This window comes from Physcomitrium patens, chromosome 10 (assembly GCF_059467195.1).
Source record: "Physcomitrium patens ecotype Gransden chromosome 10, ASM5946719v1, whole genome shotgun sequence".
Lineage (NCBI taxonomy): Eukaryota > Viridiplantae > Streptophyta > Bryopsida > Funariales > Funariaceae > Physcomitrium > Physcomitrium patens.
This window is the reverse complement of record NC_143419.1, coordinates 7,301,446-7,359,517: the sequence shown is the minus strand read 5'-3', so window position 1 is coordinate 7,359,517 and position 58,072 is coordinate 7,301,446. Positions and strand designations below refer to the sequence as shown.

Below are 58,072 nucleotides of genomic sequence, written 5' to 3'. Positions count from 1 at the left end.
TATATATATATATATATATTAAAATATGAAATATACACATATCTCACTTGAAGATGAAAATGACTTTTAGTATAATTTTTATCAATATTAATATCATAAACTAATGCTTAGTATCCCATTGTTATCATTTAGAAAAAAATCAATTTTAAATATAAAAACTATTAAAAATCAGTGAAACTTTTTCATTAGTATAATAATTATTAAACTCTATAACTTTTTATTTATGACAAGCAAATGATTCATTATAAAGGCAACAAAAGTTTTAAAAATGCCCTTAAAAGATATAGTTGTTTTCTACTAAAATCATAAAATAAAACTCATGAATCAAAATTATCCAAAAAAATTAAAACTGCATTGGATCCTAAATTTAAAAAAAATAATGTATATAAAATATGCAATCATTCCAGTAATTTTAAAAAAGAAAGATTTTTTTACTCATAAAAACTCCTCAAATTAAAATAATAAAAAATTGCAATATTACAATAACCCTTTACTCGTGGGCAACTACAATTAGTGAAAGCTCTAACATTTTTAGTAAACACCTTTATTCTTCTCCTTCTTGATATCATGTACAAACACTATAATTTATTTTCCAAATAAGTTAGTTACAACAACATCTTTCATATCTATTACATAAGACAACTTGGGTGTAATACAAAGAAACAAAGAAGTATTCTAATTCACAATGAAGAAGAGAACTCAAGGTACGTGGGGGAACAAACAAACATAGGAATATAAAAACTAAGAAACCAGGGGACATGGGAACAAGAGAACATAGCAACATTGGAACTAAGGAATATGGAAACAAGGAAGCATGAGCCAAGAAATGGATGGATATGCCACAGATCGCAATGCCCAATTGCACGAGTTCCCATAAGTCCACCATGGGGTTCATGCGTGCCACGTCATACGTTGTCCGAGGCTTACGTGTACCAAGAGTCACGACTCCCAAGACTGCGCCTACTACAGGGGAAAAATGATTCCGAGTGAGCCACGGTGGACAAAACCTCGTCGCCACTGACTGGACTCCGGCAGCCGCTGCAGCAGCATCACCCCCCGGCGCGGACCTTATCTTTGGGGTTGGGGGGGGGGGGGACCTCGTGAGGGAAGGGAGTTTCTTGTGCATCACCCGGCCACGTTGAAAAACACATCTCGCCCTGGAAGTGACTCAGAAATGTATGGAACGTGGAAATGCCGTACCGAAATGCGCATGCCCCGCGAGACGGCGACCACTGGTAGGGAGCAAAATTTGAAGCTGATGACGAAGAAGAAGAAGAAGGAGGAAGGAGACGGCGTAGGCACGTTCTTATAATAGTTTGTGCTCTCTAAATTCGGCCGTCGAGTTGAATTACTGCAGTGGGAGAAAGCGTAGTCGGAGGTAAGAGATGAGACCTGGAGGAATGGTTGGTGATGGCGAGGTAAAGCGAGCGAGAGAGGGAGAGAGACGATGTGATATTTATCCCGATGCTGCTACAGCTGTGTTTTGTCGTTTGTATGCAGTGCGGAGGTGCGTTGCTGTTCAGGAACGGGATTGTGAGGTGGCCATGTGTGGCGCCGCGTATCGATGTGGTTCTGACAAGTAGGCTGGGGGTAGATGACGGGGAGACAACAGGCAACTTTGTTGTCCTCTGCCTTTGGTTTGTGTTAATGGCCAATGTGTTAGCACTTTCTAAGTCTGGATGTGTCGTTCCTGAATTTTCGTCTTTTCATTGCAATCGGCGATTGGATGCAGTTAAAATTTGGATAATATCGGTGAAGCTCCGAAATGTGTTATTCCCAGGAGATAGGTGGTACTTATAAATGAACGAGAGGGGAGTGGATGCAGGAGAAGCATTTGGGTCTTACATTGTTTGATGAGTTGTCAAGGCAATAGAGGAGATCGACGTTTCTGCTTCGTGAATCGGCGATAGAGCATGTCCGACAGGCGAGGGCTCTTTATGAGATAGATCTTTCCTACAGCTTTTTTGGTTTTTGAGTAGGGAATAGCGGTGTGTAGGAGAAGAACAAAGCCATCGGCAGGAGAGGGAGGCAGAGACAAGAGCAACTGCTGGTGCGGTGAACGGTGGAAGAAATGCAGAGTGGAGTGGATACGTCGGCGCCAGTTTACTCGAAGAATGGAGCAGCAGTAAGGGAACAGACCGTAAGCTCTGGACTGAATCAGAGCAAAGGGTCTTCAATGCCAAAGAAAAATCCAGTTTCCATTCAAAGCATCAATCCAAAGGTGTGATTCTTTCAATTATTTCTCATAGCGCTCGACATCTGTTTTAGTATTCTGCAATTTTTTTTACCTTTGTTACGAGTCTGTTGAATTGGCGATCGTCTGTGCACGACGCATCTGAATTAGCGGTGGGATCGCTGACTTCAAGATGAAAGAGAAAAAGTAGGGCTGCAGTGTCAACCGACTTCTGCCCTTCGATCCATAGTTTCAACAAGGCCTCAGACCTTGTCAGTATCTTCCTGGAAGATTTTCTTTGAGAGTGTTGAACTCAAGAAGACAAACCGTGTAAATTACCGATGGAGAATAGCTGGAAGCTGCATGTTTGTTAGGCTACCTTCGTATCTTCAGAGAAGCCAACTTTAAGCTTAATTATTTTTCCGCCTCTATTTCAACGAAACAAGAATGTTCATCACCTTTGCGACTTTGTACATGTAATTGCAGGTCCTTAATGCAGAGTATGCCGTGCGTGGAGAGATTGTAATTCGTGCTCAGGTGCTTTTTTCTACTATCTCTGTGTACTTTAGAAGTTTCTGTGGGTCTTGACAAATACTTTAGAGATAAAAAGATCAGTGAAATTTGACATTTGTTTTGTCTTGATGTTGTAAGCTCTATTTAAATTCTAAATTAGTGTTTTTCATGTGGGATTTCTGCAATATCGTCTTGTTTGCTATTTTCAGGCCCTTGCTGAAGAGTTGAAATCAAACCCAGGATCTCATCCGTTTGACGAGGTATGTGAGCCGTTTTTCTTGTGGTCGAATTTACGTACATCACTTGTGCACGAATATTGTATAATTTTTCTATGGACGTGATTGGAGGCGTGTGATTAATGGTCGAAAGTATATTTGAGACAGCTACATCTGACTGTCTTTGCAGATTATTTACTGCAACATTGGCAATCCTCAATCCCTCGGTCAAAAACCGATCACCTTTTTCAGAGAGGTAAGACATTTATGGAAAATCGACACGTACATTCTTACGTGGTTAATATTATATTTTGTTGAAGAGGGTGCAGTTTGATTCTCTAGTAAATCTTCTCTTAGATTTCATGACCTTTGTTGGTTTAGTTCGCTCATTTTGAAGGTTTTCTGTTGATATTAGTTGACTCAATTTGTAATCAAGTCTTATTATTATTCAGGTTGTTGCACTTTGTGATCATCCGAGCCTGCTTGATAAGCCAGAGACGCACGCTCTGTTCAGGTACTGTTTTCCTTCATTCCAGGTCCTTTCTCCTGAGCAGTGTATGCAAAGTGTTGTGTGGGACGTAGTTGGATGAAACCTGAATTTTTGCACTTGTGGATTCTGATGCCTTTAGAGACATTTGTGTGATTGTTGCCTTTATTCCAATAACGACGGTTTTCATGATACATACGTTATGGCTCATATGAATGGCTCATGTGCGCTGAGAAGTTTATCTTTTTTGCTTGTTAGTTCGGATGCAATCTCAAGAGCATCCAGGATAATTAATAAAATTCCTGGGCAGACTACAGGGGCATATAGCCATAGTCAGGTATAGTTATTTATCCTTGCCTATATTAACATTCCTTGAGAGTGGCCTTTATCTCTTCATTAGTCTAGGAATGACATAAAAATTGGAAATTTTGTTTTGTTGTTTGCTTGTTTTCTTTTTTCATTATAAGCCTTTCCATACGAAACCAGTGAGGAGGTTGAATGTAGAAGTTATGGTTTTTCTTGAGAGGAATTTATGCGGAGTATTATTGCGTGTTAAAGTTGCATCATGCCATACGTGTTCCTGGATCGGATCAACCAATTTTCAAGCAGATTGTTTTGTCACTAACATTAAATTGGCTTCATTTACGTCCCACTTCTTGCAACCTTATCTTGGTTGTGTAATTTCTTTTCAAAGCTTCCAAGGGGAAATTCAATTGTCTGAGATATGCATGTTCTTTGCAGGGTGTCACGGTTTGCCGAGATGACATTGCAGCTGGTATTGCAGCCCGTGATGGGTATCCCGCAAATCCTGAAGATATCTTTGTTACAGATGGAGCTAGTCCTGGAGTAAGTTTCTGACCATATGTTTCAAAAATTGCTTCGAATGGTCGTAATTTTAAATTCTCCTGTCGCTTCATCAGTCTAACGACATAAGATATACGACAGGTTCACATGATGATGCAGTTGCTTTTGAGCTCAGAAAAAGATGGAATTTTGTGTCCTATTCCACAGTATCCTTTGTACTCTGCATCCATTGCGTTGCATGGGGGTACCTTGGTAATGTTTCTTCTTCCAAACTCTTTCATTACCAGTCAACCACTCCCGTGAGCTCCCACAATGGCAAAACTAGTATATTTAGATTTATCAATTTTGTAACCAGAAAATAATCTATGATTCTTATTAATGTTATTAATATAATGTTTGTTATTATCATTATTTGTAAATGTTCGGACTCACAGCATTGTGGTTTCTGAAAATTGAGATATTTCTGATTACTAACAGGTGCCATATTATTTGAATGAGAATTCTGGATGGGGTCTGGAATTAAATGAGCTGAAGAAACGGCTTCAAGAGGCCCATGATGCAGGCACTACTGTGCGGGCTCTTGTTGTTATTAACCCTGGAAATCCAACCGGTCAGGTTAGTTCCAGCAGGTTTTTCAGAGCGTATTACAAACTAATTACGTTACTGTATTCACTTAACAGGATGAAATGGAAGTTTCATAGCTGCTAGAGTTTTCAGTCACGAGCTCTATTGCGCTCTTTCATATCGGCTGCTGTGGTTTTGCTCATATGCTTTTGATCATTCGCTACTCTGAAATTGTGCCTCTCTGTAGTGCTCAAGTTTTAACATGAATATTCATTTGACATAATCAGGTTCTTTCTGAGGAGAACCAGCAGGATATTGTGAACTTTTGTAAGGACGAAGGTCTTGTTCTTCTGGCAGATGAGGTATTGTAAAGTTTTGTTTATATTTGTTGTTGATAAGCCTTGTAAGATGATTATGCGGAGACCGAGTTTGCATGCGTTCATTTTGCGATTTAAAAGTTCATTCTTGTCCAATACATAACTGGTATGCCTCCAATAACAGGTTTATCAAGAAAATATATATGCTGAGGGCAAAACTTTCAATTCATTCAAGAAAGTTGCACGGAGTATGGGCTTGGAAGACAAGGACATTGTTATTGTTTCCTTTCAATCGGTTTCTAAAGGTAAGGGATCTTTTGTCGATAACTGTTTTCGAGTGACGAGAAGAAAGGTTTGTGGCTCTCTCAATCGATGCAAATTTTTCATTCAAGCGGTTACGAAAGAAGGATTTTGAGACTATAGTATCATTTGTTAAATATTGGGTGCACTGTGTGCAGGTTACTACGGTGAATGTGGGCGACGGGGGGGCTACATGGAGGTGACAGGTTTGCCCAAAGATGTGAAGGATCAGCTGTACAAGCTAGCGTCAGTAAACTTGTGTTCCAATGTCTCCGGTCAAATTCTCGTGAGCTTGGTTATGAATCCGCCTAAGGTTTGTAATTTTATCGAAGTTAATGCTAGTTATTCGTAATATACTAGTGTCACTAGTCTAAGGACATCCGGTGCACCTTGCAGTGTGGACTGAAGTAGTGCAGCATGAGGTGTAATAACGGTGTTATGGGCATGAACCTTTCCTTTAGAGTTCCCTGCTCATTTGATTTGTAACGTGTTAATGTAATGATGCACTGGCAGCCTGGAGATTCGTCTTACGAACAATTTGCTCGTGAGCGGGATTCGATTTTGTCGTCACTGGCTAGACGTGCAAAGGTACAGTTGGCTTGCTGCCGCAAACACCAGTTCAAATATTTCAGACTTCTTTTGTCTTTAGTGATGCACATTTTCTCTCGAATGATGCATATTTGTTTTACTCTAATCTGTCGGCAATGTTCAGGTTTTGACAGAGGCAATGAATAAGTTGGAAGGTGTATCCTGTAATGCCGCAGAGGGTGCAATGTATGTGTTCCCTCGTTTATATTTGCCAAAGAAGGCCCAAATAGCGGCAGGAGAAGCTGGTATGAAAGCTGATGTTTTCTATACACGAAGGTTACTCGATTCTACTGGCATCGTCATGGTGCCTGGCTCAGGCTTTGGTCAGGTATGCGCCACTTCGCTTAAAAAAATGGCAATATCTCACACGCTGTATGAAGAGCTCATCTAGGTCCCATTATGTCAGTTGCTACGCTGGAAAGTCCCAGGGAGAAGCGAGACACACCTGAAATACAGTATTGGTACAGCCTCTGGATTGGGACACTCTTCCTAAGTCAATGTTACATTCATATTCTCAGACAGTAATCATGCTCTACACAACCATAGAGTTATTTGGCTTTCATCGTAAAGGTTCTGTTGTCGTCATGATTGATAAATCTTCATGTCTCACAATGCGAGGTTGGTGTATTTTCAGGTACCTGGTACATGGCACGTTCGTTGCACGATTTTGCCATCTGAAGAGAATTTTGGAGCGATTATTGACCGTCTGACAACTTTCCATAAGAAATTCATGGATGAGTTTAGGGACTGAATGTGATTATCTGTTCCGTACCACATTCTTTGTCGCATGCTGCAGATAGTCAGTGATTATTTCTCCAAAACGATTGCGCACACTAGCAGCTCATTGTTATTGCACCCTTTTCCCGAATGCCATCAGAGTAATAACCTAAACGTTGAGCTGCCTGTAGCAGTTTCAATAAGACAGTGAAGATATTGATTATGGATTTACTGTAGACAGGCGGTGTAGAGTGTTCTGACGGGACTAGAAGTATTACTAAGCTTTTGTGTTGCAGATTCTGCTAGTTGAGGGCTTCCAAACTTAAATTCTTCCGTCTGCCTGGGTCAGTCTCGACTGTAGCTCGCGCTTCTGAACGTGACATTTCTCTCTTGCTAAATAAGTTAATTTACAATTTTATGAAAAATAATAGATAATTATTGCGTGGTTGTGGAGTAAGGTTGGCTTTACAGCTGCTCGCTGGATGTGAAGTGATTCCAGAGCCCAAAGAGTCTCCATGCAACTCGTTCGTATTAATGGTGTCGACAGAACAAAGGGTGCTTCTCAAATGAGTGGTCGGTAGTATATATATTTTTAGTTGGGCAACATTGATTTATTATCTATTCAATCATGTTCTCACAATTATTATATTTTACAAATCTTTCGTAACTAAATGTCTTGGATCGTATTGCAACACATTTTCACAATTTAACATCATATCTCACCTTAAAAAGAGTCGTCTACATCTCTACGTCCTAAGAGAGCAACTTTGCATACACTTCAACTCAGAAACTGGTTTATCATCTTCATCTACAAGTCTACAATCTAAGATCTGGAAAACTTCCAGAGTAAGCAAGGTTGTATACTGGGTGTCAACACAGTGACTGTTGCAACGAAATGCAAGGGGTTTGCGAGCAGCATTAGTTATTACCAAAAAAGTGGAAGCAAGCGCAGACAAGGTTGAGTTGCACTTACTCGCAACACAGCATGTATTGTTGTCAATGTTGTCTCTTTGCAAGCAATTGAACTTTGGCTGAGAAAAATACAAAGGACAACCACGAATCTCAAACATTGCCCACTTTTTTACTCTCACCACTATCTCATCTTCTCAGATATTCTTAAGGGAGAACACAGTTTAACTCAAGAAAACACTCACAACACTCATGGGAAAGTTTCTTGCATGTGTTGGGCTGATACACAAAAATTGCCCATAAATTATAGGATCCGTTGCAGAAAAGTGGACATTGTAGGGATTGTGAGTTGGGCGGGGGAGGGCAGATGGATAGACGAGGATGCGTCAGCAGCTGGAGATCAACGGCATCGAGGTTATCCAGGTGGCAAAAAAAATTCGGGATATATCGCTATTGGTAGATATCCGGATGATACCCTGAATTACGCGAGGCGAGCTTGCCAAAGAGGCTTAGAGAGAGTGAATGAATGGCTTGGCTATGGCGGAACCTGACGACGTCGATGATGCAACGCGAGCAGCAGCAGCAGCAAGGGTGGTGGGAGTTTGAGGGAGCGTAGCAAGGTTGACGATGAGGATGGCTATCGCCGGAGGTTGACGGAGCGGAATTGCGAACCCTGCCGAAGGAAAAGGGCAGCATGAATGGCGATAGTGACGGGAGACCGATACCTGGAGCTACTGGCTCGTTTCATCGAGCAGGAGGCCGGGAATCTCCTCGATGGGACTTTGGTGCTCAAGCTCAACCCCGTGGGATTGCACTACCTGCAGACGCGCCTGGAGGCACTGCAAGAGCTGGAGCAGCTGCGCAGCGGCGCGCCCGTCGATTACCTGCGCGCTTATGTGGCCGATTTGGGCGACCATCGCGCGCTAGAGAAGCTCAGGCGCGTGCTGCGTCTGCTAGGAGCCTTGCAAGTGGTGGCGGTCCTGCGGTCGCCCGCTCGCGACCCTACCCCGATTACTTTGCTCCCGTTCACGAGGCTGAAGAGCCTGGAGCTTCGGGGGTGTGACTTGTCCACCTCGGCCGCGCGAGGGTTGCTCCAATTGCGACCTATTCTGGAGAAGCTCGTTTGCTACAATTCTGCCGTAAGTTGAATTTTCTATTGTCAAATTGATAACCTATGGATTTCTTGTGTGCTATTAGGAGGTTTCATGAGTGTCGTGCTGAAGCCAGTTATTGCCGCCAATGAATCTGCACACGGGATTCTTGAACAGTGGGGTTTCGTTTGCTTTTTAAAATATTTGTTTTTGTTCTTTTACATTTTTAATTCTCTCCTTCTTCCAGGGTAATTCTTGGTTGATGGGCTCATGAGAACTGAGTGTAAGATAATTAGTACCTCCTGTTGCTTTAGCTTCTGAGATTGGATTTGCTCGAGTAGTTCCTAGAACATCATGTCGGTTTATTGGTTGGTGAAACTTCATATGTTGGAGAGAAATACTTGCTGCTAGCTTTTGTTCCTCTGGAACAGGATTTTTTTAACTATACCATTCCCGTGAGCAGCTGGATTCTTTCACTGGTTCGAGTGTTTGGGCTACAGTATGGTTGGGGTTTTGTGATCTAGAGGTTTGATATTTGAAGCAGCTGTATCACGAGTAAATAGAATGCTGCTCTCAGCATTCTCTGCAACTCTTAGTGTAGATTAGGTTTAGACCAGTGACTTTGAGTGCTCTAGGTTGAGGAAATTGCTTAATTTTTTTTTGAGTAGAGTGCCTTACCTTGTCAATTCTTGTATCTGTCAGTCTAAGAATGATGAGAGTATATGAGAATGGAATATTAGATGGGACATGACCTTATTCTACCTCTCCATCCTGTCTTAATTGGTCGATCTCTGAAGGGCTGTGGACACCGTGGCATGCAGAATGCGTTGAGACACATTTTTGCGGAGCCAACTGTGGAGGTAAATGTCGCGATGAAATGGAGCAGACTAACAGCTGTAGCATGTCCTTGCAATGGATTGGCTCTGATGGATGAGTCCCTCCAGCTTCTTCCTGTTGTGGATACTATGGATCTTAGTAGAAACAACTTTGCGAAAGTAGCCAATCTTCAAAAGTGCACCAGGCTTAAGTTCCTTGACCTTGGATTCAACCACATTTCATCTGTGGCTTCTTTAAGTCAGGTGTGTTGGACTTCGTTCTCGATTTTTTGTCCTCTAAAATAATCACTTCATTTTCTATAATGTTCTGTTAATATCCCCTGGAGATTTCACAAAGGATGTTGTTCCTCTTGTTCGCCTCACCTTGCCCCGCACAACGTATGGCATCTAAAACTTATGTATCAGTTCATATATCGCATCACGTGTCCGACAGTAAAAGCTATGCTGTTTATCTGACGGATTGTTTGAAGTGGATTTCACCTACCGACGTCTTTGTTCCTAAGTTGGGGATTGTAATTCATGCAGGTAGTGGGTCCCATTACTAAGCTAGTCTTGAGGAACAATGCGCTAGTCTCAACACAAGGAATAGAGACGCTTCATTCTCTTGAAGCTCTCGACCTTTCTTATAATATAATTTCCAATTTTCATGAAGTGGAGACTCTTGGCTTTCTGCCAAGTCTTCAGACCTTGTGGTTGAATGGCAACCCTATTAGTGTCAGCTCACACTATCGTGAAGAGGTTTTCAGCTACTTTGAAGATGCAAGTAAGGTATGTCATTTTTCTGTTGTTCCTCTCTCTACAGTATGAATACGTTTGCGTCATTGCAGCTCTGATGTAGCAGCTTATTTAAGTGCTTAATCTGGTTTATTGCTTTCTACACGGATAGAATTAGATCATTTTCTTTTTCTTTTTCTTTTTCTTTGTCAAATTTTACTTTTTCATTTTTCTGTTCTATTTAACGAAAGAAATTAATCTGCAGTTGTGTGACCTGCATTTCCTTGTTTCTGTGCAGCTTGGCTAGAACTCACTAGTTCTTTGTTTTCAAAGACACCAATGTCATTCTGATTCTAGCTTATCGAGGATTTTGCGACCTAACCTCGCTCCGTATTTCTTATTTCTGGCAGCTGGAAGTGGATGGAAAATTGATGACGAAGCTGGAGTGTTGGTTAAGGAGCAGAATGGTCTCTCAGCGGGCTAAGCGCCGAGCCAGTTACGGTGTCTACGCACCTGCGAAGGCTTCCGATGTGCCTCTTCACAATACAAGAGACTCTTCAGACCCTCTGCTTTCTCAACCTCGACAACCACACAAGGTACGCTTTTGTTTGATACACCCTTCGTTTATTTTGCACATACAGCAGATGAATTCAACTCTTTACTCTTGACATTAGTTGTGAAATTTGGTTGTATTGCACATTAGCTTAAGCAATTATAGCTGTATTAAGTAATATTTTCCTGGACAAAAAGTCTTCGTATCAACCCTATATATACATTGCGTCGGATGTGTTCTTTTTTTTGTTTTATGCACCTTAAATAATCTTTAGGTCATTGCTGTGTGTTGAATGACAGAAAAAGGCCATACGAGTGGCATCAATTGATGATCGCACAGTTGACTCTAAGCTAGCTGGAGCAGTTGACAGTGTTCAACAGGATGTACCTGAAACCGAAACTGCTCCGCTACGGTCAGAAGCGAAGGAGGTTGATCCTGAGGTAGCCCAACTTATAGAACAGATTGAAAACATGAAAAGGGACGGCTCGAGTACCTGGCTGAATGATCTGATTGGATTCTGGGAGAACGAAGCTCAAAGTCCAAGTAATGGCAATAAAATCATGGGTAACAGTGACAGTGGAAGATGGTCGCAACGAAGGAAGCAAGGCAAGGAAAAGACTAGAAGAAGGTTAGAGGATTTAACTGTTCCTACAGGCCTTCGAGAAGCTGAACATGTTCTTGAGTCTGTGGCAAAGTTTAGTATTGAGGACAAGCCCCTCAGCAGTGAGGGAATTATGAGTTCGTGGGAATCTAGGGAGGATGGGAACAATGGACTGCCAGCATCACCTCCGCATTATGACAGTGACCTTATGCATAGACGCCAAAGCTTAGTGAATGAGATGCTTCGGTTGCCACCAGATTTGTCTGCCACAAGTGATAGTGACAGTGATTCCTTCGATGAACATCTACCAGATTCCGTATCAGACATGACTAATAATGACTCAAATGACTCATTGTCGGTAGTTGATAAGCAAGTTATTTTTCAAGAGCTGAAGAGCAAATCTCCTGAAGATGTCGGAATTGATGTGGAAAATGCCGTAAAGGGCAGTGGTGGAGGCGCTGGAACCAGCTCTCCTTTGCACTCAGACACTAGCGTGCTTGAAACAGGAAGAAACGACAAGGGGATTCGAGGTACTGTCGGTGTGACTGAGGAATCATCTTCAGCAGAACCCTCCCCGTCAAAGAAGTATGGTGCGGAGGGAAATCCTGGAAATGTTTTTCGCAAGCGGAAACAGAAGAAAACGCGCCGCATCGTGATTTTAGAACAAGAAAAAGATGAAGAATTATCTGTGGATTCAACGAGTCTTTTGCGTAGTGCAGAAGGTTGTCAAACAGACATGGCACCCCAACTTGCGGCTCCTCCACCATCTCTTGCAAGAAATTTATCACACCAATTTATGAGCAGCGGATCGAGCTCTCCCAATGTGAGACGGTCCTCTTCTGCTGTTGCGGGGTTGGTGAGGCGGGCGTCTTCTTCATTAGCTAACACTGTAAAAATTGCTAGCGACCTCGGTAATGTCAAATTCTCGCAGGGAAGCAGTAATATTTAGTGTAGATATTTTTGCAAATTAGAAGCGGGAATTGTGTATAGCTTTGAAGGTTATTTGGTGAATGCATTTCTGTTAAATAATTTTTTTCAAACAGTTCGGATGCACATGCTCAATTCTTTGGTAGGTCTCATATTTGCGTTCATGTACTTCGGAATCCTCCTGTAGTGAAATTTCATTGGGCAATGTTCAGATGCCTTGGGTTTAGTAGGTGTCTCTTGGGCTACTTTCTTATGAACTCCAGAGCATTGAGTTGAAGGATTCTCTTGAACACTGTCGGATTACAAAAGAGTCTTATACAAGTTCACGATTTAGGAGAGTCAAGACATTTCTCATTTCTGTACAACGTGATATGGATTCGAATCTAATATCTCAGCAAGCCTGTAGCTTCACCATATAGATCGCTTCACTGCAGTTCGTGCATCAACCGCTTTCAACAATCCACCAGATAATCTAGCTTGTGCCTCTTCACCTTTCCCTTCTCACTACCAGGAAGTTACCGGCAGCACGTGAAGGATACTGACCACCGCAACTTGAAAGTGTCACGTGAAACCAGTCGTACATTCACTCCAGCACGCAATGATCGTTTCGGGAAAGGAGAGAGGAATGTGTCAAAGTAATTAGTCTCCATATCATGTCCTCATTGTACGCCAATCTATGAGCTTGATAACACAGAGGAATCAAGTATGAACCAATAATCAGCAGATCAGTTGCAACAAAGTTGATATCTTTATTCCACAAGGAGAAAATAAAAAATAAAAATAAATTAAAAAAAACTGCATCAAGGTCTACATTTGAAATCGTTGGAGAGCAACCAAAAGCTTCTTAACTTGCGGCAATGTGCCACCGGCCCTCATTACCTAATCTCCACTCTACTAGGAGGCTTCCTTAAAAAGAAGGAAACTTCAAGACTATTGCTGTGGGGAAGCAAATATTGTACAGATTGTTGGGCCGGGTGAACCACAACAGTAATTGATCACCAGCACCACTTGCTGAAGCATTCGAAATTCGACGGCTAAAGGCTCCTATACACATTGACGACTCTGAGTAGCTGCAAAAGGTGAAGCTCACGTGATTTGCAGTGGGTAGAATTTGTCATTTGGATTCCCGTCGACCAGCAGCCCGGCCTGCTCTTCGGCAATGGAAACAATAGAGCTGAGCTCCAACTTGAATGCTGAGAGTTCGTCGCTGTCGGCGCCGAGGATTGGGCCAATCTTGTGGTTCACGAGTTTGCTCATCTCACTCGCAGAATCAACTTCTGAGCGTGTGAGCTTGTTCGCTCTGGCGCATTCCTCAATCCAGTTGATGCGCAGGGTGATGAACAATATGGCACATGCGCAACAGATCTGTGCTGCGAGAAGGCCATACCAAAGCCCCTGGAATCCGATCCTTAGCCAAAAAGCAGAAATCACAGCCACAGGCGTGCCAACTAGGTAGAACGAACCGAACATGATTGAGGCGGTGATGGTCGGGCGAGCGCTGCCGCGGAGAATCCCGCACCCTGCCGTTTGCGGGCAATTTCCGAGCTCACAGAGACCGATTAAGGGCAAGGCAGCGGCGGTCAGGGCGAGCACACTTGCGTCGACGGTGTAGAGAGTGCCCCATTGCTTTCGGAAAACCGTTGTCCAAATCACACTCACTATCGCAACAAGAAACGCAACTCCCAGGGAAACAAGGCTCGCATTTCTTGCTCTCTCTGGTCGGTTGGCCCCGAGCTCGTTGCCCACTCGGGTAGAGACCGCCGACCCTAATGACATGGGAATGGTGTACATGAGTGCGGTAGTTTGAATCAGTATCGCAGTCGCTGCAACTGCCACTTGTGGATTCGGAAGATACCCAGCTAAGATGGTCATGATCTCGTACCACCACCATTCTAAGCAAATCTGCAGGCAGCTCGGTAGGGCGAGGGACAGAACAGGCCACCACTCGCGCACACAAGCGGGCGAGACCCCTCCCCAGGTCTTCTTAAACGCTCCCGAAAATTTCACGTAAAGGAGCATGAGGATGACCACATTGATATTCGTCATGGAAGCTGCAATCGCCACTCCCGGCACGCCAAGACGGAAGACGAACGTGAAGACAATGCTGAGGGGGATGTGGAGCACCACTCCGAGCGCGGCGCAGTACATCATCGGAGACTGAAATCCCTGGCACCGGTAGTAATTCCGCAGCGGCTGCAGCAAGCAATTCGCCACGAGGTCCGGTAGCGAGTACCAGCAGTAGACGCTGGCGACCGCAGTGATGGCGGGGTCTTGGCCGAGGAAGAGCATGATAGGCCCCAGGTTCGTCCACAACATACCAATAGGGAGACAGGCTGCGAGCAGGATGAGCACCGTGCGCTGGAGGGTTAGCCCCACAACGTGCCAGTTCTTCGAGCCCACCGCTTGACTGCAAATCGGGTCCATTCCAGACGCGAGTCCATAGAGAACAGAGTAACCCGTGATGTTGGTGAAGCCGATTGACAGCGCGCCGCCCGCGAGCTCCAACCCGCCCAATCGACCCAGACAGAGCACAGATACCATTAACCTTGCGTAAGCGATCCCATTTGCCACTGCGAGCGGGCCGGCAATTCTCATCGACTCTTTCAATTCCTCCACAACCTGCAAGCACAAGAAATGTTACGGTATTGATCACTGCATCCTCAATTCATAATTTCACGATTAGAGCAGCTTGAATGTCCTCTATGTCAGACGCCAACTGAGATATTGTGAGGAGCCTACCTGCTGTGGAGCAGGCCACGACTGGAGCGAACACTCCTGCATGTCGAGATTCGACTCATCGCCTGAATTCGACGCTGGGTGCACCTGCAAGATTGTGTTGGCGACACACATGGTGCTCTTAGGAAACTCTCCCCGCACACTTATTGATCCGAGCAATCAACTTCGAGGTGGATTCTTTGAGACTGATAATTCAGGCTCAGCTTGCAGTGAAGCCAGTGTTGATTCAATCCACGATTGCAAGCGGCCACCAGAAGAATGAACCCACTCACACGCTATTTGTGTTATACGGCAACTGGCAATTTAAACACGGAACTGGAGGCGGGAGCACGCGAGTGCACCCTCCGCTGTGGGACCGACGCCGAGCAACAACAATCATACTGAACAGTCCCGTTGCGGTGAAGGGGAAGCCCGCTCACTGAAGAAGCTCAAAGGCAGGCCTAGAAGAGGGCTCCAGTATACGCGTCACGAGCTGAAAACTAACAAACTGTGCCCCGCTTCTGCAGCACCGCAGGGATGCTCTAAAGTACTAAACCTCACGACGACAAGCTCGCTTCCCACAGTCCTCCGCAACCTCCACCCACCGCAAATAAACTCCTACACCCACTTCGAACGCAACAAAAGGGAAATTGAATATGTGACCAGTAGGGAGCAAGCAGGGACTGAATCCAAAGCTCGCGGGCCAACGTAACTTGCATACAAGTGGACATCAGTTGATCGCACAATCAATAAGAAAGTAGTTCGTTGATGCCACATAGCGCCGCCACAGGTGGACTGGAGGCAGCACGATCGCGAACCAGGGCCCCACTGTGACGATTCCAGTCGGTCCTTCCGATCGATCGATCATCCGGTCTAACGAGATTAGCAAACGAGGTAGGTCTGACTGTCTGCGAGAAGCAAGAGCCCAAATTCCTCACGTAAAGTTGACCCCGAGTCTCACAGAAAGCCGCCGCAGTGTATAAATACCACCAGTGGCGCCTGCCTCTCCTTCATCCTTCCTAGTCGATGAATCCGGAGAATCGACACTGTTCCACAAGCGCCCCTTCTCTCCCTGAAGGACAAAATCCACCTGATTCTAGACCGTGAGCCTATTCACTAGGTTGCAAATCTATCCATCGGATCACTGGCGTGGTGGCACAGCTCACTCAAGCCCCTTTCACTAGCATGTGATCCAAATCCTACACACTGGATGCGTTTCCATGACCCACACGGCGCTGTGCATCCTGAGCTGGAGTTGCTGGAGGTGGGTCTTTAGCTTTGAGCTGGATCTCCGTGTGCAGTTAATGTGGTGAATCCCCCCCCCCCCCTCCTCGAAGCTTTCCACCCACTGCAACTAACAACTCTTCACCATCACAACAACAGTTAATATTAGAATGTGCACAATCACTCCTAGACTCCGGTGAAGCACAGCAACAGGGCCGCAGAGAGGGAGAGCCTTTTCCGTATTCGTGCAAGCACAGTCACAGCGGATAGAATTTCCAGAATTTGTCGGTTATCTGCATCCTCCATAATCACGTTACATGGATGAAACCCAGTTTAATCCCAATTGCTTTTCGTTTCTGGAAGAGGAGTTTGCTTTTGCCCTGTTTCCGAACGAGTCACTGTAGAGAATTTTGCAGGCGTGTTAGTTCCCTTTGGCTGAGTTTCATTGCTTGATGTATCTGACTGAATGGAACTATTCGTAGTTGATTCTACTTCTTTTAAAAGGTTACTCCAACAAACTTTGTCTTGTCCTGCTCTGTATCTCCTTTCTCATATTTCTTTTACGTTCTAAAACTCAAAATGCTCTGATGTGCACTATGGTTGTTAAGCAGTTTGAAATATTTAATAAATCGAATAAAAATGTGTACATTTGTAATTATTATAAGATTGAACTCAATGATTGTATTGTGTTGTAAACCTCTTGCTCTTTAAATACCCATCGTTCACAAAGATTTTGTGTCATTTAAACTAATCTCCTGTACGTGTATGAATATTCACACACGTGCACACTTTAGCGGAATTCAAATGCAATTAAACTTGAAGTTTATTTTATGGTATTTACACGCATCACAGGTTATGTAAATTTCACAAAGTTTTAGTAATTAACATAAAAAGTAAAGTAAAATTCATATAACACAGAAACTGGGTTGTCGATTTTTTCCAACGCCACTAAATGCTGGAAGTTGTTGAACATGTAAATGGTTGCTTCAAACCTTAAACACACTGTCGTATTTTATTTGATTGGGTTAATAATAGTAGTAGTAATCAAAATGAAAACATTAAACAGCTTATACCCATTCATAAAATCATATTTTACAATCCTTTTTTAAAGAAAAATCGCCCTTTGGATATTGTTCAAAGATGAAACTTCAAAACTTGTCTCTAATATCCAACGTCAAAGTTATTTACATTAGTATTAGTATTAACATATTCCAGCACATAACGAAGACAAGAAAAACCATCCACCTTACCAACGTTAAATATAGTGCACCAAAAGCAGGGTTTACTCATAACTCGAATCTTTCATAATATGGTAATCAATTCATAAAGCTGACAGGGTAGTTAACCTTTTTCCGTCAAGGCTAGTTCACCCAAAATCACGATGAACAAACCCATGCTGAAGCTTTTCATCATTCATTCGGGTGACGAACCGCGAAACAACGCAACAGGTGCAGCACCCACGCACAAGAGAGAGCGAGAATAGTGATAAAGCGCGAGTCCAGAGTCGCCGATCTCGGCTGCACCCATCTACAAATTGCACAGGATTCAGACGATTCATGGGTTCTATCGGCGGCGCTTTTCTAATCTCAAATTCGCAGCAGCTCCTCCCCAACCGCTTGGGGCGTTGGAGAGTGAATGGCGAGCCCCCTGCGGCGGTGACGATCCGTCCCGATTCGTCAGCGTCGGCCGCCCAACCTCTTCCATCTCCCACCTGCTGATGCGGCAGCGCGCACACTCCCTGCTGCGCCTGTCCGATCGGGTCAGTCTGGCCTTAGCAGCCCAGGTCTGTCAGGTCTGAGTCTGGTCCGTCGTATCTGGATTCCCACACTCATTAACAGCCGGATCGTTCGTTCGATGAGAGATTTCCTCCCCTCCCCCCCCCCCCCCCCCAAGTGCTAAATTCTGCCTCCTAGTACTTGGGGGCAGTTGAAGAAGAAGATTCATAGGTGCGGTTGGGTAGTGGTTATCAGTGGAATCGGTGATTGTATCGACGCCGCCTCAGAATCCCCCCCCCGTTCACGTCCCTTTAAAGGTAGTTGCAGTGGCAGTTGTGGCGGCACCTCTAAATGTAGCCGTGCCTCTAAATGTGGATTCTCCTGCATTCTCATTGCAACACCGCTAATTTGCCCGCTACCAATGCGCGAATATATGACGTATAAAATCAAGTTTCTCAGATGAATTCCTACTTATGCTTTGTTCTTTGTGTGTGTGTGTGTGTGTGTTTTTGTATAAATATATGTTATTGTGAGTATGAATGATGAGATGTTGTTGCCATTGTAACCAAACCATGGTGTATTCCAAAAGTTTTTGATTTGATCATTATTGTTGTTGATATTAACCTGATTTTTTTCACTGTTTTTGTGTTTCTCAAGTGAATTGGAACATGTTTGTTGCATTTTGTGATGTTGTGATGCTAAATTTCACATTATATTGAATTGTCCCGGCATTCATAGAAAATTAACATGAAGGTGAAGAAATATCTTTAACAGCTACAATGTTAAAAAGTATTTATAATAAAAAAAATATATTTTTAAATTCACAATGTAAATTATAAATTTATTATAAAACCATATGTATTTACACATGATTTCTTTTATCTAATTTATGAATGAGAAGTTTGGCATTATGGTAAAGGTTAAGCAAGTGGTCTGAACAACACCGTTAGTTTATTTGATTATTTAAGATATATCAAAATTTGGTGCAGGATTACTTTTAATAAAAATATAAAAAATTTCGAATTATGATTAGAAAAATGAAATTTAACACTTCATTTTCTATTTATTTTTAAAGTGTAAAATATGTATTGATATATGTATATTTATATATTAGGTATTTTTTCCTTAAACTACAGTCTGGTTTAAATATTCCTTCTACAAATCAATTTGGATATATTAAAACCACTTAAATTGAATAAGTAGACTGTAACCAAAATTTCAAATTTTATTACAGTGTATTAAATTCTTTAATTAGTGTAACCACATGAAGAATAAATCATTTTTCACAAAAATATAATATTAAAGTGAGCTCTAACATTCTTTTTAGTTTTATCAAAGACACAATGTTTAATAGTAATATTAAACTTGATTTTCTTTTCGAAACCTAGTGACTCTTTAAAGTACAAAATATTTCTGTGCCTACTTTTTGAAGCATTCAAAGAGCATCAAAAAGTATATTATATAATAAAATTTATTAATTTTCTAGTGACCTCTATATATACACTGGACCATAAATTTACTATAATTACAACTAGAAGAAAAAATTAACTTTTACTTTGCTAATATTTATATTGAAATAAAATTTATAAAATTTAAAAGAAATTATATCTAATATATTTAAAATCACGTTCATGGCCTTAAATATTTAAAAAAAACATTCTTTAACCAATTTTTTTTAAGGCCATCCAAGTTATTCACTGATTAATATCTTATGGATTTAATCTTGAACTTTTATTTGCAAATAACATGTTTTTTACAATCATATATATATATATATATATATATATATATATATATATATATTTTAAATTTAAATTAATTTTAGATTACTACCAAAAACCATATTTTCAATTACTATATAGCAAAAATCATACAAGACTTTGATAGCATGAATAAGTATATATGGTAATATATAGTAGTATGTATTTTTTTTTAACCAGATAAAAATTACCATTCAGATCTCAAAAAATCATTGTTTTGAAATCAATGCAAAAAAAATTTAAGAGAAGGATAGTCTTAGAAATCATCTATTGAATAATAGCATATTTTTAGTTTTAAATATTTGTAAAACTTTGATGTAAAGACCATATAAATCTAAAAGAACAAAAAAGTGAACTAGAATAAATCTGTAATTTTGTTTTCACATTTTTTATACAGAGAGTTATTAAATTTTATTAGAATAATTGTATGTGTATATATATATATATATATATATAGTTAAAGAAAAAAGAGAATTTATGCTTCACAACTTTTTATTGTGGCCAAGGAAAATACTATAAAATCATGATTTGAAAAGATGGAATAGTCAAGGTTATATGATTCAAGGTTGTTTTTTAGATTCATAAATTTAAAATTTAACATTTTACTGCCGAATAAATATTGAGTATGAATTTATTTTATTTTTTAATTTAAATTGTAATGTTATTTCAAAATGACTTAAATATTCTTGCTCTTGTTCACAAATAATCTGAAATTTTTATAACATTATCTTAATACAAATTTAAAAAATATATTATTTACATTATAATGATCTCCTCACAACTAAGCAATTGGAAGACATTGCACTTCAAAAAAATAAAAGTCATTTGAATGAAGCAATCCATGGAAAAAAAAAAAAAAAAAAAAAAAAAAAAAACCACTTTCTAAAATTTCCCTTAAAAGCGCCTAAGTTACAAATAGATATTCAATTCAGTAACTTAGTGAAAAAAAAATCAAGAAAATTAGGTTTGATTTTAAATGGAGCATTATTTTTATTTATGAAGAAGAATAGTGTATTTTGTAATGAGATCAAATACGTTTTTTTATAATAATATTATTACTATAAATTTATCCTATTTTCAATGTAACTAACATCTTTATTAATTTTTAAATTAGTAAATTATTATATTGAATTAAAGAAAAGAAATCATTGAATTTATTTCCTTATTGAAGGCATAGAATAAAAAATATATGTATTACACGAAACAAATAAATATTTTAAAAACATGTTATGATATAATATAAAGTATATATACTTTCTTGTAATTATTTTATTAAAATTATCAAATAAAATATTTGTAGTTTTTTAATAATATAATATAAAAAATCTTTACATTTACGACACTTTTGTACTTAATATAGCTTAATACAATTGATGTAAATTGATTTTCTAATTCAATTCAATTCAATCAAGTTACATTTATTTTAATTGACATTTAATTTTTGGTCATCTCAGCTATTTGAAAATTAAATTAGAAATAGTCATGTGAATACTAACTTATGTCTGTTTAAATAAAATTCTTAAAATATCAAAAAAATTGAATTGCAAAATTTAGTAATATTACATATTTTTATTTAAATAATTATTATTTTATACATGACGTTAATTTTATATTAGAAAAAGGTAAGATAAGATTAATGCACATACACTAAATAGATTGACTTATTTATTGATTAATATATTTAATGTATTTTAATTGTATTCTTACAGACAATATAGCAACAAAAATTCAACATGGATATGACATTAGTACTTCATAATAAAATGTCATTAAAAAAATTTACTCTTAACCAAAAAAGTTAAAAATTTAGCAATTACAATTGTACAATAGAATGACACTTATGAATGCAAAACTTTAATGAAAAGGAAAATATAAAGTCATAAGATGTTACAATCAAATTAAGTTTCCCACAACTTTGTGACAAACAAAATCTAGGAACAAAGTGGCAAGAAGAGTAGTTGAATGAAGCAAGAGTGCTACCCAATGATAATAGATGATGAAATACTTTGCTTGGTGAAAGGGAAAGTGAGAGATTGGAGAATATGCCATATTCTTTGTGGGCTACAAAGGGATTGAAAGTGCGAAGTGGGTCAATATGCATGGCTTCTTAGTCTCTTCCAATTCCATGCATGAACCACCGCACCATGTGACTAAAGCTCTTTTCATGCTCCTTTTGCTTTCTTGATTGATGAGTCCCACATTTGAAGCATTGGAGCTTGGGTTTGGTGAACACAACATGTCCATCAATGGGCAAGTGACATGTAGAGACTCTCCAATACCAAGCCACTTCCAAAATAACACATGATTCCTCAATGTGGGAACTTGTGAACTTCTAAGTGACATTGGACACATATGGGCCAAGGCAAGCCCAAAACTCAACCGAAAAGGGGTTATTTGTTACCTATTTTAAGACATGATAATCGTAAGGCCAATTCCTTCTCATTGAGAAGTGAAACCAATTCTTCTTTGTTCTTTTTAAATGGTCTTTTCTCCTCATATTGTTGGCATAAATGATTTCCTTTTATCTCCAATCTTGTTCTAACTCTAGGTTGACAACTTCTTTAATAGACATCACACCACTGTGCATCAAGTATATGACTTTCACAATGTGCAAGTTTAAGCCACTTGGGAGGACACATAGTACCTCACTACTATTCCAACATTGGAATTGTACATTGCATGCCATAAGTGTATAGTAAATTGTATCTTTGCATGCAAAGCTATTATTCAAAAGGGTTTTATTTGTTTATTTATTTATTTTCTTCCACCCACATTCATTCCCATTAACTTTCTCCCTGTCACTATCCATAAATTTATATGAATTAGAGCAAGTGAATGAATGAATGAATGAAAAGTTGGAAAGGGTTGAAATAAACCCAATAATACAAAAAGGAGGGTTGGGCACTTCCATAGATTCATGGCACTAGGGCAGTGATGCTGTGCATGGGCCTTATCTGGAACCTTCTTTTTCTTCTACTACTACTTCATCTACTGCTTCTTAATGTGGTGTGGCCCTTGGCCTCTAGTGTGCCAACTGGACAAGCACCCCTTGTAGACTTGTGTGCATGCAAGCATACATGCATGCCTTGGGTGTTGTGTTGGAGTCCTCTATGCCATGAATGCCACCCTTTAAAATATCTCTAACAATTAGGGCAAAAACATACCCTAGTAGTGCTTAATGCACAAGGGAAATATCCTATCCGTGTTATTGAATACCTACTTGGTTAAACTGTATCTTCTTTTTTACATTCAAAACAGTGGAAGTAAACACCAAATGCATTCATACAATGATTATTTATTTATTTATTTATTTTTCATCATCATGCACTTAGTACCAAATAAAAATTATTGTTGGAAATTTGAGCATTAGCATAACAATTGATAAAACAAATAAATAATAAATAATAAATAAAGAAGATACAGGAAAAAAAACACTAGTTGACCTTATTACATGAATTGAAACAGCTTGTATCATCATCAAGGTTTACATTTGTTACTATTTTAAAACATTAAGAGTTAATTGCCTCATCTTGTTAAACATTAGACAAAAACTCAGTTTTAAATTACATATATATAATGAGTTTCATATGTAAGAATTAAAATAGTGAGAAAGGAGTTCCAAAATAATACTCCAAATTATAAATCATGAACAAGGTAAATAAACAAATTGAAAAAAGTTACTTTGCTAATCTGAAAGTTTAGGATTAATTATCTTTGCTAAATTATAGACACTGTGTGTGTGAATATATATATATATATATATATATATTTATATATATATATCCAGAAGGTGGGAACAATGTTAAAATATCTGTGTGACAAAGAAATTTTGACATTGTAGCCTGACCAAAAAAAACTTGTAGATTGATGCAACATGTTGGCTCATGACAAAACATTAATTTCATTTCAATTTAAAAAAATATGGATGCCAATGAGAATTTAATATCCTATTGGAAAACACAAATCACAGTTCACAATTTTTTTGTGCTAATTTAAAAAATGGCCATCCTAGAAATACAATTGAAAGTTCAAATATATAAATATATGTGATAAGCACATAAAAGATGCAACCATTTTAAGTTTCAAATCTTGCATTTAAAAATCTTGTATTTAGAAACATTTAACTTATCATTATTATAATATAAATATACATATATATATATATATCAATCGAGAGAGAGATTATCATTATTATTATTATTATTATTATTTTATTGTGTTGTAGAATGCCACTTGTAATATTCTCAAAGTGCTATTGGTTTTATAAGAAATATCATTTATTAAAACCAAGTACTTGATCAAAATAACATATTTTAGTTTTTTCATCTAAATATATATAATTGTGACATAAATCATATTTAATTTTGTGTAAGATTAATAAAATACTACCTATGTACACACTCTTCAAAAAGGTCTAAGAAACCTCTCATGCAAGAAAGCTCTCCTATCTTCGTCAAATCATATCTTTGACATATTCTCAGCAATCTCTTTGATTTTTTTTAATTCAAAATAAATATAATTCAACGTGAATAGACTTATTCATAATTATTATAAGTAAGAAATTTTAGAAAAATATTGTGTGAGATTATTAAATAAATGTTTATCTTTCTTCATTTCATTTTAAATAGAGTATATTAAAAACTTTATAGTTATGTACTTAAAAAATAACAAATATATCTGTATATATATATATATATATATATATATGTTAAAAAAATATATTTTTTAATGTTTTTTCTACAAAATTTGTTTTACATATGATTCTCAATGGTGCAGAAAACTACCTTAGCAGTGAATTTGAAGCAAATGGGTGCAAAGATGAGTAGCTTAAAATTCTGTAACCCTGAAATACTTAGAAAAATCACATTTGAAAAAAGGCACTAATACTTTTACATATGATGTCTTTATATAAATTTATATTTTTCATAATTTATTAAACAAATTAAATAAATTGTTTAGCAAGATTAGTACAAAAGCATCAATGTGTACAAATACCTCTCTTTAGTAGTTTGAAATGATATTTAGTTAAATATGACCTAAAAAAGTTATTTATTATTTAGCTATAAGAAGAAAATACACTCAATACACTCAATCTTAAAATAAGTTAGTGTAAATACTATACTATTAGTTTTAAAATCATTGTATATTTCAAAAAGTAACTTGGCAAGTTCTAGCTTAGCAGAAAATTCCAAAGTGGTGTTGGAGTGGATCTCAAGGCCTCATATCTGTATTTTCCTAATGAAAAATGAAATATTTGCGTGCACTTTTTATTACTAATTTGATTATGCTTTAGAGTCATAATAAGAAATTCATAAAAGAAAATTGAATTACTGCATTATAAACAATTTATTATTATTTTTTTCTGAAAAATAATTAGTTGTGCAACTAATTTTTTTTGTGCAAAATTTTTTTTTTGTGCAACTCTAAAGAAGTATAAGATCATTAGACAATGCAATCAATACATTAAGCCAACACACACAGAATAATGTAAAAAAATGATATGTATGTATGTTGACATATAAAAAGACTTGTAAGATTCAGCACAATAATTAGAAACATCATAATTATATATATATATATATATATATAGAGAGAGAGAGAGAGAGAGAGTATAGGTAGAAATTATTTGAGGTTCTAAATTCTAAATTTATAAGCTTGTACTTGTGTTGAAAATCCAAAAAAATTAGGATTCCATGACATTTAAATTATATTTGGTAAAGTTAAAAAAAACATAAAAAAGTAGATAATAATTGATTAGTCATTTAGATTTAATCGTCATAAGATCTTAATTTGATATTCTATAACCAACTTCTTGTTAAAGTTAAAAATAATACAAGAGAAATGCAAGTGATAAAAAAAGAATAATAATTATAACAATGTTTTGAGTTAAGAAGGCAAATTTTTTAACGTGTAAATTATCAGTTGAAATTCTTTGGAATTGTTTTTTGAGAAGTTTTTCCTCTAAACGAAATTCAAAAATGTATGTATTAGAATTTATTTTTTATTTTAAAATAATGTTTTATGCATTTAAATATAATTAATATATTCATATTTGTATGTATGGCTAGGAGTAGTTTCATGTGACATGTTGTCAAAATTTTAATTGTAACTAATCATTTAAATGTCTAAGTTACATCCATTCAAGCTTATGTTATCTTTTCAAAATATTAAAATTAAACATAATATATTTTCTAATTTTTAACTCCTAAAAATTATATATCTTATACTTGGAATTTTTATAATTATATATCTTATACTATGGACAAAAAAGAAGAAAAAAAAGAAAAAGAAAAAAAAAGACTATAACAAAGTAAAGAAGTACAAAAGGTTTATAGTTTATGAGTTTGAAAGATTCATACAAGGATCACATAAATCACACAGCAATTAATTAAACCTCAATACACGCTTAAGAATAAGGAGGTAATTTTTTTATTTAAAAATAATAATAATAATAAAATCTTGAATTATCACAGTTCCATAAAAATGAAAACACGTTTAGTAAGTTTGGTGAAATTAAAAATAGAACATATTTTCCATATATATTATATACATGTTCACACACCCATAAACTTAAATGTGTGTGTGCAAATATTTTGATATCAAGCACAACAGAGAAGATTCCTCAGCTGTGCATGAAGGACACACCACAGGACAGTTGGTAGAGGGATAGAACCCAAATCCGCCCCCCCCCCCTGCAGGCCAGCTCAGCGCAGTGGATAAGACCCTCCTCTGCCACATGGGCAACACAGACATTCCAGAGGTGATTGATTCCGTGCTTCCTCTTTTTCCCTTTCGACTTTCACTTTTTGCTATCCTCAGTTTTTATTTGTTTTTTCCTCCTCCTCCTTGTTAGTGAGGTGATAAGTAGTACGAGCACCACACCCCCCATCTCTTCACCACCACTTTAACATCAACAAGGCCAAATCACATGTGGATAATGATAATATTATTCATATGCCCCATCCCATCCCATCCCATATGGTGGGTGGGTGGCTTGCTTTGCTTTACTTGCAGGTCTGTGTGTGAGTGTGTGTGTTGTTGTGCCCCACCCAATGATTGGGTCACAGCAGTCTCCCTCCCCACCATGCTGACTCAGCACCATCATCTGGTGGTGCAGAGTTCTATGTCATCCACTCTATCATTCCCACTCCCATCCACAAAGGGGGGGTCATTAACTTACTCTCTCTAAGCTTGTTTTAGAAGGCATAGACAGGGCCTGATGCCACTTGAAAGCTGGTGCCTGCTGCTAAGATTATTCCATTATAGAACACAACAGAACAAATGCAAGTTGAAAGTAGGGTTCGTGTATAGCCCAGTTGTAAAATGGATGTGCATTTGCTGACTGTGGTTCTGTGACCTTGTTTTGTGATTTTAACATGTGTGTGTATATGTGCTTATGTGTACTCATCTGTCCTTTTGAAGTGATCAAGCCTTACTACTACTGAATAAGTTTCAGTGTTGTTTTCAACTATTGGAAGGGATACCATGGGAATGTTTACTTTCATATGCATTTTAGCTATCATGGAAGAGCTCATCCATATGATTGGCCCCATTTATTAAATTGCAACCATCATATTGTCAAGTGATTCTTGTGTAAGCATTTACTAGGTTATTGGTAAAACACAATAAGTGTCTATTTGCACTTAATATCTGTTTACATCAAACCATATTTTGAACAATGTCATTTGTAAGTGCAAATCAAGTGTAGCTACAACTGTATTATAAACAATGTAGAATGCAAGAATTAGTAGTTGATGTTTTGAGCATGATTAAAATAGAAATGTATTAAACACTTACATACAGGGTTGGTGAAGCAAGAGGAAAATTAAAAACAAGAGAAAAAAAATGTATTAGCATTTATTTAGGATCTTTAAGTATGAAAAATAATTTATGCAAGTCTAATTAGAGTTAAAATTGCCTGTGTAATAGAATCAATAGATGTAGGACTATACTCAATAGAGATTTAACATAATAAATATAACAACCCTAAGATTTGGTAAGACTTAAATGCCTACCAGGACCTAGAACACAATCCCACCAAAATATTTTTTTTGTCAATTCATCATAAAAGATATAAGGTTTCATGGTCACTTTTGAGAGCCATATGTTTATGAATAATTTTGGTTTTTTCAAAAATCATGTTTTTTTTTATAGGAGAACCTTAAATTTACAAACATATCATATGTGTTCATATGCTCAAATTTTAATGAACATGGTAAGATATAGTAGGAGAAAAATATATTATAAAACATATCAAAGAATGAAGTTGTTATTATTTGTTAGTAGGATTGTTTTTAGATGGAATAGAATTTAATAAGTAAAAGATACAAAAGTAAAATTAGATGATACAATAAAGTCCTACATAGTGGCTTAATTGTTCATGCACAAGATGGGGATCAGTTAGATAGATAATTAGTACAACATTATTCAGCTCTAGTCATTCTATGAAGAGACTCAGAGAGAATGAACAATAAGAATGCCAATTTATAAAAAAAAGTCATTGTATACACATCATCCCTTGATGAAAACACCGTGACAACTCCATAACTCAAGTTTTGTATACATTTCCAAATTCGGAAAATGGAATAATAAAACTCCACATCATGCATTGGTGTTCCTTCCTTGTGCTGGACAGGCATAATTGGCAAGTAAAGGTGCGTGCCTGACAGTTTTATAATAAATGTTGCTGTCTTTCAGCAGATGTGTAGAGGCTTGCCATTCAACTACAGCCCATTTCCAAGTTTCTACAGGTTGACATGGATAGATGACAAATAGGGTCTTTGACAAGCTTTTGCTTTGTGGTGTCTATGCAAAATTAGGGTTTATGGGTTAACAACCAACCCAGTGGCAATTCTATAATTGGTTTTTTCATATCAGCCTCCATCATGAAAATACTATCTCCCTTTGAAGTAGTTTAATGAATGTCAGAAACAAAGTTAACACAGCAAGGGGATTTAGACTCGAGGCTTTTGGGTGATATTTCACTTGTGATGACATTTCAAAATAGCACATGATATTTTGAAATCCAAATACAAAAGAGGGGCTGTTGAAATATCAATGTGACCATGGCAATTTGTAGATTTAGGTTGCCAGTGTGTTTACAAAGGAAGGAAATATAGAAAACAGTCCTAAAAAATTGTTTGAGTTCTTGACCCTGTCAACATTTTATCATTAAGTGGATATCCAAAATATTTGTTTGTTTGTTTATTTTTACCCATGTCCACATTCATTTGGCTAACAATCACAGAGGCAAAGATGAACTAAAGAGTGGTCATTGAAACTCAGAATGAACATATTCAACAATTAGCATTTAAATACGCATATATATATATATATATATATATATGTGGATGTATGGAAATTGACCACTATGCTGGTGCAGAGGTTCCTTTTGTGGTCAAAGATGAATGGGAAGTTGGCCAGTCAAAGCCATCCCCATTGCAAGTATATACTATTATTCCCCATTTTCCCATTTTGAACATGTTAACTATTTATACCATTATATTCAAACATTGAATTATTGAATCCCAGTACATCTGCACTGATACGGATTGCGTGTTTTTATAAAAAAAAGAAGGTTTACACTCTATAAAATGTGCCACGAGGAATAATTTCCGTTTCATTAAATAAAAAAATAAAATAAAATAAAAAATAAAAATGGTGGAGATGGCATGGTTATTTTAGCAAGGGGGGCATATTTTTGTTTTGCGGGGTTCAGAAGTGAATCATTCGAAAGTTTTCTTGGAATGGCAAACTGAATATGGCCCTATCCGCATAACAAACCCTATTTTTGATATTTAAATTGCAAAAACGAATTCAAACCACATGTTTTAGCAGTAGTAGTCTATATTGGGGCATAAATTTGTATTTCAGTAAAGGCCCTCTATTCATGATTTGGCAAGTGTGCCACGAGGGCTACTGTCCGTGCCTTGAGAATGTCCCTTGTTTCGGATGTACGGACCAGACACACACACAACATTCGTTTCTTAGATCACGCTGGGGCCAATCCACTCCCAGGCACTCCATCCATCCATCGAACCCCAGATTCCGTCCACATACTTCATCCATATTACAACCAAGCATGTAACTCGTTCATCCACATGCTCATTGTTTCATTCATCCGTTGATATATCCATCCATCCTACCTCTCTAAATGCTTAATTACTCTTGAGCCTTGTAAGGCCTTACAAAGGAATGGTGGAAGTTGTCTTTGGTTTATTGAAAGACCCAAAATTTGCATTACAGGATTTGATGCTGATTTGGAAGCAAAAATTATACGGCCTTAATAAAGGGGGGTCCTGGTTAAGTGGGAGTTTTGACATAGTCTATTGGGACTAAAAGCATTCTTTTGCTGATTCTGTGGGGTTTATAGTTTCCTATCGAGCGCCCTGTCTTTTATTGCTTGTCCACCAAGAAATGCATGGACAAGAAAGTCCATACTTGTGATTGGTTGAAGTGGGGTACTAACTATTCAAAAATATATATATGTTTTTATTTTTCAAAATTATTTCGAATTTAATATTTTCTCAGTAGCTTGAATCCGTGGAACAAAGCGATGGAAGATAAATGGAGAGATTACTTAAAAATTCTATTTGTAATGACAATAATTGTAATCCAAATATCGGTAAAGTTATGCATGTTGTAGGTAAACTAATATGGGCTCAGCACCCCAACAAGAGCAGCATAAGACGAAAGCAATTCCAAGCACAAGGGCAAGAGTCCTTTCCTTGGTTTCCATGAAAAACTGTTTTTTTGTTCCTTCTCACCGTTTGCTACAGCGTCGTCACAACAGCTTCATCGTGCTGCTACCACAAGATTGTTTGCAATGTGGGGGAGACGATGCATGTAGCGAGTCAACAAAGCTGAAGGAAGGATGGGAGGAGGGATGGATCCGCCGAGGAGAATGAGAGTCCTGTGTCTGTCTGTGCTGCTGTGCCCTCACAAAAATTTGCAGCAATCTGCCTTAGGTTGGTGGCAAGGCCCTCTTCACATCTGCAGAAAGCAGAACCTGACGCGAGCCCCCTCCCTGCCTAAACCCCCTTGCTAGATTCACTTGAGTCAGTCGTCGTTGGATTTTCTACGCCTCGAATCATGTGTGCCAGTTGTAGTTTCTGTTACAAACCCCACCAGGAGCTCAGTCAAATCGAGGGGGTGTGCCACCACGAGAGAATCCTTTGGCGTTGCCGTGCTCCTCTGAAACTTTGTCACTGTTCTTTGTTTACCTATTATTTTGCTGTAGAGCCCTAACGGTTCAAGGCACGAATTGGGCCCCTGTCTGACTCAAACCTTGATGGTGAGACGACCCCAGAGGGTGGGTATATATTGGAAGTGGCAGCATGTGGTACCAGTGTCCACGAGCTCAAGGGTGAAAGAGTCTCTGTGAGAGTCAATCGATCTAACAACTGGAGGCTCATATTTTTGCTTACCATTACTGATCCTCAATAACTACCGAAGTTGCTTGTAATTCGCAGAACTACTGGAGAAATGAAATCTACTTCAAAAAGAGCAAAGACCACGAAGTTACTTTGAGTTGGTATATCCAAGTTCGTAAGAAATTTTACATGCCCCACATGAGTCGTGCATGTGATATTAATGCATTTGTGTTTTATTCTTTCAGTGCATATTTTAGAGGAGGCATTCACCTGTGCTGTACAGTCTTTCTTGTTGTTGGAATTAGCACACAATGGAATGGAACATAGCGTACAGTGTGTATATTCTACGGAAGACCCAGAGATCGTGGTTAGGTGCTCTCTGGTTTGTGACCTCGGGTGGTTTTGGGCCAAGTGCCTGATTTTGTGTGCTGGCCAGAACATTCTGTTGTAAGTGGAGAGTACAATGCCGAAGTGCTAGTCAACCTGCAAGCGGTTGAAACAAATACCTTTACAAATATGAAAATAAAGGTCAAGGTCATCTGGGCTTCAAAAGCACTAAAAACTTATTGTAGAATAACTAAGGTTCATGGAATGAAGGGTGTGTGATAATCCTTCGGCTTCAACCCAGGTCAGCGAAGAACACTTGAGAACCTTGACTGAGTGCATTAACCTGCATCCAGGTAAATTAAGTAAGTTGACAGTTGCGACATACATCATTAGCATATTGCAAATGAGTGACTGGTCAATACTAGCATATGCCAACAACTTTTAGATGCCATAAAAAGCACCCCAAGAGCACGTAGTGGTAGAGTGTACAACTGTAGCCATTCAACTGGACTGGATTAGCCATTTGATTCTCCAACATTCAGGAAGCAGAAGAGGAAAAGAGACGAAATTGACAGGGTGAGATACATACATTCCCTCTTTGAATCCCTTCATCTGGAATTGGCTTCAGTGACGTTCAGTAACTACTATGCTGCACATATTGCTCCAAGTGGCCCTGACAATTCCGTGAAAGCAACTATGTTATCAACCACCTTGATAACATTTTATTTATTTATTTATTTATTTAACCCCGTAAAAAACTTGTTCCTGCCATTGAATATGAGTTAAGGTGAGCTAAGACCAGCTACGACTAGCTAAGATGAGCTGAGATGAGATAAGACTAAAATGGACTTCAAGATTCTTGAGGTTCATGATCTCCAACTCCATGACAGATTTGGAGCATGGAGTCCTTTCTGTGGTGTTTTTTCACAAAACTTTTCCAGATTGCTTCGATATCTCCAGTTGTGACGAACTCACGGCCTGCTCCTTCCGAGTACCAGCCATCAAAGGAAAACTTATCTCCTTCACGATTGCGGCGAGCCATGAACAACGCGAAGTAAGTGTTTTCTAAGTCTAGCATAGTGAGATCTGTGAGCTTGTCAAATGCGCCTTTCTTTCTCCTTTGCCATGCCTTCAACAATAATGTTGCAAAAACGCGCAGATAAACATTAAAATAAATGTCAGCTCGCAAACTTCTTGACAAGGGAGTCGAAGCAATTTTTGGTACTCACGATGCCACACTTTCATTCATAAGCTATACCTATGCTCCCAGGTCATAACTTCGAAGCCAAAAGAACGCAACGTCAACATAAAAAGATGAAATCAACGTATACCTCTAAAAGACTACAATATCTGCAAGATTCTGTCGTGATTTTCAGCTCTTTGATGATGAGTGCAGTTCAATTACCTTGTCCCCCAGCCTGCCGTCTCGTCTTGCCTTCTCCCTTAGCATGGCCCATCGTTGTGCTACTCGAGCTCTAATCTGCTCCCTCAATTGGGCTCCACAATTAGCGCACAGAAGTTTGGCTGCTGGGTTCTTGCTGTGACCACATTTGATACATTTTATGTGTCCTCTTGACGCCTTTTCTTGGTCGAGATAGGGAGTATTTCCCTCGGAGTCATCCTCGCTCTCCTCATGTAGAGGGCTATCATCTCTTGATAAACCAGATCCTGCAGTTGACAAGATATCTCTCAGGGTTGTGCTGCCAACGAGAATGGGCATACCCTAAGAACCAAGAGTTTTCAACTGAAGGCATAAGGATAGGTGTTTGTATTGCATCAATATTAGAAGAAATAACGATCTTGATGCACCTACTTGAATGAAATCATCCATCACACGGAATTGCAAAATGTGACAGCAACGGCAACAACACATTTCTCAGTACAAGGGTGATCCTTACCCTGTTCTGAAGGTCCCTCAAGTAAAGCAACCATTTCACCCACTTCTGCCGGATGCTGGTCTTCGTTGTTGTGTTGTTGCAACGTCTCTGCACCTGTGACACGCACGAAGAGAGTAAATTCACACGTTCCCTTAATCATAAAGTTGAACCAGGGGTCCACCCTAATGATGGCTCTAACTTTTGACACTTCCAGTATTATTCTAGAATGAAAACTTGAGCTGCAAAGATAAATATCTAAGGAATCAGACTAACGGTTACAAAGTAGCGTGCAAGTCCATCACCTATCCCTATGAACATTCGTTTGAGACTTGCAATGGTTTTGGGCCACAATTATGGCAGCCTAAAGGCCACAAAAAGCAGGATCAGGTGCAGTAAGAAATACAGCAAGCTCTTACCAATCTCCAAAGATCGAGATACTGTCTCCAATCCACCAGTATCGGGAACGATTACGGGCGGTAGACTGCTCACTCTGGGTTTCTTCAAAGGCAGGTGTTGCCAATCCACGATTGTTCCCACCTCTGCAATAACATTACTGGAGTTGGTGGGATGGGCTACTTCTAACATAAAATTGCATATAAGATGCAGGCTTCTCAATATCTACAATCTTCTGACGCGAATATTCTTTGTGATGTGAAAAGGTGCACGGCAATTATGATTAACTTAGAGCAACGAAGTGAACAGCATACTACAACAGTACATGGCTTGCATACTACCTCTCTTGAGTGCTACTTCCAGATGTTCTGAACAAGCACAGTTCTCTGCGTTTTTGTTCAGTTGCAATTCAGTAACCGGATTGTGTTGCATTACATTCACTGTCAATTAGAGTTGGTTGAAGCATTGCAAATACCTCCATCAGTTGGGACCCAATTTTGAATTGGCTGTGGTTGCTCATTCACTGGATGCAACGGTTCCTGCATTTTCTCTGTTGTACGTATTTCAAAGACTTCAGTCTCCACCATGGTCTATCTGCATATCTACTGGCGTTTTGTCCTCTAAGTTAAAGAGGTCACATAATTCAATTTTCAATTCTTCGATTTCCTAAGCCTACGCCATGAACGATTTTTTTTGAGAAAAGGGGAAATACAATGTGCTCAAGACCGTCTATGATCCAATCTATCTGGTTGTATTCTCTCTGCCTGCAATTTTTTTGGAGATTGAAGACAGACTCTAACCTTGATAAGCTGCAGGAATGACAGTGACAAAGTTCACCGATCCAGGTGAGAAATAGTCCATGCTCAATCCACTGTCATCAGCTTCCAAAATGCTCCCATCTCCCATGATCACTGTAGGCGACTTGAAAACTGCCAGCACATTGCTTACCCTAACTCGATTCTTATCAGTCCCAAACAAGTTCACCTTAAAACTCTGTGATTCGTTGAGACTGTTCACGAAGGTCACCTTGCCTGCCATTGCTTCTGGACATGTAGCTGCAAGGAGTTTACAAAAGACATGAGCATTACAGTCGGGTCACAATGAATGCTCAAGGACGGCTCTCACATCTTGAACTTCAGGAACCCATCACATTTTTATTTAAAAAAAAAAAACCAACAACATTAGTGTTCGCATGCTGCGGCGTCTATTATCCCTAAACCTACGACTGACGTTCATTGAGCCATCAAACTCCGTTTCTTAAATTCTTTATGGCACAAGCAACAATGCCAAACGCTCTAAACCTGCCACATGCACACGCGATAAGCAAAGAATTAGAGGGAAACGGTCGTTTTGTGCGTCAACAGACCTCAGCCAATTGAGTACTTGTTACATAGATGTTAATCAGAAGACCATCGTCTCCTTTCTCTCCATCGGCGAGGTCGAACTCACAGCATCCCAGAGCAGGAACACACAAGAGGGATAATCAAGACACTGTTTGCCCGGAACAAAGAGTTGTAGTCACTCTCGACATACCCTCAAAACCTACACTCCGAACCCTCTAAATCTCAACACTAAGACAACGGTTCTGTAGGTTTTCCCAGTGCTCGTCACGAAGAACGATTGAATTGCATCATGATGCACACACATAACACTCTCTACGGCTGATTTGTCGCTGCGTAAGTTTGCGCAAGGGACATTATGGCAGTGCAGAGCAGAAGATCGAAAGGAGGTGACCCCACAAACACAGTCAGCTTGAACGCACCAGGACTCCATTTACGAAGTGAAGACACTATGGCGTTGAAGCTATTTCAGCAGGAAAGACATATTCACTTATTCTAGTGCCGTCGATCTCATCCCTGGAGTGCACTGCACCGTTAGATGGCGGTGTTAAGAGGAGACGAAGACCACGACAGGGTAAAATTTGGCTCAGCAATTTAGAAGGGCCTCTTTCAAGTCGGGTCTCGTTCAGAACCGAGCGAAATATTGATCGTATGGAAGTTTAATGGTGATCACCATAATCAATGCAGAGAATGAGTGTTGGATCTCAAGGAGTTAGGGTTCGATCGTAGAGACTTATACCTACATTTGGAGATGATTTTTGGATTGAAGACTTCACATATTATTGCTTGAAGCTGGAGGTTGGTTGTCTGAGGGCACCCAAGGGTGTGCAGAGTTAGCCGCATCGCGTTTGGGGCTCTGATCTTCACGATAAAGTGGGTATTCCGGTATCTCTCTGACTTCTTGCAGACTTTGCTGCTCACAAAATTTCTCTGCATTGTGTAAGCCTGGTGGGAAGTATTTTGAGGAGTATATGTCAGGGTTCTGAAACGTGGATGATGGCGTTTTTGGGGTAGGTCTGTGAGTATGAGAGGAGGCCGTAATGTTGAGTCTACGAGCGTTTCGCTCGACAAAGGATAAATTGATGAAATAATTGCTGCACCTGTGACAATGTTGTGACATGGGACTGGGAGCATCGCCGGTTTCGTCCCTTGCAATCACTTGTGGCTCTAAATTTACGATGTATCTTCGCGATGAATTGAGGGGGGACAATACCGAAAAAAATAATGGCATTGGTTCATTTCTGGGTGGAGTTGAAACTAAGCTTGAAATGCTGGTGGATTAATGCAATAATGTGGTAAGAGAGGCGTAACGTAAGCCTTCTTTTCGCATGCAGTAATTGGCGATTGCAAGTCTCTCTTCCCATTTGTTAGCAGCTTGGCAGTGGAAGAATCCGAAAATGCATCCCTCTTGAAGTGTATTTTAAGTTGAGACCTGGTCCTTAAACTTCAGAATTAATGCACAGGATGTAGAAACAGTCCGAGTTATGATAATTATATACCCAATTTTGAGTTTTGGTTCCCCTAAACGGATTCTTTAGCTGTAGGCAACGATATGGTTACGCAGTAGCATCTCTTGGCTGATCCAATCGTTTCTGGATTTTGCATTTAAGAGTGGATTTCTTGCCATCCAACCGGATTTCCTTTGTAGAGATTTGGTTCTTGCTGTGGTCGCATGTTCAATCCTGTAAACGTTGAAGCATTTGGATGTCAAATCTTCTCAGAAAATGAATAGTCAGCAATCTGTAATGCTTGGACCTGTGCTTTAGCATTCACCTTTAGTGAGTGTTCGTGCAACAACTGTTAGACGTTTTGACAAAGCTTGCTCTGGTTAATGTGCTTAGAGTTGATATAAATGCAGGTGGTGTACGAGGTGAATGTGAAGGGTGTCGATGAACGTCGTTTGGTTGGTGTGGAGCTCCAGAAGCTTGTGCTACTTCTTCCTTCTCCTCGTAGCTGTTCGCCTCGTGTATATTTTTAGGAACAAGTGGAAGGTTTGGTATAATTGCTATTTAGGTGACATTGTCTTCTGATGTTGAACAAGAGTTTATTTCAAGTTGTGGAGTTCTAAGACATATGAGTAATGAGAGTAGCAAAATGATAATAATGTGTCCATGTTTTTCATTTGGGTTTTGTTGGCTAATTGCAGAAACTGAATCGAAATCAGGTCCTCCAGATACTGAGATCTTATAATATACTTCAACTGTTCTGTTGCAGTGTGGTGTTTCTGCCACATGAGGGGGATGTAGAGCGGCCACTCGCTGCGTTTGGCTGTTGAGATGGAGTTATCAGGGTTATTTCCATGACGTTGTGGCAGGTTCTCGCAGTTTTCGTCCTACTATCTAATTTACTTTTTCTCTACTCATTTTTAATCAATGAATCAATTAAGCCCACTTTTGCAACGACAGAGTCATTCAAATTACAATTGTTGTCAGAGTAGATCTGCTATGCCGTGCTTAAGCCTTTTGAATCTTTGTGACATATTATGCGGCGATACATTAGTGGTCACTAAGACCCTGTTTAGTGCTTACTAACATTTCAGACTTCATCTGGCGAGGAACCTTCTTTGTCTATTTTTAAAATAATAAATCTAGAGATATTTTTTCTTGTGTACTACTCTAAAGATTTGTTTTTAATATTTTATTGGGAGATATAACTAAGTAATCAATTGCTTGGGTGGCTTTGCAAAAACATCCAAAATTAGTTTTATTGTAAATTGTAGACACAATTGGTTCAATGATGGAACATTGAGTTCATAGTCAATATTCTCTTGTTAATTAATATCATCCATTGCAAAAAAAAAGTATTAATTATTAGAGATTACTAATTATTATAGTTGGTGTGTTGAAGGTAGGATGAAAATCATCTTTGATCCTATCTTGATCCTATTGGCCACATGGTTTTGCCTTTTCCAATTATATATAGCCACATGGCTTTGCCAACCATGTGTCTTTGTTTTGTCCAATTATGTTCAATCATGTGACCTTTGTGAATTATATATACTAATTATTAAAAAAAAAATCAATTATTTATTAGAAATCAGGGATCATTGAGTATGCACCATAAAATAAAGTTAGTTTCTAAAATTTTAAATAATTTGCAAAGGTTATTAGTTTTTAAGAGATGAATTAATGAGAAGACCATTGTATATAAATGGTGACCAAGCAAAGAGAGAGTTCACTACTTAGCTCTTAAGTAAGGTTGTTGATATTTATATATTATTTTTACAATTTGACTTTGTGTCACAAATTTATTTTTATTTTTTTTGAGTTTATTATACATTAGTGTATACTTGGCGAAATTATTTAATTACAAATTTAAAAATATATACTTAATAGGTTTAATACAAGGATTGTAGTAGCTCCTTTACTTGTTACTATGTTCAATGGTAAAAAAAAAATACATTATATTTTCTAAAATAAAGAAAATATGGTGTTATGTTTTCATATCATACCACCAATTTTACCCATAACCCGAAATATCTTATTTTTATTTTTATTTGAATGAATTTATAGAATTCTATAAACATAAGTTCAAAATTTTATTTAGGACTTTTTTTTTAATACATGTATTAATATGGAATGTTACTAGCAAAAATATAAGTTCAAAATTTATGCATTTATGTGTTCTTGATTTTGCATTATTTAATTATGTTGAATTGCGATAATTACTCATGAGAAAACCCAATATAGTAATCATAAGCCATAATTGATATTTTATTTTTAAATCAAAAAATTATAATTATTATATATAAACATAAATAATGTATGTATGTATGTATATATATATATATACATACATAAATATAAAATACAGATAAAAATACATAGAAGATTTTATACTAAATAAATTTAGCTTTTTTGAAGTGACAAATATAGCCACTATTACATTGTATATAGTCTACAAAATATTTAATGGATATTTTAGTAATTTAAATATTTTTTCGTAAGTTTTTTAATTAATAAAATTAATAGTTTTATTAAGAAAGTATTTTATTATATTTGACAATAAAATTAAGTTCCAATTTCAATGTTTTTTTTTTTTTTTTTTTTTTTTTTAAATATCGATTCTTAGTAATAAAAATATATAATTTTAAAATTATTTCCAAATAAATCCAAGCTATAGCTAATGCAAATACTATCCTAGAAATGTACATCATCTTTGATAATAGAAATATATATCTCTTAACTAAATTTATTGATAATTAAACTATAGCAATAATTTTAATATTTTTTATATTATATTGTATATATATATATATATATATATATATATTCAGAATATAATTAAATTTTCCATTAAGCATTATTTGATGCATGACATGGTTAAAAATTTACACATCTGTTCAAAATAAAAATAAAAAATAAACATATTGTAAGATTTTATCATATATGCAAGATTTAAGGTATATTTGGAATACTTAACTTAATTTTTTTTTTTTTTTTTTTTTTTTTTTTACAATTTTAGAAGATTCCAGTGAAGTTCTTATGTGAGGTTTTGTCAAAGATGCACATGTAGCAGTTGGTTTTATTTATTTATATATTTATTCTTATGTGCAATTGGAATACTTAATCTATTGGCTTATTTAAAGATTTCTCTATTTTTGTTTTCAGATGGATTTAAGTTATTCAGTTTTTAGGATAAAATAAAAAGTTAACTCTATACTTTTCTAACTCTATATTTTTCTAAAATAAATTAATTCTCATATTATCAAATTTATTTAAAGATTTATCTATGAAATCTAGAAGAAGACTGTGGCCAAATTTAATTATGCATCAAAATGTGGTGTCATGCAGGGGAAAAAGATAAAATTGAGAGTGTAATAATATTTAATTTACTAAAACTTTCTTTAAGTTTTGAATAGACTTCTTTGCCTAACGTTCTTTCTCCTAATAAAAAGATTACTATGCCCAGCTTAGAAATTTTACAACATCTAGCCAAAAAAAAATATATTAAAATTATTGATTATTTTAGTATATTAATACATAGATTGTATTTTTAGCAATTTTATTTGAATAAGTTATATTTCTTTTAGTTTTTTAAATGTTTTAAAACTACTTACCAACTTCAGCTTAGTCCCTTACAATACAAAATATGTATTTTCATTTTAATCAAATCCAACAAATTTGATTAAAAACTCACATCTGATAAGATTATGAATCACAATTGCCTACATAAAAAACAAAGAACAAAAAATAAAAAAATCACACAAACAGCATCAATTAATCACTAGATAGTACTAGATTTTGATGAATCATAACAAAGTTAAACCTACTCAACATTTGGCATGTACTCTTCCTAATCTTTGAAAGTTTTGGAACTTCATTGTCTAGTGTATTAGGAACTATGCCCAAGGGCTAGTTTTACATGCAATAATAGTGTCACTCAGATAATGGTTATTTCGGGACTCCTGACATCATCTTAACATCGGTATTACATGTGAGATTGTGGTTGAGTGGTGGGATTCAATGAAGAATCTCCTTTGTGAAAGGTATCATTTGTGAGAGCGCTGAACAGATGTTTCATAAATCAACGTCATACTTGGTGATAAAGCAATGTACCATATGCAATAAACCTATTAAATATTATTGCTTTTATGATCTTCACTCACGCGAGGCACTGGAATTAGATTGACATTTGAGTGAGATTTGTACATTCTAGCAGTCTAGGACGTATTAGAACTGGACTTTGCAAAAAAACATGTTCTTTTTTCACTCAACATTCTCAGTAGACAGGAAAGATTGATGTCCGAAAATAATTATGCGAAATGCACATTACTCAGTAGACAGGAAAGATTGATGTCCGAAAATAATTATGCGAAATGCACTTTACTCAGTCCAAGGCCTCAGAATGACCTCATTACAATCAAATTTCTTTGAAGATTACGAATGGTGCAATAACAAACCGATATGAGAACACCTGGACTATTCAAGATGAGGGGTACAGTATATTCCAGCACAAAAAATATTGACTGTACATACATGCTTTACAGGCATGCAACTTCCACTCACAAGGCTGCCGAAACATTCAAGAGTGGAAATCAGGTACAAATACACAGTAACTCTAGATTCCTACTTCATCTGACCAACTGAACTCTTCAGCTCGGCTCAAAACTGTAATAACCACCCGCCTAAGTCGAGAATCGTAAACACTGCTCTTACATAGTAAGGCAAAGTTAGTGAATTTCTTAACCTCAGCACTACTACCCAATTAAACCACTGCATACCTTGTCTCATTGTCGACTAGTACCTTCACCACCCAAGAGTGACCAAGCACTCCAAGTGAAGAAACTCCAGGTAGTCTGTGAAATTCTTGTGCCACATCATTGCCTTGAAATGACGATGGGGCGACGGGATAGAATCCTTCTACCTGCAAACAAATACTACACCTTCAGCATAACAGTGAACACATCAGCACACATCAGAAAAACGCTTGTATCTTTCTAAGATATCGGGTTTGAATAACTCTGCGAGATTTTATTGGGTCAAGAAATTATTTTTGTAGTGATTGAAGACATACAGAAATTGTTGAGGGACATGGAACGGACCTAGATGGATCTGCAGTGCGAGAAGTGGTTGCATCTCAAACGGATTTCGCTGCAGAAGTCTCAGCTGGGACTTCTACCTCTGCCTCTGATGTTGAACTAATGGGTTCAGTAGGCGTGGAACCTATTGAAGAAGTCGAAAAGCCGTTGCTAGATTCCTCCACCTCCTCGACGGCCGGCTGAACAGCTGCAGATACCTCCTCTACGGCTGGCTCAACAGCTGCAGATGCTTTGGACTCAAGTTCAGAGGCAGTGTTCTCGACATCTGACAGCACTTCCGTTGCATCGGATTTTATGTCAGATGCCAATTCCTCTGCTTCCGCCTGAACTTTGCTTGCATCCGACTCAAGGTTAGAGATGGCCTCGTCAGCATTTGATTGAAGTTCCTTTGCAGCGGATTCGATGTTAGATTTGACTGACTCAGCACTCGCCTGAATGTCGGATGTGACTGCACCGAGATCTGGAAGTTCCACTCCGCGTTTCTCTACTTCTTCCTCGAGTTTCTCTTGGGCTTTTTTTGCCAGTGATTCTGGTGTAACAGAATCTACTCCCAATTCTTTTTCCAAAACTTGTTCCCCAGTTGCAACAGCCGCTTTGACCTCACCCTCGTCAGGTAGAAGAACTCTTCCAATTTCCTGCACCATTTTATGGGATAAAGATTTGATGATTAGACGGTGAAACTTGTCGAGGTCCGCATCAAAAGTTTAGACCTTGTCACTGATAGACGACTATCTCCAGGTTCAGTTATCACAGAATAGCTACTGGCTCCTATGTCGCAAATGATCGGCCACTCCAGCTAATTCATAAGCAAGGTATTAGATAACGAGTCCGCTGTGATGTCCCATTCCTCCAGGGCAGGAATTTAGAGGAAAAGTTGTGCCAAATTAGAGTGTGGACTGAAGTAAAGAGAGAAGATACCTTAACATCATCAACTAGATCCTTGGGTGCAATCTTAGTATCCAGAAATGTTTTGAGTTCTTGAATAGTCTTCTTCCTGTCCTGCAATCCCATCCCGCAGTCACATCAGAAATGAAACGAAGACGGAAGGGACACCATTTAAAATTGTACCGTACAAAAGTACTTATGTCGACGAATGGCAACATAGATCTTACCTCGGCAAAGAGGAAATTCTTCGCAAATAGTTGCAGCGCTGCGACTGTTCCCAACAGCTGCAAGGTTGTCTCCGCCTGTTCGATTACATGCAGAGAACAGCGTAAGGGCTCAAGTTGTGAATAATGGGTGTAATATCTAAAGATGATTGCGGTTCATGATTGTATTTTGCGTGATCGTCGTGTATCGGATGAGGTTTTCAAAGGATATGAACAAACCTCAGATAACACGACGAAACCAACACCGGCGGCTGCCGCTATTCCAAGTGTCTTCGGCAACAAGTCACCTGCGCCCTGCGTTTGTTGAAACCCAAGGCACATTTTTGAGAAATGGTTGAGGGATTCTATCAGGTGTAGAGGCAGTGTCTCCTCAAGCGAAGAAAATTGGTCCAAAAATACATACCGATTCTATCAGACAATCGAAACGAGTTTTCCATGTCTATCGAATTACTACAAGTAATTGAGAGCAGAAGGCAGTACCACATCGACTCCTTCACCAGTTCCGACAAGGTTCTTGAGGTTGCCGATATCGAATTTAAAAGCCTTGGCAGGCATCAACCATGGCAATTCCTTTTCCTGTACATTCACTCATAGCATCAGCCAAAAACTTCGACATTCGAGGAATTCAAGATTTCAAAAAATAAAAATTAAATTAAATAAAAACATTTGCCTCCAAGTTAGTCTCTAGAAGAAATGCAGGGAGAGAGAGTGGTTTTGCGATCCTCACGTTCCATCCATTCGGACCCTCAGCACCTCCTTTAATGGCATATGCACTCTTGAACCCACTATTGGCGAGGAGCTTTGCAACAGTAGCGGAATCTCCATCAAATCTATGCACACGATAGCGCAGAGAGCACATTAAGTTGCACTCTTACGACATACTGAAAAGAGACAGTATCTTAGTCGGCAGGAAGTGTGTTCACACACCGACGTGTGTAAAATATTATAAGTCATTGTGGAGGAAGATTCGCTCGCCACTCACAAACAACAACAACAACATCTACCAATTTTGTACTTTCAATCCAGTAGTCCACAGTCGAAGGTGTCATTGTCCCTTAGAGGCTTGCCGATTTACTCGAGACATGTTAACACCAGGGTTGGCACTGACTAGAGGGACATACATGCCTTTCTACACAAAGGTACCCACCATTCAAAATCTGAGCATGCGACTCACCTGTCCAAGATATAGAGAGTGGTGTTCTCAGCGTCTTTGCTCTTCGCGATGACCTTATCCACAAAAGTGTCGTCGTCGGCAGCGTAAGGTACTTTCAAGACAGTCTTCTTAATGGATTTAAGGTTGGGACTTCCCTCGGTTTTTATGTCCTCAGGTGCACGGATGTCCAGAAGTTGCGCTTTCAGTTCAGGATTGGAGAGCTTGTCATACGCTTCGACAGCCGATACAGAACCAAATGCAGCACCAGGAGCCGCAAACGCCCTAAAAACGACGAAAGGCACACTGATAGCCGCAAGCCCAGCAACGAGCGCCAGGGGATTCGTACTTATGAAATCGGACGCGCCACCAAGGTCGACGGATGGCAACTCAACGGAGGGCAACTCAATGGATGGCAACGAAATTGAAGGCAACTCGGGGAAGGAAAAGTCTTCAGAGGGGGCACCAGGCGTGGCAACAGAGGTTCTTTTCACGAAATCGTCATAATTCACAGCCAAGGCAGCAGGTGTAGCAGAGGAGACAATGGAGGCAGCCAGAGCAGACGCTGGGCGGAGAAAAGGAACAGAGGACAAACTCACTTGCGAGTTATTTTTGCTGCCAGACTCGCTCGACTCCTTGGGCGCCGATGACGACGAAACCACGACATGGGAAGTTGCAATAGCGCGGGGAAGAACCTCCATTGCGCTACAGCTGGAGAAATCCCAAAGATTTCAGCTGCTGTGCGAGGACGTTCACGGCAATGGAGCGATTGGTTGGAGACAGAATGAGCAGCTGCAAACCCACAATTCAGCTCTCGTAATGACCCCACTGAAAAGAACCCCACGAAAGAAATTAGGATGGTGATGAGTGGCGAGAAATTTAGTTGCCCAATTGTTTGGTGATGGGCGAGGGGCACAGCTCGCAGCGCAATCAGGAAAGCAGCGGCGGGCCTGAGAGCCAGGAATCCTTTATCCGCTCCCCTATCGTTGCCCTCCCGTTTCGACGAATCCGACGTGGCGACTTCCAGCACCCTACATGCCGGCTGCCACTTTCTCTCTTGAGGTTCCCCGAATGCCCTTCGTTGCATCACCTCCACCCGATTGCTGTCGAAGATCTCCCGTCGAACTCACGACCCTACGCCTACATTCAAAGAAAACCAAACATAATCGCGGAACTCGTGTGTCTAGGTCCCTTGACTAAGTGCACACAATTGGTTTTGGAGATGGGTGACAGTGAGGTGAGATGGGGTGCTTAAAGAACCAGGGTAGTCTTTCTACCTAGGAGCGTCACAGATTACCCATTTTCACTTCCTTCTGATTCCTACAGTTATGTTCTCAGGGTTCTGGGTTGTTGGTCCTGGGGCTTGTGCTGCTGTATGTATTATTGAGTTCGATGAGCAAAGTGACGGTGATGTATGCATGCATCTGTAACTTGCAATCAGGCGACGCTGAAATCACCCGAGAAGGCTCGCCTTGGCGGAATTACTTAGACTTCGTGGTAGCGCAACTCAACTGACACTTGCGACGAACTGCCGAAACCAGAAATGTTCCACTACAAAACTTGTTTTTGCAACAAGCCAAAGCTCAGGAGCTTCCTTACCAACTCCGAAGAAACTTTGTACGACTGCGAAATGATTTGATGAAAGATAGTAAAAAATGGTTTTGTAGGTGAAATAAAATACACTTGGCCACTTGCAGTTCGTTCAAAGCATGTACTCAAAGCATGGCACAACCCATGACTGACTCCACAGGACTATCACGAGTATCTCTCTGACTCCAACCTTACGACATTTTACAACATCACCAGGGTTGCAGCAATTCGCCGATCATGTTATTCTACAGAAAGGACCTCAAACACAAAACAATCCATCATCAAAAGCAGTCATACACTGTGGTTTCAAAACAACCTTTCTGCTCTAGAAAAGGACATTAATCCGTGGAAATGATGTACAATGTCGGCAGATCACAATGTAGGTTTTGTGATCTGCCGATGCACAAGCAGGAACCAAGAGTGACCAGTTTGTTGAAGGAATTGTGAAGAAATGACAGTTTTCTGAGTTGGTAGGATTGTCTCAAAGCTACCACCACACATGCACATTGTGCACACTAGATAGTGCAGGGATTGCGCCAAAGTATTTCAGGGATACATTGTTTTGTGAATGTTTTGTTTTGTAGATATTAGGTTTTGTTCATGCTCTAGTAATGTTTTGGAGCAGTGTGTTAGGACAAATAGTTTTCTTTTCTTTTATTTCGTTTTTGGTTGTTGTTGGAGGTAATTGGTTTTGGTGTCCATCATGCTTCTTGCTTTGATATTTGATTGGTCTGTCTTTTCACATATGTGATTTGTGAATGTCAAAATCACTTTTTTATTTATTTATTTTTGTTTGTTTTGTTTGTGTATCTAAATATCCTATTTAAACTTTAAAAAAATGGAAACTCTTAGGTGGACACCACTCTTTTATTCCATAGACACCCTCCATGCCACTCTTTGGCTCATGTTTGTTCATGTGAATTTATTAGTGTCCAATTAGTGGTCCCCTTAATAATTAGCAAACTCTTATATATATATGTATGTATATATATATATATATATATATAGTTAGTGGCAAATTTTTATAAGTACTGTGTTGTTGTTGTTGTTTTTCTTTTCTTTTGTACACTATTTCAAACACATCAAATTATTTCAATAGATGAAAATATAAAAGAACATCAATAAATTCACATTAGCAAAATATGGATCAAAGGGTGTTACATGGAATATCTATGTGATAAAAGGAGGGTGTCTACCTAATAATTTCTAAAACAATAATACAAATTATGAAGGAATTTTAAACTTGATTTTTTTTATATTAGCTTAAGATATTATATTATTTTTGTATTTTTTTATTTTTTTATAATAATTTAATTATAATTTTAAGATCACATAGTTTAAAATAAAAATTTGTTTATCTTAGTAGTATTGTGTTTAAGAATTTGTATTAAATACAAAAATAAATATTTTTAATTAATTAAAATATGAGTTATTATGTTAAAGTGATTATAGAATTAAATATTTTTGTTAGACAAAAACCATTTGACACCAAAAATATGTTTTGATTCCTTCTAATATTACATTTAGATCAATTCATTTTGTATAGAATAGTTTATTCTACATGAGTTGCTAATTTTTTAATTGAATTATTCTAATTTCTTAAAAGAATTGATAATACTTTATCCTTTGGTATTCTTAGAAGAATCCAACTATCTTATTGTATTTAGATACTAATTTATCTATCAACTTATGGTTTTTGGCTTGTACCTTTAATTAAAATAAACTATAAAGTTATATATTGAAAAGAGTGAAAGTCATTATTTCTTCTAATTTTATTCTATTAATATATCAAAAATTATTTTTTTTGGTATAAAATTATTTTTTAAATTACTATTATTATTTTATTATGAAATATTTTGATAAGTAATATTTAATTAAATATTATTAATTTTTTGTCAAATGTAAAAACTATTAAATTATAATATTGATGTTTTTTTGTAACAAAAGTTGACATTAAGTATTTTCTTTATTTTTATTTACTATTACAAACATTCTTAAAATATATTTTTTTTTAAAATGATTCTACTACTTTATTTTAAGTTTTCTAATTCATTTATCAATCGTCTTTCTTTAGTTTGTTTGTTTGTTTGTTTTTTTTTTTTAAATAAAATCTTACATTTAATTAAAATATTAGTAATTTTATTAGATTAAAATACTCCAATTTAATTTTTAGTTTTTTAAATTATAAATAATATTAATACATACAAGAAATATATTATAAAGATAAAATTAATAGTCCCAAATCTTATCAATATGTTGTATTACAAATTCTGATTTTTTTGGATCGACACTCCTAGTTATCTTGGTTACCTGAAATTTAATTAAATTTAACGGTTATATAAATTTATAAAAATAAAACAACAACTATTAAAGAAGATAAACAGCTCAAGAGGCATTAAAATGTGACAAATCTTGGAATTATCAAGAGTGGTTGTTGCCAATACAACGGCAACTTAAAGGCCAAGTCATTTAGTTGAGAAAAATCTTGGAAAGAAATCCAAAGGATTAATTTAGGATTAAATTAAGGATTAGGGTTAACTTGAGGAAGAATTAAAAGGCAATATCCTTGATTTTTGGAGGTTCTTGTGCACTCTATTCTACATGATTATTTAAGCTGACAGAACCCTCTCTATGCAGATTCTTTGTTACATTGCGTTTTTATCTATATGATTAATTGATTTAGTGTTTTATGTAGAATGGCCCAAAGGATGTATTGTTGACATGTCAGATTTGGTGTGAGCTAGGGCAGGCTAAGCAGTTCATGTGAGTGTTTGGTCCTTGCAAGAATATCCTTAATCCCTATTCCAAATCATGGCATTCTAACAGTTTTACCAATTATTCATAATAATAAAATATATTTCAACATATAGTTAGTAGTTGATATGACAAACATATGTTGTTTGTACATTTATTATACTTTATTCTTTATATCATTAAGCATCTGTAATCAATATCTTTAAGACTTAATATAATATGACCTTCAACCACTAAATAAAGACATTTGTTTAAAAGAAATATTTAGATACAAAAAGTTAATTGAATATGTAAATAATCTTAAAATATTTATCATATAAAATTTCACAAAAAAATTACATATCAATTCTGTAACATTTCTAAACCACTGTGATTTATTGTCCTTGCAATGTCAACATCCTTTGTTCTCTAACTATTCTATCACTAGAACCAAATTCTGTTTGCATACATATCAAATTCAGGTATTTCTATTCAAAAACAATTAAAATCTCCTAAAGTTAATTAGTTTCACTACCAATAGATGACAAACCATGAAAACACATTAAAAAGTGTTTTTTTTTATAGGAAATTTGAGAAATAAGACAAGAAAATCACATAAATTATAATTAGAAAAGAGTTTTCTTTGAAACGAATGAAAGAAAGAAAAATAAATGAAATTAATTCTTAATGTATTTTCTCCTTTGCTCCATATTTGTATTAAACCAAAGTCAATATTAGAAAATTCTTCCACCCTCTTAGTACTCGAAGCTCCTACTCTAATAATGCATCAAATAAACCCAATTTAATTGTCAAACAACCTAAATATATATTAAAAATTCTTCAAAACAATATACCCATGTACTTAACAATTTATCACCAATTCTTTCCCACTCCACTAAACTCTCAGTGACCAGAGTCTCCCCTTTGGTACTTTCTCCACGACCTTCTCCTCCACTCCCGTTACAGTATATCCACTAATGTGATAAATTCTATCAAACAATATGATACTAAAAATGAGCATATCATACATTGTGAGGAGCAAAACATATCTTGAAAGTTCCATTATCAGAAAAAAGTACAATGACGCACAATGCTGTGCAAAGAATCTGAGGATCATGAACTATTCCGTTAGCAACACTAGCTCAATCCGTCAATCAGGTTAGAGGGTGTTGTTAGCCCTATGTTCGCTGTAGAATCTGGATTGACAGATATGTTATCTGTGGGGAAGCTATCCAAAAAACATGCATGCGATTATCTGATGACAGTTTCTCTGCTGCAAAACTGCCGTAACTTCTCCACTTCAACGTCTTTTGGTTTCGATCCAGAGGAAAATGTCCATTGCTTTAACAATCTCAATGCTTCATTTGTGTTTTGTGTTTCGGAATGTGATTCGAGCTTAAAAGTGGCCGAATGCGGTGGTCAAAATTAAGTTTTGTCTAGAGTACGAACCTGAGAGAATGCGCCAAGAGAGACCAAACAGATTAAAAGAATTTAGATGCTAGAAGATTTGTCGAAGGCTCGTGCAGTGGACCCGATTTCTCTGGTGATGAGATCACAAGAAGAAATAGGATTCTAGTGCACGCGCGCAAATGTATGGCATTCAGAAGTGGCCGTCCCAATACTGACTTGTTGAGATACGCGCTGTAGATGACGAAGCACGTCGCGAGACTCCGTTGTGGTATGTGGCGATTGTGCTTTGCTCAGATGTGCAAAGTGACAGCGCGATCAGCGTAATTCACAGCGCTGCGCTGCTCGAACTCAGCTGCAATAGTGGCGGTGGGGTGTCGGGTGACGTCAAATTTCTCGCCGTCTCCCCACAGCGCGTATGCCTCCTCCCCATGCTCCGCGTCGTCACCGACCAACAAGTGCTCTTCCGACATGCGGAGCGGTGTGACGAGCCCGATGGCGAAGAGGATGAGCGTTGTGAGCACCAAGTTCCACCCAGCGATAAAAAGAGCGCCAACGATCTGCTTCAGAAGCTGGATGCCGCCGTTACCACCGTAGAATGCTCCATTAGTGTAGTCCCCGGCTACATGCATGTATTTGCAGAGTGTGGGGTCTGCGAAAAGGCCCACACAGATACCGCCCAAGACCCCGCCGACACCGTGTGTGTGAATTACGCCTAATGTATCGTCCACTTTCTGAAGCACCCACCATCTCTTGTGAAGAACCATCATGGTCCACCAGGGGATGCTTCCAGCTAATATCCCCATAAGTAAGGCGGACCATCCTGGCACCAAACCTGCCCACAGTAGCTAACATGATCAATCGTCCAGATACATCTAAGCTCTGCTCCTACAAACCCTCAGGAATATGGTTCTCAATACGTCAGAAAGCAGCATGGATTATTCTACATGGCATCAAAGATGATAGAAGGCGTACCTGCAGCTGGTGTGATAACCACAAGACCTGTCATCACGCCTTGAACGGCACCAATAACAGAAGGCTTTCCGAAGAAGAACACGTCCATGGCAGTCCATGTCAACATGCTCGTAGCGGCAGATATATGGGTGTTGAGAACAGCTAAACCAGTGACGACGTGAGCGCTGAAAGACGCTCCGCCGTTGAAACCTGACCACCCCAGCCATAACAGCCCTGCACCTGTAAGCACAAGCAGCATGTTGTTGGGAGGAAATCTCTCGCGATCCTTGGGTAGTCTCGGTCCAACCTGCAATGTAACCACCAGCAATGTCAGCCGCAGGTCGACCGACTCTTGGCATACACTAAATGATTAGTATGTGTCCTATGTAACCTGAGCATCGATGATGAGATAAATGTACCCAGTAGGCCGCAACGAAACCAGCAGCGCCGGAGGAGACATGGATTACGTAGCCGCCGGCATAGTCAATGACACCCCATTGCCACAGAAACCCGCCTCCCCACATGGTGAAAGCTCCAACTGTATACGAGAACGTGAGCCAAAGCGGCACAAACAACATCCAGGCTCGAAAACTCATACGCCCCAGGACAGAGCCCGCCAACAGGATAACCGTGAGGGCGGCGAAGAAGAACTGGAACAACACCATACTGGCCATTCCGAAATGTGCTTTCAGAGCTGGCGTCACTAGAGCTCCGTTTGAATCATAGTGAGCTGAGGATGGCAGGCCCGCCTGGGACAGCAAGAATTCAAATCCCAGGACAGAGCCCGCCTTGCCCCAGATCGGAACCAGCTGCTCCCCAAAAGACATTTTATAAGCCCATAACACCCAGCAAATTGCCGTAGCTGCAAAGGCATACAATGCCATGAACGCTGAGTTCACCGCCCATTTCTTCTTCACGATGCTACCATACAAGATGACCAAGCCCGGCATACTCTGAATTCCTACCAACGTAGCGGCTGCCAATTGCCATGCGGCGTCTCCCTTGTTCAACCACTCGGGCTCAACTCCATAGCCGCTGTTTGTGTAAGCAGAGGTGACACCGGGAGGTAGAGGAGGTGGCGCCTCCATCCTCAATGCAATCGAAAGGACTTGTAACCCAAAGAGATCGTGGGGCTTCGAATCCACAGAAACCCCGCCACAAGGGATTCCAGTATCTGAATGAGAAGATGGGTACTAGCCCGTTCACAACGATTGTGTGTAGAGACACACTACCTAATTGTCACCCCCTTGGTATCATATACCGTGAACACACCTACCGCCTCTGCTCTGCAAAACGCAAACCCAGGATTTGAACTGGTTTTCAGATTTTATATCCATGAATGTTTTTTGTATCCGAAATGTTGTGCGCAGATGACAAAAAGCATAACTCCTATATACTTAATAATTGGAAGCTCCCTATACCCTTTAAACTAGATCACCCTTAGCTGCCTTGGAAGCCCAAACCGCGGAAACCGGCGCCGTAAATCGAGAGCGTGAGGAGCAGGATGGACAATCCGAAGCTCCGAAGAGCTCGAGTCGTCACAGAACAGCATAGCAAAGTAGAGTTGTGCTCTAGCTTCTGTTTACAGATCAGCCGAAGGAAATATTACAATGCTTTGCGTCAAAAACACACTGCTCACGCAGCAGATACCAGAAACAGTGAGATGAGATGTAGACAAAACTGCTACACTGAACCAACATTTTGATGGCCTAAATAGCACCCAGCCACTTGAGGCTCCTCTCGCCATAACTCATTCGTGGCACTCGAGGGAGGATGCATCATGTGCTGGAGATTCCGCATTACAATTCCCTGGCTAATACGTCCACGCTCTTCAAAGTGCAAATATATCACGTCGCAGCACGAATGCGAATTATCCGCTCAAATCCATTTCTCATTCCATTAGCCTTATCACACATCCGATCAAACCCCTTCCCCCATGTCTCATCCTCTCGCTCAAAGAAAGTCGAATCAGACAAATGACCAATCTAGGGGAATGCATAACTATTTCCACCCTCAGTTAAATTTTGTTCCTACTACAGACCGCAACCTTTTTTTATAATTCTTTTCTTTTCTTTTTTCCCAGGAAATCCCATGACCCACCAAGGTAAATCTAATTCCCAACAACACCGGAAGGAGCAGCGTCGAGACGCTCCACGTCCACGAAAACCAGGATCAACGGCCAACTAGAAAACGCTCCTAGTCGCCGCGCAACAATCCCGCATGCGGCGGCCAACTAAGTTTGGTATCGAATAAACCGATCCTGCCGCATTAGATTGACGGAGAGGGATCCAGGTAGCCCCGCCCGGAAAAAGGAAACTTAGCCTCTACTCAGCATGGGTGGGTGTTTTTTTATTATTATCTATTTCTCCCCTTTGCCGCTAGACGTCGAGAGTGCGGCTCCCCCTCCGCGGCGTCGGCAAGGGCGATGGCTGGCAAGGGCTGTTGGGAAATCCGCAGATTCGTGGTCTGGAATTGGAATGGCAATTTCCCCTCTGCCTCGCCTACCACGATGGAACCAGGTTTAAATATCTTGATGTAAAATGATAATCGGATTGGAGGATCATAAATGTCTGCATAATGGTTTGTGGCTTCAAACGGATACGAAGCATAATACGACTTATGTCCTCTGGGATTCACACCCACAACAGATAACAGTGCTCATTTGTGTTAAATCATACTATTTTTTGCCCTTTATAAAATGGAAGAGGTGCAATATGGAAAACCGTAATTGAGTTGGAATATATTGTTTTCATACAGCAAAATGCCATTAAGCAAAATATCTTCATGGTAGGTTTTCATAAAGCAAATCTAAGAGCATGAACTGCAAAAATCAAAACTTTAACAGTGATGTGAATGTGTCTCACGAGGTTAACCAAGACACTGTTATTTTGGAATCAAATTAACATTTAAGGTAGTAAAAGATTGACAAACAGCATAGCAGTGTGGAGAGTTTGTGTACTTTGATATCTGATTATTATTGAAATAAACTAAAAATTTAAAACAACACAAAGGAAGGCTATCCTTAAAATGGAATAATTAAGCGAATAATGAAGTTCATGGTATCTATATATGACTGTGTCGTATATATCAGAAACACTATTAATACTATTGGCTAATAAAGTCCACAATATGAAAAAAGCAATTCATATAAATTATACTCTTAAAATTATTAAGTAGAGAATTGATTTACTATGTGCAAGAATAAGTTCTTGTTTGATGTCTCATAAGACCTAGTTTCAAATATTTTTATCATTATTATAAATTACTAATTTAACATTCTTAGTCATGCAATACAAAATGACTAAGAGGCATAGTAATAGCAATAATAATAATAACATTACTAAACATCCGTCGCAAATCATTGTGACACTGCTTTTAAGATGTTCTTCTGTCCATGCTCAATCTGATTTTTTCTTGTGCACATATCAATGTAGATGAAAAAATATATAGTTATATAAAAAATTCAAATAAACTAAAACAAACTAAAAAAAACATCTGAGAATTTTGAACTCTGCTTTGTGTGCAAATTTTTTTAAAAAATATAAACAAACAAAAATTAAAAACCGAATTGTAATTCACCTGACTCTATATATTGAAAACCAGACAATTGTCAAAGGTTAACCTAAATGAAACTTTGTAATATCAAACATAATTATTTTTGAGTTTTGTAATTCATCTGAACAATTGAGGCGAGAAAATTGATATGACCAAAACAGCTGACAATTAGCCAATGTAAAATTTATTTTTTTCTTATTTTTTTGAATGATAATATTGATAATATGCCCCTTGGAATTGGGTGTGCCTTCAAAATATCAATTTCTACAATATAATTAGAAGAGATAAATCTCTCAAAAGATACAAGATACAATTCATTTTTTTGCTATTTTGACTCATCTAAACAAGAATCATAGATAAAAAATCCAACACCATCTTATAAATCAAACAAAGAGACAAAAGTGGAGCCCACAAAATACTTCTATTATTGAAAACTTCCAATGAATACTTACAAAACAATAAAACTTGACACACATTCTTCCAATCTAGTAAAAAAGTGGATTGATTTAGTAAAAAAGTTAGTTAAGTTAATAAGTTTAATTAAAAATTATAATTAATACAAATAACAAGCATAAAATGTATCAATAAGATGTCCATATTTTTTATTATTATTATTTATTTAACAAATTTATCTTATATCTTTAGCATGATATATATATATATATATATATATATATATAGCCTTTATTTCAAAGCTATCTTTTAATGTATCAATTAGATTGTATTGGAATAATTATCTAACAAGTAATAGGTATTGAATAAAAAAAAAATCTAAATGGATTTTTATATTATAACATTTAAAAATATCCTAAACCTTTAATTATGTCTAATTGTTTAAAAATGAATTTTCTACAATTGATTGCTTATTAACAAGTCACTTGAAAAATTTGAGAAACTATCCAATATTTATGTCCATTAACACCCATTGATAATAGAAAAATGAAGTAAAAAGATTAAAGTACAAGCTAGCTATATATTTTATGATATTAATATTTTTTAAAATATAATTATTAATTATAGTAATTAAATTTTTATTTATAAATTTTAGATTATTGTTGATATCATTAATGCTTTACATATTATAACGTTCTTAATATTAAGATATAGATACTCTACTAAATAATTAAAAATAACTCTTTTAGATTTAATTTTATTAATACAATTAGTTGTATTAATTTTTATCAAAGATATTATTTATATTATTATACTTTATAAATATTATAATTAAATAAATAATAATAAATTAAATTTTATAATTTTGGTAAATTGATATATTATTATAAATATAGAGTCAAAAGAACTTGACATTGAAAGATCCATAATAAAGACTTTCATTGTTTTAGAATATGTAATGGGTGAAGAAGTCCATAAGATCAATGATGAAGAGACTTTGATCTTGAACAAATGTCACATGATTGTACAAAGCCTTTAATTATCTTCTACATTTGAGACCACTAAAAATCTCTAGATATTAGTTCCAAAATTTTGTTTTATCCAAAATGTCCAATTGCTGGAAAGTTATGATGAGCTTCAAGAATATGTAATCATGCTTTGCTTTTTAGAATATATAATTATTCCTTGAAATAAAGTAGATTATTCTTGAATTCAAACTTAAAAGTATCTTGAGACTTAAAAGAATTATTCTTAATATTATAAATAAGAAGATTAGAAGACATATTCAATTGAACTTGCTCAAAAATGGTTGAATCAATAGTTAATATTGATTTTATTGTTCAAAGATAAAAATGCTAAATTCTTTATATGTCAAATATATAAGAAGAGTTGCAACTTGAAAAAAATTCTTGATAAAGATTTGATAATAATAAGTAAATCTCAAAAAATATTGCATATGTCTAATTGTTTTTGAAATCTTTTAATCTATGATAGTCTAAATCTTTTTAAGATCTATTATAAAAATATCATTTGAAATAATATATCCTAAGAAGATAACTTGAGTAGTATAAAATACATACTTTTTCATCTTTGCATATAATCATGCATCTCTTGGTTTTTACAACACACTACAAATATGAAGTTTAAGTTCTTTTATATTCTTAGAATAGATTAAGTGTCATGGACATAATCATGTAAGCTAGTAATTACATATACAAATAGGTAGAAGTAAGTAAAAGTAGGTAAAAATAAGTTAATTCTATAGTATTTAATATAAAAGCTTCCTAGAAGCTTTATAGACACTATTTTGACTTCATAGGTGTCTTTAATTGACTTTTTGGATTAGAAACGTGGTCAACAAGTTGGCCATGTGCCACACATGTTGTTAGCTTGAAGATCAAGCTAACTATGTGGCCCACATGTAGAAAAACTTGCCTTGTAAGTCAAGGCATGTGTTCTACAAAGTCAACACATATTGAAGGTTCTATAGAACGTCGCCACGTAGCTCCCAGTTAGATAGTATATATAGAGACAAGAGTGAAGGCTTCTTCACTCTTGTCAACTCCTTTCTTGCTTCTAGTCTAGTTTCAAGGGTCTCTAGTTTTCTTGTCTTTTGGCAATAGCCATTCCGGTTTCTCTTTCAATATACATATTTATTTATTTATATTTTGTTATCTTTCTTTGACTGAAGGCTCACTTGTCTGAATTGTTTTTTTATCGAGTTCTTGTCCTTGACAGATTGACAAGAGTATACCTACAATATCAGAGCTTTGTCTAATCTTGATTAAGAGTGGATTACCCCTTTTTTTTGATAAGATATAAGCATACTAGAAGTTACGGATTACCCTCTTCTAAACTGATATTGTCCTTAGTATTTTCTTTGTTCTCAAGTCCTCTCTTCTATTTGTCTTGAGCGATATTAGACATCTTTTCTCTTCTAAGTGTTATCATGGCAGAACTTGTTGAAATGAAGAGTACAATGGCACAAATGCAAGAACAATTGAGGGAGTTAATGCTTGCAATGCATCAACTCAATTTACCACCACAAGGAGCAACAAAATTGGCAGGAAGTGAAGATATAGAAATGGTTGGATCTGCTTCAATATCTGTACCAAACTATGTTCTTTCTCCTATGGTGGAACGCCCTTCAAATGTTAGAGAATCAAGAATTTTCCTATCCGAGAAGTTTGATGGCACCAGATCCAAGTTTCGAGGATTTATCAATCAAGTGCAACTTGAGATTGAACTTCAACCCCAAAGCTATCCAACTCTAGGATCGCAAGTTAAATTCATTGGTACCCTTTTTTCAGGTTCAGCACTATCGTGATTTTCATCTTTTCTTGAATGACGAGATCCAATATTGGATAATCTAGAGGCTTTTTTGGTAGAGTTTCGATCCATGTATGAAGAACATGATGCAATTCGTGTTGCAACCAATAAGATCCGTATTTTACGACAAGGCAATCGATCAGTAACGTTATACGCTTCACAATTTTGACAACTTATAACTGATATCAAGTGGGATGATGCTACACTTATTAGTGAATTTTTCTATGGATTACAATATGAGGTAAAAAAATTAATGCTCAACTTATCTGATCCTCAAACATTGAGTCAAGCAATTGACTTTGCTGTGAAGTGCAACAATCGCTTTTTTGAATTTCGATCTGAGAATCGTACAAGTGGACCTCAACGTTACTATAATTCAATGGCAACACCAACACCTCTTCAACACATACATTCGGAAGTAGAAGATATGCAAATTGATGTAATATATTTCAAACCTCTTACTAAGCAATAAAATGCTCGTCGTCGTCAAGAAAGATTATGTTTATATTGTGGAGAACTAAAGCTTACTGCTCAACATTGTCCAAAGAAATGACGCAATCACAAAATAAGGAGTATGGCTGTAAAAGAAGATAATATGTCAGAAAACGAGTTTGTCCAGCTACAATAGGGACCGTGCGGTTGGAACCTTGCACAACATCTAGTAAAGGTCCTATTCTTTCCTCAGAGCCCTCTCCTTGTTTTACATTAAATGTTATTTTAGGACCTAAACATTACAAAGTCTCTGCCTTGTTAGATTCAGGAGCCTCAGCGTATTTTTT

At 37.7% G+C, this 58,072-nt stretch overlaps 6 protein-coding genes and 3 long non-coding RNA genes across 17 annotated transcripts; 4 read left to right on the top strand and 5 right to left on the bottom strand.

Moving 5' to 3' along the window:
- The first annotated feature begins 1,352 nt into the window (after window positions 1-1,352).
- On the top strand, window positions 1,353-7,135 carry LOC112287353 (alanine aminotransferase 2). 6 transcript variants are annotated; one of them, XM_073536610.2, is made up of 17 exons: window positions 1,353-1,378; window positions 1,501-1,612; window positions 1,997-2,221; window positions 2,660-2,710; window positions 2,896-2,946; window positions 3,092-3,157; window positions 3,354-3,415; window positions 3,647-3,725; window positions 4,130-4,234; window positions 4,334-4,444; window positions 4,670-4,807; window positions 5,044-5,118; window positions 5,258-5,378; window positions 5,532-5,686; window positions 5,887-5,961; window positions 6,086-6,289; window positions 6,596-7,135. In XM_073536610.2, the coding sequence occupies exons 3-17, from the start codon at window positions 2,072-2,074 to the stop codon at window positions 6,710-6,712; spliced, it is 1,560 nt and encodes a 519-aa protein (XP_073392711.1). In that variant the 5' UTR covers window positions 1,353-1,378; window positions 1,501-1,612; window positions 1,997-2,071; the 3' UTR covers window positions 6,713-7,135. The 6 variants fall into 6 exon arrangements, with proteins under 6 accessions (XP_073392711.1, XP_024386047.1, XP_090109776.1 ...); XM_024530279.3 differs by having other exon boundaries at window positions 1,501-1,637; XM_090253650.1 differs by having other exon boundaries at window positions 1,477-1,507.
- An 864-nt stretch (window positions 7,136-7,999) lies between these two features.
- LOC112287351 (uncharacterized) lies at window positions 8,000-12,424 on the top strand. The gene is made up of 5 exons (XM_024530276.3): window positions 8,000-8,726; window positions 9,500-9,757; window positions 10,040-10,282; window positions 10,639-10,824; window positions 11,081-12,424. Exons 1-5 carry the CDS (start codon window positions 8,286-8,288, stop codon window positions 12,329-12,331), a joined length of 2,379 nt encoding a protein of 792 aa, XP_024386044.1. The 5' UTR covers window positions 8,000-8,285; the 3' UTR covers window positions 12,332-12,424.
- A 614-nt stretch (window positions 12,425-13,038) lies between these two features.
- LOC112287352 (protein DETOXIFICATION 54) lies at window positions 13,039-16,408 on the bottom strand. Its single transcript, XM_024530277.3, has 2 exons — window positions 15,049-16,408; window positions 13,039-14,928 (listed from the first exon to the last, which is right to left on the bottom strand). The coding sequence occupies exons 1-2, from the start codon at window positions 15,157-15,159 to the stop codon at window positions 13,396-13,398; spliced, it is 1,644 nt and encodes a 547-aa protein (XP_024386045.1). The 5' UTR covers window positions 15,160-16,408; the 3' UTR covers window positions 13,039-13,395.
- A 13,974-nt stretch (window positions 16,409-30,382) lies between these two features.
- LOC141045854 (uncharacterized) lies at window positions 30,383-31,963 on the top strand. The gene is made up of 2 exons (XR_012218373.2): window positions 30,383-30,690; window positions 31,195-31,963. It is a non-coding gene; the product is annotated as an uncharacterized LOC141045854 (long non-coding RNA).
- LOC112287971 (uncharacterized) lies at window positions 31,568-36,267 on the bottom strand. 2 transcript variants are annotated; one of them, XM_073536748.1, is made up of 9 exons: window positions 36,133-36,267; window positions 35,776-35,977; window positions 34,493-34,747; window positions 34,168-34,242; window positions 33,716-33,838; window positions 33,321-33,413; window positions 32,828-33,090; window positions 32,012-32,551; window positions 31,568-31,765 (listed from the first exon to the last, which is right to left on the bottom strand). In XM_073536748.1, the coding sequence occupies exons 2-8, from the start codon at window positions 35,966-35,968 to the stop codon at window positions 32,273-32,275; spliced, it is 1,281 nt and encodes a 426-aa protein (XP_073392849.1). In that variant the 5' UTR covers window positions 35,969-35,977; window positions 36,133-36,267; the 3' UTR covers window positions 31,568-31,765; window positions 32,012-32,272. The 2 variants fall into 2 exon arrangements, with proteins under 2 accessions (XP_073392849.1, XP_090109768.1); XM_090253642.1 differs by lacking the exons at window positions 35,776-35,977; window positions 36,133-36,267 and adding an exon at window positions 35,059-35,199.
- On the bottom strand, window positions 34,821-35,541 carry LOC149988246 (uncharacterized). Its single transcript, XR_016505094.1, has 2 exons — window positions 35,455-35,541; window positions 34,821-34,993 (listed from the first exon to the last, which is right to left on the bottom strand). It is a non-coding gene; the product is annotated as an uncharacterized LOC149988246 (long non-coding RNA).
- Window positions 35,765-37,645, top strand: LOC112287972 (uncharacterized). Of its 2 annotated transcripts, none has more exons than XR_016505092.1 (3): window positions 35,765-35,905; window positions 36,047-36,327; window positions 36,891-37,645. It is a non-coding gene; the product is annotated as an uncharacterized LOC112287972 (long non-coding RNA). The 2 variants fall into 2 exon arrangements; XR_016505093.1 differs by having other exon boundaries at window positions 35,783-35,917.
- A 3,309-nt stretch (window positions 37,646-40,954) lies between these two features.
- Window positions 40,955-44,641, bottom strand: LOC112287651 (uncharacterized). 2 transcript variants are annotated; one of them, XM_024530881.3, is made up of 8 exons: window positions 43,857-44,641; window positions 43,410-43,512; window positions 43,163-43,258; window positions 42,902-42,976; window positions 42,686-42,760; window positions 42,492-42,572; window positions 41,577-42,208; window positions 40,955-41,417 (listed from the first exon to the last, which is right to left on the bottom strand). In XM_024530881.3, the coding sequence occupies exons 1-7, from the start codon at window positions 44,531-44,533 to the stop codon at window positions 41,612-41,614; spliced, it is 1,704 nt and encodes a 567-aa protein (XP_024386649.1). In that variant the 5' UTR covers window positions 44,534-44,641; the 3' UTR covers window positions 40,955-41,417; window positions 41,577-41,611. The 2 variants fall into 2 exon arrangements, with proteins under 2 accessions (XP_024386649.1, XP_024386648.1); XM_024530880.3 differs by having other exon boundaries at window positions 40,955-41,398.
- A 4,560-nt stretch (window positions 44,642-49,201) lies between these two features.
- On the bottom strand, window positions 49,202-52,189 carry LOC112287994 (ammonium transporter 3 member 2). The gene is made up of 4 exons (XM_024531711.3): window positions 51,938-52,189; window positions 50,936-51,802; window positions 50,538-50,823; window positions 49,202-50,397 (listed from the first exon to the last, which is right to left on the bottom strand). Exons 2-4 carry the CDS (start codon window positions 51,602-51,604, stop codon window positions 49,856-49,858), a joined length of 1,497 nt encoding a protein of 498 aa, XP_024387479.1. The 5' UTR covers window positions 51,605-51,802; window positions 51,938-52,189; the 3' UTR covers window positions 49,202-49,855.
- Between the last annotated feature and the right edge of the window lie 5,883 nt (window positions 52,190-58,072).

Coding starts and splice junctions, on each gene's coding strand:
- LOC112287994 (XM_024531711.3), bottom strand. CDS start 51,604: ATGGAGGCGCCACCTCCTCTACCTCCCGGTGTCACCTCTGCTTACACA. Junction 50,824..50,935: donor GTTTCGTTGCGGCCTACTGG/GTACATTTATCT, acceptor GTTACATTGCAG/GTTGGACCGAGACTACCCAA. Junction 50,398..50,537: donor GGTTATCACACCAGCTGCAG/GTACGCCTTCTA, acceptor TACTGTGGGCAG/GTTTGGTGCCAGGATGGTCC.
- LOC112287352 (XM_024530277.3), bottom strand. CDS start 15,159: ATGTGTGTCGCCAACACAATCTTGCAGGTGCACCCAGCGTCGAATTCA. Junction 14,929..15,048: donor CGTGGCCTGCTCCACAGCAG/GTAGGCTCCTCA, acceptor TTGTGCTTGCAG/GTTGTGGAGGAATTGAAAGA.
- LOC112287353 (XM_024530282.3), top strand. CDS start 2,072: ATGCAGAGTGGAGTGGATACGTCGGCGCCAGTTTACTCGAAGAATGGA. Junction 3,726..4,129: donor GGGCATATAGCCATAGTCAG/GTATAGTTATTT, acceptor TGTTCTTTGCAG/GGTGTCACGGTTTGCCGAGA. Junction 6,290..6,595: donor CTGGCTCAGGCTTTGGTCAG/GTATGCGCCACT, acceptor GTGTATTTTCAG/GTACCTGGTACATGGCACGT.
- LOC112287351 (XM_024530276.3), top strand. CDS start 8,286: ATGGCGATAGTGACGGGAGACCGATACCTGGAGCTACTGGCTCGTTTC. Junction 9,758..10,039: donor CTGTGGCTTCTTTAAGTCAG/GTGTGTTGGACT, acceptor TAATTCATGCAG/GTAGTGGGTCCCATTACTAA. Junction 10,283..10,638: donor ACTTTGAAGATGCAAGTAAG/GTATGTCATTTT, acceptor TATTTCTGGCAG/CTGGAAGTGGATGGAAAATT.
- LOC112287651 (XM_024530881.3), bottom strand. CDS start 44,533: ATGGAGGTTCTTCCCCGCGCTATTGCAACTTCCCATGTCGTGGTTTCG. Junction 43,513..43,856: donor ACTCTCTATATCTTGGACAG/GTGAGTCGCATG, acceptor TCGTGTGCATAG/ATTTGATGGAGATTCCGCTA. Junction 42,761..42,901: donor GTTTCGTCGTGTTATCTGAG/GTTTGTTCATAT, acceptor GTAATCGAACAG/GCGGAGACAACCTTGCAGCT.
- LOC112287971 (XM_073536748.1), bottom strand. CDS start 35,968: ATGCAGAGAAATTTTGTGAGCAGCAAAGTCTGCAAGAAGTCAGAGAGA. Junction 33,091..33,320: donor TGAGGGACCTTCAGAACAGG/GTAAGGATCACC, acceptor TGTCAACTGCAG/GATCTGGTTTATCAAGAGAT. Junction 32,552..32,827: donor ACGGCAGGCTGGGGGACAAG/GTAATTGAACTG, acceptor TTATTGTTGAAG/GCATGGCAAAGGAGAAAGAA.